At 40.8% G+C, this 65661-nt stretch overlaps 1 protein-coding gene across 2 annotated transcripts; it reads right to left on the bottom strand.

Moving 5' to 3' along the window:
* Positions 1–37751: 37751 nt before the first annotated feature.
* LOC307136766 (prolyl 4-hydroxylase subunit alpha-2-like) lies at positions 37752–64553 on the bottom strand. Of its 2 annotated transcripts, none has more exons than XM_079834018.1 (16): positions 64323–64553; positions 64026–64211; positions 61060–61154; positions 60138–60234; positions 59892–60043; positions 56310–56465; positions 53996–54235; positions 53660–53859; positions 51278–51454; positions 48891–48961; positions 45636–45735; positions 45101–45154; positions 41131–41196; positions 40153–40221; positions 39587–39683; positions 37752–38125 (listed from the first exon to the last, which is right to left on the bottom strand). In XM_079834018.1, the coding sequence occupies exons 3-16, from the start codon at positions 61139–61141 to the stop codon at positions 38055–38057; spliced, it is 1632 nt and encodes a 543-aa protein (XP_079690144.1). In that variant the 5' UTR covers positions 61142–61154; positions 64026–64211; positions 64323–64553; the 3' UTR covers positions 37752–38054. The 2 variants fall into 2 exon arrangements, with proteins under 2 accessions (XP_079690144.1, XP_079690145.1); XM_079834019.1 differs by having other exon boundaries at positions 56328–56465.
* Between the last annotated feature and the right edge of the window lie 1108 nt (positions 64554–65661).

The following is a 65661-nucleotide window of genomic DNA, read 5'->3' as shown; positions in this document are numbered from 1 at the left end:
CAGCAAAGAATTTGTAGCCGCATTACTTGCTTTAAAAGGAACTGCGTATCATCAGCATAACTATGACATCAAATGCCATATTTACTTAATATAGAGCCCAGCGGAATCTTATAAAAGGAAAAAAGTATCAGACCTAAAATAGAGCCCTGGGGTACCCCGTAATTCGCAAAAGAATAATGATTCCTAAACTTTCCCACAAATGTCCTACCCTCCAGGTAAGAATGAAACCAACGTAAGGCTACTCCATCTACCCTGACACACAGCTCAAAGCGCTCTAACAGAAGGACATGATCCAGCATGTCGAACGCCGCACTCAGGTCTAACAAGACAAGACTGACACGATTTCCAATAAAATATCATTTAATACTCTAATAAGGGCAGATTCCGTGCTATGACCAATTCTGCAACCCAACTGAAACTTATCAGTAATATTTATCACTGCTAAAAATGAAGAAAGCTGACTAAATACAATTTTTCTAAATTGTAAAATACAAATCTTTTCTATTTTCTAGGATTTTTGCCAATATTCCATCAGGTTCATATTTTATACTCGTTTTTAAATCAAAGTTCATCAGAGTGGTCCAAGACCTTAGGACTTTTGTCGCACTTGAACCACGAATACACAAAAAAATTAACTGGATTCGAAGAGTTTTGTGGTTGAAATTTTAAAAAGTAACAAATCCTATAAATGCAATGTGAGGAATGCTTCAGTATACATAGAAAAACCTACAAAAATGCGCAAAAAATGATAAAACGTTACCAAAGTATGATTTTATAATTTCTACATGTGCATCTGCATGCATACTGAAGAGATAATCTGAAGAATTGACTTTAGGACCCAGCGGAAGAGTGAATTTGCTCCATATAGAGCTATAAGTCCATCTAGTGGCAAGAGTCATGAAATATCATGTCATATATATATAAATATATATGTATTTTTTTTTCCACAAAAAATGTCGGCAAAGTATGGAAGCTTGTTATAAAAACGATCAAAAAATACAATTAAAATAAATAAGGTAATTGCGACTTTTTATCTCACAATTCAGACTTTTTTCCTGCAATTGCGATAAAAGAAGTCAGAATTGTGATATAAAGTCGCAATTTTGAGAAATAACGTCAGAATTATGATATAAAGTCGCAATTGCGAGAAATAAAGTCAGAATTGTGGGATATAAAGTCGCAATTTTGAGAAATAACGTCAGAATTATGATATAAAGTTGCAATTGCGAGAAATAACGTCAGAATTGTGAGATATAAAGTCGCAATTGCGAGAAATAATGTCAGAATTGTGGGATATAAAGTCGCAATTTTGAGAAATAACGTCAGATTTATGATATAAAGTTGCAATTGCGAGAAATAACGTCAGAATTGTGAGATATAAAGTCGCAATTGCGAGAAATGAAGTCAGAAATGTGGGATATACTCGCAATTCTTCGAAAAAAGTCTTCTTATCCCTCAGAATTGGACTTTATAACTCGCAATTCTTAGAAAAAAAGTCAGAATTGCGACTTTACAGTATATCTCGCAATTCAGATTTTATATTACGCAGCGGCAAGTTTATATCTTGCAATTCTTGGAGATGTAAACTCGCAATTGTGAGGCAAAAAGTTGCAATTTTCTTTTAAATTGTTTTATTCTGTGGCGGAAACAAGCTTCCATAGCAAAGACACCAGAATTGACCCAATGTGAGATATTTTGAGCTGATTTGAGCTGGTTCATGCATGTATAGAAGAGTTATTTTGAAATAAATTGAAAGAATGTGAAGAATGTGCTGAAACTACATTATTTATTGATAAAATCTAAAGGTATTGGTAAAATTTAAAGGTAAATAAAATAAAAAAAAATGCCATATTATAAAAATTAAATAATATAAGCTTTCTGGACAAAAAAAAAAGTATACATTAAGGGCTTTGGGTCATTTTGACCCACGAGGCAAGGATTTGTTACAGAATGCGAGGAGAGGATGAGGGTTAAATTTAGAAATTAGCATTAAAATTTAGCACTACCGCATGTTTCAAACTCTGTGGCACACAACCCTCAGCCAAAGTTGTATTCATAATTGATAAAATATAAGGATCCAGTCAAAAACTTCAATAAACGTTTTGTTGGAAAGTGACTTTTTAAGGTATCCCTATTCTCTGTGATCTAAGAAAGCGACAACCTCTTAAAGGCTGAAATGGATAAAATGGATGAAATGTGACCTGTTTTCTTGAAGAGAAATTATTTTTCAATAGTATAACACAAGCCTCACAGAACACTTACCCCATTTATTACCTACAAACACAGGACATGCTGCATGTAACGTTCTGGCATCTTCATTTCCATTTCTTAGCAGGTTAAACCACAGCACGGCTGTACCCTTATGGAACAGAATCATGGACATGTGAGCACAGTTTAAAGTAAGCCGTTTCATCTATTTCAGTATCAGTTGAAATCATTGGCGCTGTGTGGTGAATAAAGGTGCTTCAACTAACTCTCTTTGGCTGAAGTGCTGCCCCAATGACGGGGAACACTGTTGCCCCACCAACGTCCACATCACTCATCTACAATAAAGAGGTTAACTGTCTGTCAATAATCTGGAAAGTGGGAATTAGTTCAAATGCATTACATAAATACTCCATAGATTACACCCTCACATAGATTAGGACAGTAGAAATCCGGCCTCCTCTGAGTTGAAAGTCCGAGTCATTTGTCAACTGTGGAGAGATTTTGTAACAAAGTTATGAAATAAAACACGGTGCATGCTCTATTACAGGTACATGTAAAACAGGACCAGAGGGATAACAATAACACATATTTAAAAAAATGATAATCCCTTCATACAATATCCTACCTTTGAGTCATAATGTGGCTCATACTGGCCTCCAATTCCATAATTTGCAATCTGTTAAAAGGTGAATTTTAGTTAACCATAACAGATCAACACAATTCTCATATGAACAGTCAGTTCTGGCCTCTGTTTGAATGTTTAAGGCACAGAAATATGAAATTGTTGTTTTTGAACTATAGACCTACAAGACTGTGAATACCTGGAGCTCCTCTGCTGTCTCCAATTCTAGACCAGTGACATCCGCGATTCTTTGGTTGACCTGTGTGATCACAGGATCTTCATCTTCAGAGAGCCACGCACTGAGAGACATGAAGAGGGCGGTCACATCAACTCTTTCCCCACCAGAGTTTTTTTTTTTTTTTTAAGTTGCCAACCACTGCCAGCTTTTTTGAAGGTTTTCACAAAAATGTAATGGCCCCAAGAATATTTTGTTGTATGAATATCTGAACATGCAATATATCAAAAGAAAGTAGAATACTTTTTTAGAAAACGTCTCGGTTACGTATGGTAACCCTCGTTCCCTGAAGGAGGGAACGGAGACGTACGTCGGACGTACCGACGAATTGGGAATTGGGATCACTTCTGGGAGCCCCTATCAGCTTCGAGCTATCTAGAACCGGCCAATGAACAATTGGCGTGCGAGATTTGCATCTCGCGCTCCGCCCCGCGCCGCGGGTATAAACAGGAAGCGAGAGCGAATGCACGCTGTTTTTCACTGAGGAGCCACACGTAGTGGCTCGACCTGCAGTGATGGTACAGCAACTGTGGCGACGGGACGTACGTCTCCGTTCCCTCCTTCAGGGAACGAGGGTTACCATACGTAACCGAGACGTTCCCATTCAGTCGGTCACGTTCGACGTACGTCGGACATACCGACGAATTGGGATCCCCTATGGAAAACGCCATAGTTACTACCACTTCCAGCGCCCAGCGATGAGCCCCACAGACCCCGATCTGATGCGGGCGGGTAGGTTCACGCAGGGAGAGTCAAAGCTGCTGTTCCGCAAGACCCACTCAGCTGACTGTATTGGATAACGCTGGGAAAGCGTGCCTGTGAAGGCAGCTGCGGAAGCCACATCATGCCCAGAGGGAGTTAACATGTGGAGAATACACGTATGGGCTGGCCGTGGGCAGCACAACATACGGAAGTCCCAGGGGTGGCCCCGGCCAATTCGTGGAGGGGGAACAACACGTACCTGGGACGGCAGAGGAACTCTGCCGAGGGAAAGACACGGGCTCGCCGTAGGGAGCCGTACCGTGGAAGAATACACATATGGGACCGCCGTGGGGGTCACTACATACGGAACCCAGCCTAACACAAGTTCCACCAATGCATACGAGTGTTAGACCTGGCGTCGAACGCTCCGCCACGTCTGACTGCCGCGGGTTGCGGAGGACTCAACAGGGTTCGCCGATCCGGGGAACTCGACTGGAGCAGAATAAGCGCACGCATCCGTCTACCATAGGGGAGGGAATGGCGCAGCAAGCCGACACTAGAACGGGCACTTCGGTGTTACTGACTATGGGAAGTGAGCACACAGGAAGAAACCGGCTCTACACGGAGGCTATAGAATCTAGCGAACGTGTTAGGTGTCGCCCAGCCCGCAGCTCTACAATATCTGTCAGCGAGGCGCCACGAGCCAGCGCCCAGGAAGAGGCAACACCCCTAGTGGAGTGGGCTCTTAACCCGAGCGGGCAGGGCACGTCTTGGGACTGATAAGCCAAGACGATGGCATCCACTATCCAGTGGGCCATCCTCTGCTTGGAGACAGCCTTTCCCTTCTGCTGTCCTCCGTAACAGACGAAGAGCTGCTCTGAGGTCCTGAAGCTTTGCGTTCTGTCCACGTAAGTCCGGAGAGCACGGACGGGACAGAGAAAAGCTAGGGCTGGGTCTGCCTCCTCCGAAGGCAGCGCTTGCAGGCTCACCACTTGGTCCCGGAAGGGAGTAGCGGGAACCTTGGGCACGTATCCAGGCCGGGGTCTCATGATCACATGAGAGTTACCGGGCCCGAATTCCAGGCACGATTCGTCGACCGAAAATGCCTGCAGGTCCCCTACCCTCTTGATGGAGGCCAACGCAATCAGGAGTATAGTCTTTAACGACAGGATTTTTAACTCAGCTGACTGCAGAGGCTCAAAGGGTTCTCTCTGTAGTGCAGTAAGCACCAGAGCTAAGTCCCAAGAGGGTATAGAGGGAGGACGAGGCGGATTTAATCTCCTCGCTCCCCTAAGGAACCTGACGATCAGATCGTGCTTACCTAGAGATTTCCCATCTACGAGCTCATGATTAGCGGCGATAGCGGCGACATAGACCTTGAGGGTGGAGGGAGACAGCCTTCGCTCCAACCCATCCTGTAGAAAGGTAAGCACAGATGCGATCGAACATCTTCGGGGGTCTTCTCGGCGAGAAGAGCACCAATCGACGAACAGGTTCCACTTCAACGCATAGAGGCGCCTCGTAGAGCGGGCTCTAGCGGAAGTGATGGTGTCAACTACCGCTTGCGGTAGGTCACCTAGAACCTCCGCGTCCCGTCCAGGGACCAGACATGGAGTTTCCAGAGGTCTGGACGCGGGTGCCAGGGTGCCCCGTCTCTGAGTCAGGAGGTCCTGCCTCAGAGGAATGGGCCAGGGAGGTGCTGTCGCAAGGAGCACTAGTTCCAGGAACCAAGTCCGGTTGGGCCAATACGGAGCGACCAACAGGACCTGCTCCTCGTCCTCCCTGACTTTGCACAGTGTCTGCGCAAGAAGGCTCACTGGGGGAAACGCATACTTGCGTTCTTCCCGGGGCCAGCTGTGGGCCAGGGCATCCGACCAGAGGGTCCCCTCGGTCAAGGAATAAAACCACTGACAGTGGGTCGTCTCTGGGGAGGCAAACAGGTCTACCTGTGCGGCCCCGAAACGACTTCAGATTAGCTGGACCGCCTGGGGATGGAGTCGCCATTCTCGCGGAAGTACCTGCTGACGTGACAGCTCGTCGGCCGCACGATTGAGCAGGCCCGGAATGTGAATAGCACGAAGCGACCTCAGATGCTTCTGACTCCATAAGAGGAGATGGCGGGCGAGTTGCGACATGCGACGGGAGCGTAGACCACCCTGTTTGTTGATGTACGCTACGGCCGCAGTGTTGTCCGTCCGGACCAGAACGCGCTTGCCTCTGAGCGGCACTTTGAAGCGGCTGAGTGCAAGACGAACTGCTAACAACTCGAGGCAATTGATATGCCATTGCAGCTGAGGCCCCGTCCACAGGCCCGAAGCTGCAAGCCCGTTGTACGTGGCACCCCAACCCGTGGATGAGGCATCCGTGGAGACAACGGAGTGCCTGGACACTTGTTCTAGGGGGATTCCCGCCTGGAGAAACAAGGGGTCCGACCACGGGCCGAAGGTTTGGCGGCACCTCGGAGTCACTTGGACGCGGAGGGAACCGCTGTGCCACGCCCATCTCGGGACTCGATCGAGTAGCCAGCGTTGAAGCGGTCTCATATGAAGCAATCCGAGCGGCGTTACTGCAGCTGCGGATGCCATATGCCCCAGGAGCCTCTGAAAATGTTTCAGTGGAACCGCTGTCCTGCCTTTGAACGAATTCAGGCAGTTCAACACCGACTGGACGCGCTCCCCGGTGAGGCGCGCAGTCATGGCGACTGAGTCTATCTCCATACCGAGAAAAGAGATCCTCTGCGTGGGGCAGAGTTTGCTCTTCTCCCAGTTGACCCGAAGTCCCAACTGGCTGAGGTGACTGAGCACCTTGTCCCTGTGTTCGCACAACTGCCCTCGCGACTGGGCAAGAATCAGCCAGTCGTCGAGGTAGTTGAGGATGCGAACACCATGCTCTCTCATGGGAGCAATGGCCGCCTCCGCAACCTTCGTAAAGACGCGGGGCGAGAGGGACAGGCCGAAGGGTAAGACGCGGTACTGACATACCCGTCCCTCGAACGCGAAGCGCAGAAAGGGCCGGTCGAGGGGAAACGAGAATGAAAGTACGCGTCCTTCAGGTCGATCGCTGCAAACCAATCTTGGGGACGGACGCACCTGAAGATGTGCTTCTGCGTTAGCATTCTGAACGGCAGCCTGTGAAGGGACCGGTTCAAGAACCGCAGGTCCAAGACCGGCCATAACCCGCCGCCTTTCTTGGGTACAATGAAGTACGGGCTGTAGAACCCGGACCTCATATCGGCTGGAGGGACCGGCTCCATCGCGTCCTTCGCCAGTAGGACTGCGATCTCCGCCCGGAGCACGGGGGCGTTCTCCTTCGCTACTGGAAAGTGAACGCCCCCAAACTTAGGGGGACGCCTGGCGAACTGAATCGCATAGCCGAGTCTGATGGTACGGCCCCGAGACGGGCTGGGAAGCTCTAGCCAGGCTTCCAGACACCGAGCAAGGGGATTAACCACAGACGTACCCGCAGCGGGGCAGCGACGCGGAATGCAGGGATCCGACTCGGACGGCATGGAGCGGCCCGAAGTGGGATCTGAGTGTGCTGTGCAACACTTACCTGCGTCCGCGGAGGGGGCGTGCGAGTGTGGGGAGGCCGCTTGAGTGCGTTCCCACAGCCGGCGCCCCCTGCTGGCGAAGGGAGAGGCGTCTGAGGGTGGCGAGGCATGGGAGCGTCGACCACCGCCAAGCGCGCTCCCAAATGAAGGAGGGGCTGAGCGTGGCAAGGCTTTGTGGCGTTGCACACGGTCTGCCTCACCTCCTTCCTCAGCGGGGAACAAGAGTGGCGAGGCATAGCGTCACGCACTGTTGTCCACGCACCGCTGAGAAGAGGGGAATGAGAGTGGCGAGGCTTTGTAGCGTCACACACACTGCCATTCTCGCCCTCTTGTGGGGAGGGGAATGAAAGCGGCGAGGCTCTGTAGCGTCACACGCTGCCATTCCTGAACTCCCGAGACCCAGAGGTATTGGAACTGCTCTTTTTTTTTTTTTTTGGTACCACTGGCTGTTTTTAACATCAGTGGCGGAACAGAATTACTAATGGTTTTCCACCCGGCCCTCCTCCGGGGAAGAACAGTTCCAGACCAAATCCGGGTCAATTGTGCTTCTGGACCAGGGTGGACATCGTCTAGCCAAGGGCCAGCGCTGTGCGCAGCTCAACCTCAGCTCAGAACTACCCTTGTGCACTAAGCAGGGCGGAGGTGGCCTGCCAGTGGCACTGCCACCCCACCGATGAGGGTAGTGAGAGAGAGGAAAACTTTATACAGATTATGGCCCTATTGGTGTTCCATATTTTGGCACCAATAGTTCCACAATGCCAAAGCCTTCCAATGCACATCCGAAAAAAGGCAAGGGGCAGGCAAGGCGATTTACGCGTTGCACTATGCCTCAGCCATCCGGGAAAGCATGGCTGTCAAGTATGAATCTGATTCAGCACGAGCGCCCACTATTACGGTGGGAATCTCAGCATCATCTTCATTTTCAACACATAACAGCCCTCTCTCCGATGCAGCGATTGACATCTGTCCTCTGCTAGAGCCCCAAATGAAATGCTAGGTCCCCTTTCAAGGACCAGCAATCCCATCTGTAAGCTACCAGCAGACACGTGAGACAGTGGGCGTGGCCGTGAGACGGCACACGGCGCGCTGAACACTCAAGCCCTTATGAAAAAGGCAAGACGAACAGCGCGCCGACGTGGCCATGCTCTCGTGAGAGAGCATAGACCACCCACGAACACAGTCTCAACATGCTTGCGATGCGATAGAGGAGTGAGGGGCCCACAGAGATGTACGCGGCGGGGAAGCCTCACTGTAATCCTCAGGCCACCCAGGCTTATCAGCCAAAATAGTCCCCCCTCTGGTGCACCAGAAAAGAGACTAGATCGGGGTATAAGCGAAGGGACTCAACCCCGTTTGAGGCATCATAGTCTCGACCGCGCATCGGAGGCGCCGAGTGACGCGCGCAGAGTTGCCGTGGCAACCCGCGCTGTCACCCGGCAGCCAGACGGCACACGGCGCGCGGAACACTCAAACCCTCACGCGGAAGGTGAGATGACCAGCGCGTCGACGTGATCCCGTTCCCCTGGGAGAACATGGATCACCCACGACACAGTCTCAACATGTTTATGCGAGATGGATCGTGGCCGTCAGGACAGGAAACAACCGCATCCAGAAACGCACGAGTGGTAAGACATCTTGAAAAAGACGGCACGTCACCCGTGAAGCTCTTTTGTGAGGAAAACGCTCTGTGCTGAAGCACTCAGGGGGAAACGCGACAGCGCACGGGATTGTTAGTGCAGCCCGTGCCTGTACTCAGCAGGAAAACGCTCTACCCAGACCAACAGGTTGCTGTGATAACAGCAGTTTTTCTGCACTCAGAGGCAGCTCGATGAGTTCAGCGCGATCCCACTGAAAGGTGCCGTTTCTCCAACACGCGTCCTCCTCTGGCTTTCCGGTGTCTGTAGACAGTCTTGCTGATAGCAGCGAAAAATACTCGTCTTGAATGAAGAGAGTGAGTCCTTCATACGCCTGTGTGGCTCCGAAGTGAATGACAGCGTGCATTCGCTCTCGCTTCCTGTTTATACCCGCGGCGCGGGGCGGAGCGCGAGATGCAAATCTCGCACGCCAATTGTTCATTGGCCGGTTCTAGATAGCTCGAAGCTGATAGGGGCTCCCAGAAGTGATCCCAATTCCCAATTCGTCGGTACGTCCGACGTACGTCGAACGTGACCGACTGAATGGGAACTGTTTTATTCTAGCTTCATGCATTCTTTTTTTATCAACACTTAAATGTGGATAAGTTTCATTAAAAAAGCTACATTTTGAGCAAAAACAGTTTAGAAATAGTTTTTTTCTCTCTCAAAGATTACAATGTGCATAAGCAATGTTTTTATTTTTTTGTTTCTGCTCTTTTTTTTCCTGTGTTTTGATCTGGAGATTCTCTACTCTTTCAGAAGATGCGTAATAGCGCCCCCTACTGTATAACAGTCAGGGTTGCCAGGTCTGTGCAACAAAAGTAGCCCAATGGCCAGTCAAAAGAAGCTCAAAAATAGCCCCACTGAATTTGTACGTTTGGGGTTTGGTGTTGTGGGGGTTTTGGAGCACCGAAAACATATGTACGGGGTGGAAATCAACCCGCAGAATAAAAATGTTTTGCCCATAGCAACAACTTGAAATTAGTCAAATTCTGCAGGAAAACCGCAGACTTGGCAACAATTCCTTCAATGGCGGAGAAGCATTGTCTCATAAATGACAATGGCGGGGAAAGAGTTAAGAACTAAATGTCCTGTGTCCAGCAAACTGCCCTAGATTATAACTATTAGGGAGTCGTTTTCTGTTTGCGTTTTGTTCTGTTTTTTAATTACAAGCACATACTATCTCACACTACAAAAGAGTCCTCAACCTTGACACTAATAACAACTCACAGTACACAGCTAAGCTGCATATTATTCAAATGTAATATTATTATTCATGCCAATGACTTTTATTCACTGTATATCAAATGGGAAAAATATGAAGTAAATTATAGAAAAGATGTAATGCCTGTTGACACTAAGAACGATAACTATATAAGAAGATAACTATAGTGATAACTATAACAGGTGGATTCAGTGTTTCCTGGTAACTCAATGCTGTGTCATGAGCTGATGCTATGGGGAATGCCTCTGGTGTGATGGTTTCTGAAGCATGTGCAATCACACTGTGTCACCAACACCATAAAAGGGCATCTGCGCCATCACATCCCATATGATTTTGTTTGTTAAATGTGTTTAATGAATAAATAAAAAATGAGGAGCCATGTTTTACAAGTGTGAGTTACCCAGTCCTCACTTCATTACGAGTGACAACATAGACGACTTGTGTTGGAAATCAGCACTCAAGGGTGCTGGCTGCAAGCAGTTGAGTCTGAAGGGTTGAGATTGTGGGATCGTGGCCTCAAATGCAGACCAAAATAATTTGAGATCCATTACCTCCACCTGGTCTGTATGAAAAATCCTGATACCGAGGCATTCAGTGGTCTTAAAGGGTTAGTTCACCCAAAAAATTAAAATTCTGTCATTAATTACTCCTCATGAACCTCATGTCGTTTCAAACCTGTAAAACCTTCGTTCATCTTCGGAACATGTATTAAGATATTCTTTATGAAATCCGAGATTTTTCTGAACCATCTAAAAGCAAAGTCCAGCAAGCCAACCTGGGGGAAAAGGTGTCAAACCACAACCTTGTGTGCCCATTCTTCCTTGATACCCTCAAGGGGCTGTCTGGCAAAACCTGCCGTAATCTGGGATTCGGCAAGAGGCAGTTCCAGCGCACCGTTCACCCGTTCTCCACACATCACTGCAGCCGGAGAGTGGTACCCGCCCCTTACTTGGATAAATAGATATCGGGACATAAGAGGTTTTTAGAGCAGTTTGCCTCTATTACTGGCACCGCCTTTTCAAAAAGTCCATTGGTCAAGAAGTTTGGCTGTTCCCTGAGAGACATTTCAGGGCAGCGAACAGAACGATTCCCAATCCTTATCTGAGGCTCTGCCAGTCGGGTAGACAAGTATGAGCACTTGATACCTTTTTCAGAACATTTTTAGTGTGGCAACTGTGTTATTGTAGATCCAGAATAAGGTAAGCACTAAGTCCAATTCTAGGGTTATTCTTCACACTTTAACGGTGTGCTCCCCACAGTAGTACATTTTCCGGAAACCCTGTTTTTAGCACAGGAAGTGCAGTCTCTTTTGGAGAGGGGCTATAGCACCTTTATGAAGTGCATAAGTGCTTCATGGTACCCATGTACTGAATGACCACAATGACTGGCCTAAATCTAGCTCAGTCCAGTTTAACATCATGATGTTGTTCTAGCTCACTTAAGGTGTGTAGGTCAGTCAATTTCAAAGGCTTCTGGGTCTAATGGCATCAGAGTCCCCGGTTATTCTGTTGGACCTATCGGGACTCTATAGTAGTCCATTATAATATAGGCTCAAGAGCAGAGGCTTAGCCCTTGGTGTCACCCTCGGCAAGCCACAAAGGTTATGCGCAGGTGCTGTGACCCCAGTATTTGATTTAGGGTGTCCCATGGGGGGGCGTATTACTGTCTAAAAATTATTTCAACGGATGCCTTCTTTACAGTGCTTCCTGGAAGGCCGGACTGTGGGAAGGCTGTCATCTCACTTGGCACAAAAATTACTTGGAGATGATGGCAGAGCTTCTGGCATTAAGGTACTTTCTCCTAGACCTGAGGGGCTGAACAGACAACACGTCCATAGTGTCATATATAAATCACCATGGCAGGTTGAGTTCGCACCCAATGTTCAGGTGCATGCCTTGCTTTGACTACTCTCACTGAGAGAAAAAAGGGCCAGGCTGAGGGCACGTCAGTATGCTTTCTCCAATGGTGATGCTCCCGGTAGTTCTGGAAAGAGTATGGCAAGACGAGTGTGCCCCTTGTTTGTAGCTCTGTTTTGGCCAGCCTGAATATGGTTCTTAAATCTAGTAGCTCTCCTGGTAGGCTCTCCTTGGGAGATCCCGAACAGGAACGTCATTTTGTCTCGTATACAGGGTTCAACATGGTACCCTCGTTCTGAGATATGGAAAATGTGGGTTTTGTCCCTAAGAGGGACACATTTCTAGATTACGGTCTTGTGACTGAGGTTGTTGAGAGCATCTTGAATGCTAGACCTCCTCCCACAATGAAATTTTACACTCTTAGTGGCGGCTCTTCGCATAGTGGTGCAAAATGTGCTATTTGAATCCAGTCTACTGCATGGTTGGTCCAGTGCTGGAGATCCTCCAAGAGCTGCTTTTGACAGGGATGGCCCCTGCGATGCATGTGTCTTTTTATGGCATTTCATTTGGGAGACATTGCCTAATATCTTGCTTTTTATGACGAGATCGACGGCTAAGGACTATATGCCCATCATGAGTTTCTTCCAAGGATCTTTCTATAGTCCTGGAAGGGTTATCCGGTGTTCTATTTGAACCCTTGGAGTCAGTTTCTGAGAAACTTTTGACCCTTAAGGTGGTTCTTTTACTAGCCTTAATGTTCCTTAAAAAATTAGGAGATTTGCAGGCATTTTGAATTGCTTCATCCTGCTTAGACTTTACCCCTCGTTCTGAAGGTGCCATCTTGAACTGCTCAGTTGTTCATGCTTCAAGTCTTTGGTAACACTATTTTACAGTGTCTTTGTTACATGTTACATGTACTTACTCTAGTAATAATGATGCATAATTTAATGCAACAAACCCTAAATCAAACCCTAATCCTAACCCTATAGCAAGTACACATTGTTAATTGATATTACTCAGTACTTAAATGTATAATTACATAATTACACTGTAACAAAGACCTTAAAATAAAGTGTAAACATGTCTTCTTCCCTCTGCCGTTCCAGTCACTGGAGCAAGAAAGGCTTGTTGTGCCAGAATCTTTGGAAATTTTCAGAAACCTTTGGAAAGTTTCTGGAATTCTGGAAACCCTGCTTAAGGCTGGGCTTCACGGCACACATTTATCAGATTTTATTGGATATGGATTTGACCCAAGGCTTAGATCCTTTTGGATTAATTAAATTTATTTGCGCACAAAATTTTTAACAGTCTTTTAACAGTTTGGACCAGTATTTTGCTGTATGACATAGTGGGTATATAGTTCCCCATAGTGTCAGCTCATAATGCATTGAGTTAACTACAAAAGGGATGTTCTTGGTTACGCATGTAGGCTCCCTGAGTAGGGAACAAGATGTTGCGTCTCACTGCCGTACTCCAGCCATGCCAGCATGTCTTCCTTCAGATTGGAAATCTGATGATACAGATCCCCAAACATGTCATCACCAAAATAATTAGCGTGATTACCTATCTATCTATCTATCTATCTATCTATCTATCTATCTATCTATCTATCTATCTATCTATCTATCTATCTATCTATCTATCTATCTATCTATCTATCTATCTATCTATCTATCTATCTATCTATCTATCTATCTATCTATCTATCTATCTATCTATCTATCTATCTATCTATCTATCTATCTATCTATCTACCGATAACCTTTCTACCTATTTTTATGCAAACTTTGGGATATCACATAAAAAAATGCTGGATGGAAACTCCAAGATGGAAAAATCCTATGTGATCAATTAAGGCAGATTTTTTTATCCAATAAGAAAACGTGCATAAAATACAATGGAAACACATTTTCAGAATAAATCCCTTGATGCGCAACAAAACCTCATGTGACTTTGCCAGTTACTATGAGATAACTGGAAAAGTGTAAAGAAGAAAAAAAAAGTTCACCCACTACCACTCTGGTTTGGCTATATTTGTGAGGCTATCTGAGAATCACATGCATTTTTAAAGGGATAAACCTAAAAATAAAATATTAATAAAAATTGGTATTCACTCACGCTGATATGGTTGGGAACCAAACAACAATGACGTTCATTGACTTCCATTGTATGGACTAGGGGTGCACCGATCCGACTTTTTCAGTCCCGATACCGATACCGATGCCTGGGCTTTGTGTATCTGTCGATACCCGATACCGATCCGATATATTGTTGAATTAATAATAAACTGTATATCTTCCACCTTATACCTTCCTTGAAGAGACTAAAGGCACCAGACTTTACTAACTAAACATAACTAAGACAAAATAACAGATGTATGTAAGGTGTTGAATTCTTATTTATTTAAAAAACAATTGTGCATTCAAATCTAAAATAGAATGTAATCTAACTTCTTTGAATAAATAAAATGTAGCAGTGGAAACAAAAAACAGTGTATTGGTCAAACATACAATAGTAATCTGACAGTTACCAAACATTTTTTACACTACAGATAATTGTTTTGGTATATAATCATATCAATATTAAAAAGTAGCATTACAAATTAACAAATAGTCTAATTTTCTACCATATGCAATTTAATAAAAATTTTCAGCTAGCTAATAACAACTTTGTTCTGGTTTCACCTCACTCCAGATTAAATGATTGTAGGCTAGGCCTATTTATTTTACTACACATTGTCAACAGAAATAAGATGAAATACTGTTGATAATTAAAAATAATTCTTACTACCCACTCTTGCTAAATTGGGTAAGCACTTGTGTTCTCATTAAAGTTGCGTTCTGAGTAAATTAATAAACTGAGTTCATGAGTTCAGTGTTGGACAGATCAGTTGTTCTGGCCAGTCGTTAAAATGATTCGGTTCAAAGGAGTCATTAGGTCACGAATCGGACATTAGCAGACGCGTTGTGTGCGAATCCCGTCTGTTAGAACATCGCGAAAGATGTCAACACACAGAAAACACTTCATAACTGGATATAATTTGTCTCCCGCTTATTGAAAGTATGCTTTATGTCAGCTGGTCAGAGAAGAGTCAATGTTTTTTGAGCGCAATTCACACCCAGTGATAATTCAAGGACAAAATTGTCCGAATGTGTCACGTGCAACATGGTTTCGGTCTTCCGAGCTTTTGATTTGGATTAATATGTGAAATATGAGAGCGAACACTGATTATTTTGAAGACCCAGAGAGCGCGCGCGGGGGAGGAGCTCTCAGATCGGTCTCTCTGTCACTCAGTCACGAGCGCAGCATCTGTTCTACATCACTCGTAAATCACAATAACTCATCAAATTAGGCTTTGGCCGTCAAAAAAATGTCAATGCAGGAAAGACCCTGACTTTGCAGTAATACCCTCGAAACAGCGACGAACTAGTTGGCGTGGCAAGCGTGAAATATCTCCTCCACACAGCCGACTCTCTGGCTCGCTCCCTTCTAGCATGCGACACACGTGAAGCTGACGAATGACGTAGGTTCTGCTGCGACGGAAAAAAACACCTGGATCGGCTTGTGGATCTGTTAATTTTTCCGATCCCCGATCCAGCTATTTTGTCAGTATCGCGGCCGATATCCGATCCTAATATCGGATCGGTGCACCCCTAGTATGGACCAAAAAGTATTTTCTCAAAATATCTTTTTTTTATGTTCCATAAAAGAAAGAGAATCAAACAGTTTTGGAAAGACAGGAGCAAGAGAAAATTATTTTTCATTTTGGGATGGAGGCACATACCTTTGTGACACACGGGATGCAGCAGAAACTTTTTTCCCAGAAACTGGATCTATGACTTTAGCTCTGGAAAGCTAAATATAAACAGTGTTGCATTAGATTAATTTAGTTAATTACTTATAATACATTATTTGAAATGGTACAACAAAATATCAATAATACCAGTTATCAAATAATGAATGCTTCGGCAAATAATTATTCCTCAAATATTACCATGTCAACACTGAAATAATAATTTAAAATAGCACTTTAAAATATGTAATTGTAACCTGTTATAATAATTTTATATAAAGAGTTGATGAGCATGTTGTAGTGCTACTTAATCAAACATAAATGGCATTTAATGTACCTTTTATATCAAATTTGCCTGTACCTTTGGCCTGGCCAGTGTTTTGATGGTGTCTATCTCTCCTTCAGAAAGAAAGTCATGGTATCGTACTATCATAGGCTGATCCCACTCCACTTCCTCTTTGAATAGCACCAACGGGTTTCCTCTTCCTGTTCTGTACCTGCACACCAGTTTTCTCTCTCTCTGTGGCGTCTGTAAGCCATAATGCAATATTACTCCACATTAATGACTATACTTTTACTTGAAATTTGGATTAAACTTTGTCAGCAGTTTACAGAATAAAACAAAAATGTAAATTTTACTCAAACACATACATCTAAATAGTAAATCCAGAGAAACTGCTATAGTTCTTCTCAGGCACCTACTCACCATCATAACCCTCTTGCCTGTGCATAGAGCCTCATATGCTTTGTCCATGGAGTGAACTGGTGAGTCAGAAGGAGGGATGTGTTTTGCAGTCCAGTCCCAGGTCCTAATGCTCTCTATCATGCTTTTGTAAAGTGCAGACTGAAGATCTTCCTCTGTGTGGTCTAAGAACAATTGCAAATTAGATGCATTATAAAAGGGTGTGAATTAGTGCATTTTTTTCTGGTGATATTCATTTAACCGTTGTTGGTTATTGTTAAAGCACACTGCTAATATAGCAGTTTGCATTTGCATTATTAACGTATGTCAACATACAGTGGCAAATGTGTAAAACCATTTAAAAAATCGTGGATTTTTCGTATTCATCCATTTAAACCTGGAAATTCTTTCAAATATCACATATGGGAAAATTCATGTGTTACACGCATATACATACAGTATATATTTGGTATGGTATTTACTTGGTACTTGTTTTTTACGGGGACTAGTGTGTTTTATTTGTTTTTACTCTGCGAAAGTGTGGATGTATAGTATTGCCAGTGTCAAAGATGAATTTCTGTCCAGGAAACTTAACAGACAATAAAGTTTAACTAAACTAAATTAAACTAAAGAAAGTAATCAAATAAGCTTTTCAGTTTGTGAAACCCAAAATTAGGACATTTGGATGGGGCATGTTATTTCTCATATATTTTCAGGTAATGGAAAACATACTTAAAGGGGCTATATGCAACTTTTTCCCCAAAATAAACGTAACAATAGCCTTTTTATTTTACCATTTATGACTCAAACATCTCCTGATGAGCATACTGACACCTTGTCCGCTCACAGTGGGTGCACCTATAAGCCTGTATCCTATTTTTCATATTTTCTGACGGGTCGTTTTTTCCCGCGCTGTCTGCGGATGTGACGTCAAGCGCGTTCATGTTAAACGTTTCAGATCACTCTGCCACCACCGCTAGTCAGCAAGTAGCCTACACTCGCAAGCAGTGCAATGGATTTAACGAATACACAGAAGAGACACAGGACAACTCGGACACCAACAGTAACTCCACAGAAGACTAAAAAAGTTAAACCCCTGACAAGTGGCCAAAAAAGGTCGAAGATTGAGAGAGACCGGCGCCTTGCAAGGACTAGAGTGAACATCGGCTTACGAGCGTGCGCTGCGAGAGCGAGCAGAAATGAAGAGCAGTTCTGTTTTTTGGCCACAGGTGTCAGTCGCGAGTTTAAATTTCAGAAAAACGCATATAGCCCCTTTAAAGAGGCTGTCCACATTACTAAGAAAGTCACAGTTCTCATGCAATATGGGGAGGAAGAAAGATCTTTCCTAAGATGAAAAGTATGAAAATGTGCAATGTCTTGCAAAATACATGAAACCTAGTAGCTTTATATTTTGTGAAAACGTCTCGGTTATGACTGTAAACTTAGTTCCCTGAATAGGGAACGAGACGCTGCGTCGCTGCTTTGAGAACGCCTCTGCGTGATTGCGTTGTGAAGCACGTATATCATCAATCCAATAGAGAGACGGAACTTCATAGGCAGATGACGTCATAGACCCAGAAACTATAAAGCATACCGGCAAACACACGCCGATAGCTTCTGGAATAAGGATGAAGCAAGACGCTTGCGGGCATGCAGGGAATATGGCAGGGTGACGCAGCGTCTCGTTCCCTATTCAGGGAACTAAGGTTACAGTCATAACCAAGACGTTCCCTTTCAAGGGAACTTGCGCAGTGTAACCGCTTTAGGAACGAGAATACCCACGTCCAATAGGAGCCGGATGCCCGCCTGTGATTGGCTAGGTGAGCACCCGAGCCCCCGGAGTAGCATTAATGTTGAGCTCATAAAGCCTGACAAAAGTGTGCGGAGATGACCATCCTGCCACATCACAAATATCATGCAGGGAAGCCCCTGCCAACAGTGCCTGAGAGGCAGCCATACTCCTGGTAAAGTGGGCCCGGACAGAAGGAGAAGGCTGCACGGCCACCACATAAGCAACTGAGATAGCCTCGACTACCCACTTGCTCATCCTCTGCTTAGAAGCCAAACCCCCTCTCGAGGGTGGCCCGTAACAGACAAACAACTGTTCTGATCTTCTTCACAGGGCAGCTCTGTGGACATAAGCATCAAGTGCACGAACAGGGCAAAGCAGATTAAGTTTTTCCTGGTCTGACGTCAGAAACGGAGGAGGACAGAAGGCCTAAAGTACAAAGGTTCTCACAGGATTAGTGGGAACCTTTGGAATATAACCCGACCTAGGGTGAAGAAAGGCCTTAGCCATACCAGGCGCAAATTCCAAGCGCAAGGGTGCCACAGAGAGGGCTTGTAAATCCCCAATTCTTTTCAGAGAAGAAATCGCAAGAAGAAAGATGGTCTCAAGAGTGAGAAACTTCTCAGAAACTTCTTCGGGTGGCTAGAAGGGAGCTTCAGAAAGGCCATGAAGGACAATGGCCAAGTACCAGGCCGGCACCCTGGTGCATACTGCAGGTCTTAACCTCAAAGTGCCACGGAGGAAACGAGTAACTAGAGGGTGTCGCCCCAAAAAAACACCACCCAAAGGAGTGTGGTAAGCTGCTAAAGCCGCCACGTGCATCTTTATTGTGGAGGGAGCTAAGCCAGCGGAGAACCTCTCCTGCAGGAATTCCAGCACCGCGCTCATGGGGCAGTTAACTGGATCCCACAGGCGATCTCTGCACCAAGAGGTGAAGAGTCTCCACTTCAGAGTGTACAGTTTCATCATGGAGGGAGCTCTAGAGTGCAGAATGGTCTCCACAACCTCGGTTGAGAGACCAGAACTTATGAGCTGGGCCCCCTCGGAGGCCAAGCCCACAGTTTCCACATCTCGGGGCGAGGGTGCAGGATGGCACCGCCCGCCTGAGAGAGAAGGTCCCTCCTGAGCGGAATCTCCAGGGGAGAGCCGTCGAGGAGAGACACAATGTCCGAGAACCATACTCGGGCCGGCCAGAATGAAGCTACTAACAAGAGACGGCGCACTTTCTCTAGAATACCCGGAAGCAGAGCGATCGGGGGAAATGCATACAGGGGCAGCCTCGGCCACTCCTGTACCATAGCGTCCAGTCCCAGAGGAGCTGGAGGCGTTAGGGAGAACCACAGTCGACAATGTGTGTTTTTGTGTGTAGCAAACAGGTCCACTTTGGCCCTGCCAAACTTCTCCCAAAGGAGATCCACCACCTCGGTGTGGAGTCTCCACTCCCTGGGCCTCGGCCCCTGCCTCGACAGGATTTCTGCTTCCACATTCAGGTGCCCTGGGATGTAAACTGCCCTGCCTGAGTGCAGTTTCCCCTAGGCCCACAGGAGGATCTGACGAGCCAACTTGTATAACTGGCGAGATCTTAGACCCCCCCTGATGATTTATATAGGAGACCACGGATGTGCTGTCTGTGCACACTAGCACATGATGGCCCCTGAGATACGACAGGAAGTGTTTCAGAGCCTAAAACACCACCAGCATTTCTAAGCAATTTAGAAAAGCAACCCCCCCCCAGCCCGTGAGGGAAGCATCCATGGCCAGAGATACTCGCTGACATGGTGCCCCCAGAGACAGGCCTTGGGCCAGAAACCAAGGTTCCTTCCAAATGACCAAGGTGCGGAGACACCGCCCTGTTACCTTGATGACGCGCAAAGGGTTTCCCCTCAGGGAAAAACCCTTGGTCTTGAGCCACCACTGTAATGGTCTCATGTACAACAGGTCACAATGAATCACGTTTCTCGCTGCTGCCATCAGACCAAAAAGCCTCTGATACTGTTTGACAGTGAGTGACTGGTCTAGCTTCACCCCTTTCACTGCTGAGAGGATTGACCCTATGCAAGGCTCTGATAAGCAGGCCTGCACAAAGATCGAATTCCAACTCACACCTAGATACGTTATTCTCTGAACTGGAGAAAGGACGCTCTTCTTGGAGTTGAGCCTCAGCCCTAACTTCCTCATACGCGCGAGGACAACATCTCGATGTTGAACTGCTAGACATGCTGACTGCGCCAGGATCAGCCAGTCGTCGATATAATTGAGAATGCGAATCCCTGCATACGCAAGGGGACTAGCGCTGCGTCCACACACTTCATGAACGTGCGGGCTGAAAGAGCTAGACCGAAGGGAAGCACTCGATATTGGTACGCTTCTCCCCTGAAAGCGAACCTCGGGTACTTCCTGTGGTGTGGAAGGATGAAGACATGAAAATATGCATCTTTGAGATCGTGACAAACCAGTCCTCGGACCTGATTTGAGACACAATGTGTTTGAGTGTAAGCATCCTGAACTTGAGCTTTGCTACTGAGCGGTTGAGGATGCGCATATCTAGAATAGGGCGCAGCCCCCCATCCTTCTTTGGCACGATGAAGTACCGGCTGTAAAACCCTCACTCCCTGTCGGGCGGAGAAACCCTTTCTAAAGCCCTTTTGCAGAAGAGTCTGTACTTCTTGAGTCATAACCAGAGCCTGCTCGGGGCCCACCACCGTGAGCAGAACCCCATTGAAACTGGGTGGACGACACCTAAACTGAATGGCGTACCCTTTTTTTATAAACTTCAGGACCCACCAAGATATATTCGGCAGATTCTCCCACTCTGCCAGAAAATCTACTAAGGGTACCAGATTCTCGAGACTGGCCTCTGATGTACTCTGCACCGCGAGCGTAGCGGCTTGAAGCGGCGAACCGGCAGGGAACAACTGGCTCGACAGCGCCACTTCCCTCCTCGGATGACTTGCGAGGGCCCTCCACGCCCCAGCACTCGGGCGGGTTTAGTGGATTGACCCCTGTGAGGGCACTAAAGGCAGACGGGCACTGGTATGCTGAGGTGAACACCGCCTGCCCCCGGGGGGGACCACCTACACTGCCCTGGGCCCACTGGCATTCCTCGAGATAATGATGGTCCTCAGATCTGTCTTACCCTTGGAAGGCTGCGCCTGAGAGCCTGCCCCACCCTTCCTGAGGGGGAGTACGGGTGGCGATGCTCTGTTTTTGCTGCTCTCTGTGTGAGGAGCTCGTACTCGGGGTCTGCTGCTCCCGCACAGCAGCAGACGAGACCTGGGGCTTACAGGGAAAGAACTGCTTGAGTGCCGCAGCTTGGTGAAAGTGGTGACAGCGTCTCCGAACAGGCCCCCAGGAGACAGCGGCGCATCAAGCAGGAAGCTTTTATCCTTCTCCTTAATATCAGTTCAATTTAGCCCGAGATGCCTCTCCGTGGCCACCAGGGCTGCCATAGAAAAGCCTATACATCTAGCCGTCTCCTTGGTGGCCCAGAGAGCTAAATTTGCTGAAGATCGGAGCTCATTCACAACATTTGCTCCGATCTCCTGGCTTTCCCCCAGGTCCTTAAATAGGTCAGCCTGGTATGCCTGCACGATAGCCATGGTAGCATGACCCGCTGCCAAGTACGCTTTGCCCACTAGCACTGATGTAGCTCTGAGTGGCTTAGTGGGCAAAGATGGGGCTTTAATAGTCAATTCTGAATCAGGAGAGAGATGGCTCGCAAGCGTCTCATCCACCCTTGGCATCGAACCATAACCATGTCTTTTCAGCCCCACAATCTTACTATATACTAATGTGTGGGGGCTGAAAATGCGTGAAGACATGAGCCGCTTCCATGATCTTGACACCTCAGTGTCACCCCGCCGTGGAGGCTGAACAGAGTGGGCTGGCAGGAAGCGTTCATCAAGCCTGCTTTTAACTGAGGCGCTCTCCTGATGTTCTTGTGGCCAGTCTATGTTTAATTTGGCCACAGCTCTGCTCAAAACCTCCATGAGCTCCTCCCTGGTAGGGGTTTGAAGTGACGAGTCTTAAACCCAGCATCGATACTGCAGGCATCTTCCTCCTCAGAGGAGGACAGCTGCAGCACCGAGGCCGCCCCCTGGGCGGGAGAAACCGCATCGCAGGCTCTCGAACCCAGAGAGGCAGCACCGGATCTGGCGGGTGAAGGCAGAGATGGGCCCATCTCAAACCCCTCCGATAGATCCTTCTGCAAACCCCATGACATAAGCCGCCGCTGTGCCTCAGCAGCAGCGGGGCCTGTGCCGTGGGGAACGCAAGCCTCTGCGCCCTCCTCGAAGAGCGCCCGGCTGGATCGCAGCACTCTCAGAGGCAGCACAGAGCTGACTGAGAGTGCTGTTCACCCAAACAAACAACACACATCAAGTGTGTATCCCCACCCGTGATGTAACGTGGGTAGGGAGGAACACACTTTCTGTATTGTTGTTCGCTCGCCATAATCTCTCTTATATATATGTCAGTGTGTTGCAAACTTGTGAATAAAACAAGAAAAGTCTGAACTCAGACACAAACACAGAGCTGACAATGACTTCACGACACAATCACGCAAAGGCGTTCTCAAAGCGGTGACACAGCACGAGTTCCCTTGAAAGGGAACTGGACAGAGCTGTCAAAAGTTTTCGAGCACAAGAGAAGAGAACTCTGTCAGATATGGAAAGTTTCTGTCATACTAATGATTTGCATTAAAAGGATAGTACACCCAAAAATGTAAATGTTTATCTGCTTAGCCCCAGGATATCCAAGATATAGGTGACTTTGTTTCTTCAGTAGAACACAAATGAAGATGTTTAACTCCAACTGTTGCAGTCTGTCAGTCGTATAATGCATGTGAATGGTAACACATGATGAGTATGAGAACTATGAGAGTAAAAAAACATGCACAGACAAATTCAAATTAAACCCTGCGGCTTGTGATGACACATTGATGTCTTAAGACACGAAACGATCGGTTTGTGCGACAACAGACCTCACTTACCGAGTGTGAGAGGCTGTTGGATATAGTGGTGTATTTGAGGTAAAAAAAATTATATCAATACTGTTCGGTTTCTCGCACAAAACGATCGTTTCATGTCTGAAGACATCAATGTGTCGTCACGAGCCACAAGGTTTAATTTGAATTTGTCTGTACATGTTTTTTTTACTCTCATAGATGCATGTTACCATACACATGCATTATTTGTTTATATTAGGTGTCTTTAACGCAGAACCTGATTTCACCAAGTGCAACGTTCCTGGAACAACATTCCAGTCAACCAATCAGATCTGAGGGACATTTTACATTTTATGTCAGGTTTAGGACCATAGACTGTAAAAAACACTCACTCTTTTCCATTGTAGAAGAGCCGCCAATGTCCCAATATGGCACTGATTTGAGACCTGGGTCTACGCAATAGTATCAAGACCCCACCCACACTCCCGCAGTATCTGTTAGTACAGTTTACTGCAGAACAACTCATTATGTTGGTGTGAAATAAACATTATAGAAATGTAGAAATTAAAGTTAAAGCTCCAATCTCCTCACAAAATTCCTGAAAAAAGTATGTTGGTGCCTCAGAGAAGCTGTCAATCACAGCTGTCAATCATAAATTTGGAAAAAAATTATGTGAAGTGTAATTTGGTTTAATTTGTCTCGCGTCCCATTATAATACATGGAGGGGCGGGGGTTATGAGCTATACTGGGACCAACCACCTGGGGGCGATCGAGACACGTCGGCTTCAGTTTTCAGGACTCATGTGGCACGCTTGGTTAGGATTAAATTCAGACAGGAATGTTGTTCCAGGATCAACAAAGTATGTTGACCCAGGAATACGCCTAACCCTGTAAAATCAAAATCAATGTACAGTACTTACCGTAGATAAAAAATGGGTCCCACTTTAAATATCAACTACTATGTACTTACATCAAAAGATAAGCACTTATTGTGTTCATATTGTATTGCGAAACGCTTTTGCTGATATTGAGGTGGATACGGGTAAAGTTAGGGATTTTTTTTTCTTTTTTTCTGAGCAGAAGAGGTAGATGAATATAGGGGAGGTGAATATAAGGGAAAAATCTCTGAATTAATTCGGGTTCTTGTAAACTCCTTACCTCGCTGAGATGACAGCTGAATCTGATGGGAAAATGAAGCAAGCTGGTAAAGAACCTCCTCTTTAGTCACAATGGCTTCCTCGTCCTGACTGAGTTTCCTGAAGGTTTCTTCCATCCAGAGGAGGGCGTACTGAAAGTGTTGACTGAGATAAGAGATCATGGCGATGTGGAAGGTTTCATCTGGATCCAGTCTGAGGTTGTGGTTGGTTTCTGCAAAGCCACACATTGAGTTGACGTAACTAACACCCTTAGACCATCAAGTACAAACTGAACAAGACAAAAAATCAGGCAATTGAGATTTGCTTTATAGTGTTAAACTGTTATAGGGTGAGTGGGGCACAACCTAACGCGGAGTTAGTTGTAACAAACTTTCCACACATGCCAGGATGAGAAACTTAGTGTATTTACTAGTTGCCTTATCAACACTATATAGAAAAAAAATTGCGCCAAAATTAAAAAAATCTTTGGAAGATTCACTGATGCTCCAGAAGGAAACAGGACGCATTAAGAGCCGGGGGTGAAAACTTTTGAACAGGATGAAGTTGCCAAATGTTTCTTATTTTGTTTTTCATTTAGTACTGCCCTTCAGAAGCATCAGAAGATACTTGCATGTTTCCCAGAAGAAAAAAATGAGTACAATTTACCTTGATCTTCAAATTCAATAAGTTTCCACCCCCCGGCTCTTAATGCGTCGTGTTTCCTTCTGGATCATCAGTGAATGTTTGAACCTCTTTTAATAATTGTGTTTGAGTCTCTCAATCGTCCTCAGTGTGAAAAGATGGATCTCAAAATCATACAGTCACTGTTGGAAAGGGTTGGATGCTGGAAAACTGAAGAATGTGCAGGACCTGGAGGATCTTTCTGAAGAACATAGGGCAGTTTAACTGCTCAGGACAAACAAGGGACTCATGAACAACCATCACACAACACACACACAGCCGTGGATCATCCAGGGAACAGTATTAAAAATCAATGGTTCATAAACTTTTGAACAGGTCATTTTAATAAATTCAGCAATTTTTTTGTCTTGTGGACTATATGTAAATATTGTTTATGTAAAATATCTTATTCAGGACAGCACTAAATAAGACAAAACATGCATTTTGTATGATCTCTTTTATTCAGTTAAAATGACAAATTCACAAATTCTGCAAGCGGTTCACATACTTTTTTTTCTTGCAGAACACACACACAAAGAACACGTAAAACCAAGATCAAACACACCAGTAAACAACGCGATGCTCCTCGGATCTAATCTGTACATTTCTTGCAGTCTAACCAAAGCCATCACGACACCTTCTACATCATCTGAGCCGGGGAGAGTCTGAGCTGAAGACTTCAGGCTTTCCAAAGCATCTGAGAGAAACCAGAAGAGTTACTGACCTCCATCTGTCCTGAAAATCACCACAGATCTACAAACTGATAAAACCTCAACAACAGCACCAGTCTTCACTATTCACTTATATTTAATGGCCTAAATAATATAAGTATAGCGCAATAACGTACTTACAAACTATTTGCAAACTAATAGTTTATAGTTAATTAATAGTTTATGAACTGTAGTCAATACATTAATAGACCACATATAAATAGTGAGTTCTTCATTCATTGTATTGTTTAATTATCTCATAAGTAAAGACTTAAAAAATGCTTTGTTAACAACTTATTAACAGTAAATAGTTGTATCACTTTAGATTAGGTCATGAAAAATGGGAAAATGACATTAAAGCTGCACTATGTAACTTTTCCGTCCACTAGAGGTCGCCTGTTCAAAACAAAGGCGTAGTTTGATGACGCCACATTTGAGCGCAGAATCTTGGGACATGTGGTCTTCACCTCACAGCCAGTGGGAAAGAATCGGGATAGGACTCATGTTCATGGATGCGATTATTAACATTACTGTTGTATGAAGCAGAGCAGGGAGCGATTGAAGAGCGGGACTGTTATTATGGCATAGTCGCCGGCGGGACTTTTATTATGACACGGTTGCCGGCGCCACTTCCTCTTTTCCAGTCTTGAGTATGAGGTAAAGCAACTCTGTTTTTCGTATTAGATCCATCTGAGTGTGTTGAAAAGGAAGTTATGACGTTCGCTCAGCGGCTGCTATGACACTTGTTCACTCTGCAGTGAGAGTAAAGTGTTTCACTGAATAAAACCGGAAACCGAGGGTGACGCAGATATGACGCAATCGACAGGCGACTCCCTCACACGCATAGCTCACACGTCCCGATTCCTCGGTTAAAATAGCAATTTCTCACGATTTACAAATAGTTGGAAAAATTTGGGATATTCTAAGTACTCAACTGAACAAAATATATAACACTGGCCTAGTGGTTTTTGGATGTTTTACTGAAAAAATCTTACATAGTTCACCTTTAATGAAGTGATAACCTTTATTAGACATTAATTGCATTCATATTTAGTGTTCCTTAAAATGTTTACAAAATACATTAAGCATGCACACACACACACACACACACACACACACACACACACACACACACACACACACACACACACACACACACACACACACACACACACACACACACACACACACACACACACACACACACACACACACACACACACACACACACACACACACACACACACACACACACACACACACACACACACACAGGGTGTACATGTTTTATAGGGACTTTCCACAGAAATAATTAGTTTTATACTGTACAAACTGTATATTATTTCCCCTAATAACTTACTGATGTATTTTAACAACATGGTCTTATGAGTATTTGTATTTTCATTCATATTGACAGCATTTATTTATTTATAAGTGGTTATGTTTAGCATTGGACATAGGCTTAAAGCTACACTGTGTAACTTTTTTAGTCTATTCTTAGCTAAAAACACTTAGTTCTTTCAAAAATATATGTGCTCATTAATGTATATTTACTTCTTTCAAGTAATAAAGTATTCTCGTAAGTTTATAATATGCCATTGAAAATACATAAGGTAATGGGATCTAACGGTGGTCGCCATGTTGCCCCTCCATCATGAAAGTACATTAGCCAAAGAGGGACATACCCGTAAATTCAAGCTTCGCCTTTCGCGTTTTAACCGGTTTTAACACTGTGCAACTTGTTCAGACTTGTCTGGTGCATGCGCAGAGTTTTCATCTCAGCAGCTCCAGTAACAGAGTTATACGGAGTTTTCCTGGCTTGTTTATTCCTCAAAAGTCTGTTTTTCCTTGTGTGGTATTTCTGTGCGTTAATAACTCCGTAAGTAATAATAGTTATTGTCATTGTGGATGTGTTTCAGAGTGTGTCATCATGTAATTCAGTTGATGTTACCTCAGAAGTATTTTTGTGTCAACATACAATAGCGTAATGCTCACCTATTTGAATAATCATTCAGTTATTAACAATGTTTATTCGTTTATAGAAAATATTTGCTTGTAATGTATGTTGATGGAAATATGTATCAGGTCTGATCGGCATATTAACACTTGTTATACAGAGCGCAATGCAGTGCTAAACCTGCGCACACACTTTTGTAATCCGACACCGCTTGTTAGCAGCAGCAGCGGCAGCTCCGCTCCTTTTAATGCAGCTGCATTTAGCGCCTATATGTGGTACAATAAGCTCTGGTTTACGGTTACATTATACAAATGTAACTTATAAGTATAGTTATACAGTTCTTAACTGTGTATATTCTGTCATGTCATTATCATGTATATTTACCATCCTAATTTGTTCTCTCACAGAAACCACATTTATGTACATATCCACGCAAACCTGTTTATGCCTTGCAATTGGATGACTGAATAAACATTACTATCATCAAAGTTCACTCTGGATTATCTGCAGTTCTTTCTAGCCGAATAATTAGGCCAGTTGAGTTCCAACCATCCCACTGCGCACAGAATATCCCACAGGCACCGTGTCGAATGTGGACGAGGTCGAACTGGAAGCCATATTAATCTTGGACTAAATCGGCCACCGTAGGAGTTAAAACGAAATCGGAATTGAACAGAACAGAAACTAAAATTCACTGGATGGTCATATACAAGTTCACCACTAGATGGGGGAAAATATCACACAGTGTAGCTTTAATTTATTTGAAAACATTTGAAGGAACATTAAATATGAATGTAATTAATGTCCAATAATAAAGTTTGGTTTAAAATATAATTTTCCATGACCTAATCTAAAGTAATAACTATGTATGGTTAATAAGTTGTTAACAAAGCATTATTTAACTTTTTAAATATGAGCTAATTAAACAATAACACTAATTACAGTGGCAATGAATGGAGAACTGTTTGTACATAGTATATTAAAGGGATAGAAAATGAAAATTAGCCCATGATTTACTCACCCTCAAGTCATCCGTAGTGTGTATGACATTCTTCATTCTTCAGTAATATTAAAAATGTTCTGGCTAATCCAAGCATTATAATAACAGTAATAGTTGTTCTGTTTTTGAAGTCCATAAAAAATGCATCTGTCTGTCATATAACTGCTCTACGCGGCTCTGGGGTGTCAATAAAGGCCTACTGAAGCGAATCGATGCGTTTGTGTAAGAAAAATATCCATTTTTAAAAATGTATTTCATTTTTTTCTATGGTTCTGCATCAGCTGTGCCCGTGCCATCACTTCCGGCAAATAAGGTCAAAATACCGGCGCGATCATAGATATATATACATAGAATCCTCATTAGTGCCTGCGCGGATCGGTCGAATGAGGCATCTACCTATATATATCTTTGATCACGCCAGTATTTTGACCTTATTCGCCAGAAGTTATGGCGTTGGGAATACTAGATGACATTCGTCTGATAAGAGGTAAAAAAAATAACATAAATACTGTTTGGTTTCTCGTAGAAACCGATCGTTTCGTGTCTTAAGACATCAATGTGTCGCCACGAGCCGCATGGTTTAATAAGGATTCGTATGTCTATGTGTTTTTACTCTCATACTCTAAAATATCCCCATTGACATCATTATACGACTATCACACCGCAACTGTTGGAGTTAAAAATCTTCATTTGTGTTCTACTGAAGAAACAAACACACCTACATCTCGGATGCCCTGGGGGTAAGCAGATAAACATAACAATTTCGTTTTTGGGTGAACTATCCCTTTAATGTATTGACTACAGTTTATAAACTATTTATTAATTATAAACTAATAGTTTGAAAATGATTTGTAGATACTTTACTGCACTATACTTATTATAAAGTGTTACCATGTTATGAGAAATTCCAGTGTCTGGATGAGATTATGAATTTCAAGAGTTGTGTAAAGTTGACCTTTCACATGTGTTCCCTCTATAAGGTCCAGTGCAGTCGGCCAGACTTGACTCATCTTTCTCACGAGCTGGTACGCTGCAAGAGGGTTGCTGAGGAACTTCTCCGGATCTTCAGGAGTGTCATCAACGTCATTCTCAAATGCATTCAGAATCCTGATAGCAATGATAAAAAATATGTTAAAGGGATAGTTCATCCAAAAATGAAAATTAGCCCATGATTTACTCACCCTCAAGTCATCCGAGGTGTATATGACATTCTTCTTTCAGACGAATAAAATCTGAGTTATATTACAAAAATCCAGGCTAATCCAAGCATTAGAATTGGATTTATAGTTGCTCTGTTTTTGAAGTCCATAAAAAGTGCATCTGTCCGTCATTTAACTGCTCCACGCGGCTCTGGGGTGTTAATAAAGGCCTTCTGAAGCGAATTGACGCGTTTGTGTAAGAAAAATATCCATATTTAAAACTTTATCAAGTAAACTTTCGACCGACGACTTCCCTGTTCAATTTATGGAAAAATTGTTGAAAGTTCCCCTGCCGATCGAAAGACTAACGCGACCAGGTCACGTACGCATCTTGAGTTTCACTTTCAACATTCAACACTTTTCCACGGAAGGCAGTCGGCCGAAAGTTTACTTGATAAAGTTTTAAATATGAATATTTTTCTTACACAAACGTATCAATTCGCTTCAGAAGGCCTTTATTAACACCCCAGAGCCGCGTGGAGCAGTTATTTGACGGACAGATGCACTTTTTATGGACACCAAAAACAGAGCAACTATGAATCCAATTCTAATGCTTGGATTAGCCTGGACTTTTGTAATATAACTCCGATTTTATTAGTCTGAAATTCGTATGACATATACACCTAGGATGACTTCAGGGTGAGAAAATTATGAGCTAATTATCATTTTTGGGTGAAATATCCCTTTAAGATGCGTTATAGACTGTGGTAAAAATAAACAGAGAAAATGTTTGTGCTGTGTGTGTTTGTCTCCATAACTTACTGATAATTAAAGGGTTAGTTCACCCAAAAATGAAAATTCTGTCATTAATTACTTACCCTCATGTCGTTCGACACCCGTCAGACCTCCGTTCATCTTCGGAACAGAAATGAAGATATTTTAGTTGAAATCTGATGGCTCTGAAAGGCCTCCATTGGCACAATGGCACGGTTCACTCTCAAGACCCTTAAAAGGTACTAAAGACGTCGTTACAAAGTCCATCTCACTACAGTGGTTCTAAAATAACTTTATGAATCTGCGATTATAGTTTTTGTGCGCAAAAAAACCCTAAATGAGTCATTCCACGAAACCAGTAGAATTTGAGTCCCTCTGACCTTTTTAAGTGTATTTTATCAATTGGGTCACCAAAATCTATTTTTAAAAGCTTTTTGTATAAATTGAAATGTCTCCTTTAATAAAGTTTAAAAAACATGACATAAATTTTATCTTTATATAAGAAATTATCTTGTTTTTTCAGTTGACACCACCTATTTTGTCACGTCCCTCATGGCCTTCTATGAAAGTGTACTTGGGATATGAATAATAAAATTAGAAAAAAGTCCATACATTTTGCCAGTGCCATAAATATCTATCTTAGCTTTTTAGCTGGTAATGTTTTTTTTCTAAGCAAATATATGATTATTCATTAAAATTACATTTTTTAGTTCCGTACCTCAGTAACCCCTCAACCCCGTTACACACATCATTCTCCCCCCATAAAAATAATGAATTGATCCTTACGTGACATCAACAACTGGAAGTGACATCATAGAAGTCTTCTGAACAACACTGTGTGCAGACACAGGTAAATTACCACCTTCTCTTATAATTATAACTTATTTATATTGTGATATTGTGGTTGTCAAGCTTAACGACTCAACCCCGTTACATCAAATAAAGATGGAAAACTATTACTTGTGAAAATGAACTTTGTTATTTTAACAATATACATGATTTCTTAATATCATGCATGCCATGTGCTCTCCTGATATTCACTACATGTAGAGCAGTGGCAATTTTGAGCAAAAAATCACAACCCTGTTACACTCAACCCCGTTACTTCTTCGATAATAACGGGGTTGTGAGATTGTGATGGGGTTGTGTTTAACACTTTGGTTCTGAAGTTATCCAGTAATTTATATTAATTATTATATTTGATCAAAAGTATTTTACCACATGCATACAGTGAGGAAAATAAGTATTTGAACGCCCTGCTATTTTGCAAGTTCTCCCACTTAGAAATCATGGAGGGGTCTGAAATTGTCATCGTAGGTGCATGTCCACTGTGAGAGATATAATCTAAAAAAAAAAAATCCAGAAATCACAATATGATTTTTTAACTATTTATTTGTATGATACAGCCGCAAATAAGTATTTGAACACCTGTCTATCAACTAGAATTCTGCCCCTCAAAGACCTGTTAGTCTGCCTTTAAAATGTCCACCTCCACTCCATTTATTATCCTAAATTAGATGCACCTGTTTGAGGTCATTAGCTGCATAAAGACACCTGTCCACCCCATACAAGTAAGAATCCAACTACTAATATGGCCAAGACCAAAGAGCTGTCCAAAGACACTAGAGACAAAATTGTACACCTCCACAAGGCTGGAAAGGGCTCCGGGGAAATTACCAAGCAGCTTGGTGAAAAAAGGTCCACTGTTGGAGCAATCATTAGAAAATGGAAGAAGCTAAACATGACTGTCAATCTCCCTCAGACTGGGGCTCCATGCAAGATCTCACCTCGTGGGGTCTCAATGATCCCAAGAAAGGTGATAAATGAGCCCAGAACTACACAGGAGGAGCTGGTCAATGACCTGAAAAGAGCTGGGACTACCGTTTCCAAGGTTACTGTTGGTAATACACTAAGACGTCATGGTTTGAAATCATGCATGGCACGGAAGGTTCCCCTGCTTCAACCAGCACATGTCAAGGCCCGTCTTAAGTTTGCCAATGACCATTTGGATGATCCAGAGGATTCATGGGAGAAAGTCATGTGGTCAGAGGAGACCAAAATAGAACTTTTTGGTCATAATTCCACTAAACGTGTTTGGAGTAAGAAGAATGATGAGTACCATCCCAAGAACACCATCCCTACTGTCAAGCATGGGGGGGGGGGGGTGGGGGGGGGTGGTAGCATCATGCTTTGGGGGTGTTTTTCTGCACATGGGACAGGGCGACTGCACTGAATTGAGGAGAGGATGACCGGGGCCATGTATTGCGAGATTTTGGGGAACAACCTCCTTCCCTCAGTTAGAGCATTGAAGATGGGTCGAGGCTGGGTCAATGACCCGAAGCACACAGCCAGGAGACCAAGGAGTGGCTCTGTAAGAAGCATATCAAGGTTCTGGCGTGGCCTAGCCAGTCTCCAGACCTAAACCCAATAGAGAATCTTTGGAGGAGCTCAAACTCCGTGTTTCTCAGCGACAGGCCAGAAACCTGACTGATCTAGAGAAGATCTGTGTGGAGGAGTGGGCTAAAATCCCTTTCTGCAGTGCAAACCTGCTGAACAACTACAGGAGACCTTTGACCTCTGGAATCGCAAACAAAGGTTACTGTACCAAATATTAACATTGATTTTCTCAGGTGTTCAAATACTTATTTGCAGCTGTATCATACAAATAAATAGTTAAAAAATCATACATTGTGATTTTATTCTATGTTATTGTGTACATTTATTGTTTTCCTGCAGTTGGGTTAATAAAACTCAGTTCAATTGCAGTTTATATCTGTTGTGTTATCTTTCTTGGTTACATAATGAAATAGTGTTTGAAAAAATATCTAATTGAATTTGAGTAACTGAGTAACTATTTATATGTCAAACTGTATTTGTCTCTTCAACTCCGTTACCATATTCAACCCCGTTACCCCAGTCTCAACCCCGTCACACCTACATTTTCTTTCTTTTTTTCTTTAAGTGTATAAAAAAGTAAATACATTTTTGTTGAACTCAATCGGAAATGTTCAGAGTAATCATAACAATACTGATTTTAGTTAAAATTCTGAAGTTAAGATGCATCTTTGATAAAAAATGATGAGGTTCCTGTCACAAAAAGGGCCCATTTCAGGCTTTAGTATAGCAAAAGTATGACATTTTATGCAACTTTTATATTTTCAATTACTGAATTAGTGTGAGGGACATTTGATTAATAGGAAAATGTTGATTTCATTACAAATACATTTTATAATTGCATTCAGAGAGCTCCCATAGTGTCCATAACGGGGTTGAGGATTAATAGCGCCCATATCTTGAAAAAGTAACCAATAATAATAGGGATTTGATGCCTGAGATGGGAAAATATATTTTTCTGCAAGTTAAACATGTCATTATATTGTGGGGTGTTCAGAAAAGTAATAAATTTTGGTAAAAAATTTCAAAATGTGTAAGTCCAAATCGTACCGGTTTCGTGGAATGACTCAAATAACGACTTACATAGTGATGACGATTTCAAAACAAAGCATCATGAAGCTTCGAAGCGTTATAATTCAGCGAGCCGAATCATGATTCGGATTGCGTGTCAAACCGCCAAACTGCTGAAATTTGGCGATTCAAACTGCTGAATCGACTCACTGATTCATAACGCTTCGAAGCTTCATGAGGCCGTGTTTTGAAATCGCCATCACTATGTAAGTCGTTATTTAGGGTTTTTTTGCGCACAAAAACTATTATCGCCGATTCATAGTTATTGTAGAACCACTGTAGTGAGATGGACTTTGTAACGACGTCTTTAGATCGATCTTGAGAGTGTAAAGTGCATTGAGCCAATGGAGGCCTTTCAGAGCCATCAGATTTACACTAAAATATCTTCATTTGTGTTCCGAAGATGAACGGAGGTCTGACGGGTGTCGAACGACATGAGGGTAAGTAATTAATGACATAATTTTCATTTTTGGGTGAACTAACCCTTTAACAGACACTGAACTTAATTAAATGCACTATATTTAAGTAACATAGGCTTTATAAAAAACATTATTTAACATGTTTTTACTTGGGTTTATTTTGTTAATGTTGAACTCAACTTACATAACTTACTGTCCTCTCCTTTTTTCTGTTATTCCAAAATAAAGCTTTGTCTCTTTTTGTCTTCTGCTCTACACCATAACTTACTCTTACCTTTTCAGAAGATCTGCTTGGCGCTCCAGCTCTTCTATATATTCATGAAGAGACGAGGCAAACTTTTTTTTGACGTCTATAAGTTGAATCATATGATCTGCCGATAGCATATCACAACAGTTAGCACTTGTTCAAAAAAATGCATTCGATAAAGAGAGGAGTGTTTTTGACAGCGATGTCATAAACGTGCCGTTTAATCAACTAATTGCAATTGACTTACCTGTTGAAGAGTAGAATTCATTTACAGCAACACAGGACATCCAGCATGTTGAGAACAATACCCACTTTGCGTCCATTTCGAGCCGTAGTTGAGCTGATGTTCAGTCTCGTTCGGTTCAAGGCAAAACTATCGTGTCTATGTCGATGTAATGATGAAGTGGTGATAGTCTCTGAAGAAAACAGCTTACAGCTAATTGTGTTTTTGTCTGACTGAAAATCTCCTACATGACAGGTTAGAGATCCAGGTAATTACACCAGACATTGAGGTTTTCACGTTTGAAGCAGGTGTTTACAGTAAAAACATTACAACATCAAATCTAATTGAGAAACAGGCCAGATGCTGGTTATGCTTGTGGTGAGTCATTTCACAGTTTCACAATCTTATTGTTATGATGAAAAAATACTATAGTATAGTAGCCTACACTCAAAAAAAAAAAAAGGTTCTATATGGCACCAAAAATGGTTCTTGGCTCGTAATCATAGGGGAATCTTTTTCAGTGGTTCTTCAGCGGTTCTTCAGAAGTGCTATATAGCACCTTAGTCAAAGAACCGGCGAAGAACCTCTGAAGAACCACTGAAGGACCAAAATTGGTGCTATAGCACTAAAAAAGGTTCCCCTTTGATTACGAGTATACACATATTATAGTAAAATTACAGTAAAATTACTCTAGTAAATACTATTGTGTTTTCGAACCATACTATAGTAAAGATACTACAGTAAATTTTAGTATATTATAGTATTTACTATGCTTTGTTAATTTACTGTAGTATATTTACTATAGTACAGTTCAAAAACACTATAGTATTTACTAGAGTAATTTTACTATAATATACTATAGTATTTTTTCATGTGGTTGCTTTATATTCACTTGAATTCTAGAGACTAGGCCTACAATAATGTACGGAACACAATGTCAAAAAAAAAAAGTGCTCATATACAGTTGTGGTCAGAATTATTTGCAACCCAAATATGATCATTGATGGCTGTAAAAAATAAATCTGCATTGTTTATCCTTTTTATCTATCATTCCAAAAAATGGTCAAAAACCTAACCTTTCATTGAAGTATTAATGAGTAAAATATCTGAAGTTTATTCCCATTCATATTTAATTTTTAGCACACCAGGGTGACTAGGAACATGAAAGGAGTATAAATATGAAGAAACACGAAGGCCAAATTCCCTTAATCATCATCACAACAAGTAAAACCACAGAATATAGTTCTGATGTGCAGCGAAAGATTGTCGAGCTTCACAAAATAGAAAGTGGCTGTAAGAAAACAGCTAAAGCATTGAAAATCCCCATTTCCACCATCATTAAGAAGTTCAACTAAAGATGTCCTGAATGTGCCTGGAAGAGGACGTGTGTCTGTATCAGCCTAATGCACGAGAGGAGCAGAGTTTGAGTGGACAAAACCTCTCCAAGATCACAGATGGTGAATCGCAGAGATTAGTTGAGTCTTGGGGTCAGAAAGTCTAAAAACAAATGATCAAGCAGCTCCTACATCACCACATGTTGTTTTGGGAGGGTTTGAAGAAAAATCCTCCTCGCTCATCCAAAACAAACCCCAGCAGATTCAGACACGACTGGAGCTTCAGACGGACCTGGTTCTGTGGTCAGATGACACTATAACAAGAGCTTTTTGGCAGCAAACACACCAGGATAAAACACATCCCATGTGAATGAACAATGAATTCACATGGAATAATGAAAATGAAGCTTCTGACACGGCTGTCCCAGTCCCTGAGCTGAACCCTATAGAGAATGAGTGATGAACTGAAGAGGAGAGCTAGGATCTGGAGGATCTGGAGAGATTCTGTGTGGAGGAATGATCTCTGATCTCCAAACTCATCAGGCATTTTGTGAATTTTTTAAAAAACATAAAAAGGATAAACGATGCAGATATATTTTTACAGCCATCTTTGATCCTATTTACCAGAACCAATAATTCTGACCGCAACTATATACACCGATCAGGCATAACATTATGACAGGTGAAGTGAAAAACACTGATTATCTCTTCATCACCTGTTAGTGGGTGGAATATATTAGGCAGCAAGTGAACATTTTGTCCTCAAAGTTGATGTGTTAGAAGCAGGAAAAATGGGCAATCGTACGAATAGCTGTGGCTGTGGCTCTTTCAGCAGATAATGCGCCGCCACAAAGCAAAAATGTTTCAGGAATGGTTTGAGGTGTTGACTTGGCCTCCAAATTGCCCAGATCTCAATCCAATCGAGCATCTGTGGGATGTGCTGTCCGAAACAATCTGATCCAGGGAGGTCCCACCTCGCAACTTACAGGACTTAAAGGATCTGCTGCTAACATCTTGGTGCCAGATACCACAGCACACCTTCAGGGGTCTAGTGGAGTCCATGCCTCGACGGGTCAGGGCTGTTTTGGCAGCAAAAGTGGGACCAACACAATATTAGGTCATAATGTTACGCCTTGTCGGTGTATATAATGTGTGCGTGTTTTTTTAAATGTAAAAATGCAGATTGTTTTCTGTGAGGGTTGTGTTTAAGGGTACAATTAGGGATGGGGAATGAAATATACAGTTTGTACAGTATAATAATCATGTCTATGGAAAAGAAATGGAAAAAAGAAATGGAAACCCAATATGCATGTGTGTCCAGAGAGACAGATGATCAATGAGAGAATGGACGGATTCTGTTCTCATCGGTCAGTGAAAATATTCCAGACTTACAGAAGTATCAAAAGGCGGACAAAGAAACATGACTTCAAATTTAGATCATTTTATTGCAAAAGAATACAAAATAAACACTGAAGAACAATAATTTATGCATTACATGAACACAGTGAGTGTTCCGTTATGACGTGATACTCTAAAAACGCTTAATCAATGGGGAAAAATAAAAGTCAAAATACTAGAGAAATCCCGCCTAACAAAGCCCAGCCGGCTCGTCTCTCACTGCAGTAAGTCCTGACTGAACTGATGGCGTCTGGAGTGTCTGATTGTGTCCGTGTTTGCAGACTCAAGGCACAGACGGTAGTTCTGAGTTCAAACGCTGACATCACTGGATCAGTCCACTTCAGTCAGGCCACATGGTCGTCTGAACTCTTGACCTCGCTCATGGATCCATTTGTTTGAAACTGCCAAAAGAGAGGAACTTGTAAATGCGAATTGCTGGCATGGACATTTGATGCATTTAAAACAGCATGATTTTTGCATTTAAACAGTAACTGATCACCAATCCTGTCATGAGCATTGCATAAATGACATAGCCGCTGCACTCATGGTACGGCTCAAAGTTTCTTGATTATCACGCAGGAATGAGAGTATAGTTCCTAGCCATATTGGTCTACAAAAAAAACGACAACTTTAAATTTTCCGTCTGTCTTAGTACATCACAACATGTAAATAGGAAAGTGTCAGCGTTATTTTGTCACTTATTGAGCAGTAGGCTAGCTGGAGCCATTCACCTCCAGTCTTTGTGCTAAGCTAGGCTAGCAGTGGGTGCGTCAGACAGAGTTATGGCACGCACAGATGAGAATGGTATGTATGGACTTATCTTACTCTTTTAGTTATATAATGATGAAAATGAAATATGTTATGTATATCCTTTTATATGGAGCCAATTACAGCTACACCTGCTTAGCATTTATAAATGTAAACATCCATTATTGATATGAAAATACACCAAATCGCATAAAAATCCATATACTATCGTTATCGTGTTTATTAGCTTCTTTTTTCACGTGTTGAAATGTTTCTTTGGGTTTGTTTTTCACGTCGCTCAGAACAAGGAAGTGTACAGGACAGCGTCATCCAGAAGGGCAGGAATTATGGTCACGTAAAATGATTGACAGCTCCAGATCAAAGGAGCGCTTGATGGGTCATCACTGATGCAAATCAGGTAGAGGACAGCTCTTGTAAAATTCAGTGGGAAATGAATAGAAATTATATTCTGTATGACAAAATATTTTGCAAATGAGAGTATAAATCAATATTTTTCCAAATATGTTTATGGACAAGACTTTAACGCACTGTACTGTGTTTTATTCAGCTTTTACATTGATTTTCTGGAGTGAAAACAGACGCTTCATCTTTTGTGTGAAGTACAATAAACTTCACAAAACGTGTTGGCCATCATTCAGACACGGTCCACTACAACAGGCTTGTCCTAATAGTGGATAAAAGCAAGATGACAAATAAGTTATAACTGTAATTACACTAAACTATACCGATTATTTATTTTCTGGCTCTGTAGGCATTATTGTCTGACTCCGGTTTGAACTGAACACCACTACTGACAGTTTCTGACATTTACAGTGCGTGAGATTGTCCTGACACCGGAGCATGAGCTCTTGAAGCTCCACCCTCTTCTAGAAAGGGGGCGGTGATCAGCAGCTCATTTGCATTTAAAGGGGCACACACAAAAACAGTGCTTTTTTTCCCGGGCCCAATAAATAATCAGTGGGGTATTTTGAGCTAAAACGTCACATACACACTCTGGGGACTTCAGAGACTTATTTTACATCTTGTAAAAAAGGGGCATAATAGGTGCCCTTTGAAGAGAATACATCACATGAGTCTGTATTTAGTCCACTTACCCCATTTACTGCCTACTAGAACAGGACAGGCTGCATGTCTCGTTCTGTAGTCTCCTTCTCCACTCTTAAAGAGGTTGTACCAGAACACAGCCGTCCCCTACAGAAAGAGGAGGATAGGAGTTTAAATGCTGCATCTGGAAAATGTAAAACACTACAAGCTGTAGTCAGATCAGATTGGCCAATGCTCGATAGGATTCCAATATATGTAACGACACACAAAATGAGATGGATGAGATTAAACTAACCTACTTTTACTTAAAATTATTTCAAAAATGTTATCATAAAATATTTATTGACAAGGCTGTTGGTAGATTTGGAAACTGACACAAGGGAAAAGCAACAGTTCGGGGAAGCAGACATAGTTATTCGCCAATGCAATAATGTTAAATAACCAAAAATGAGTTGGTTAATTCCTGTTAACTTATTCACATTCTAACGGATCATCATTGATGTAATGATTTCATACATGCTGCATATAAGGTTTATAAAATATTTCAAACTGTGTACCTTACCTTAATATATAAATATAAATATATAAATATATATATATAAATATAAATATATACCTTTCTAGGCCAAATAGCAGCACCAAAATCAGGGAAAACAGTCGCCCCACCTGCCTCGACATCAGTCATCTGTAATGTAGAAAGATTATTCATTTAAAAGAAATACAACATGATATGTCATCAGTGTTTCACATTTTTGTTGTAGAAGTGTAAAAAGATTTACTACTTGTATCGGAAGGGTCAAATTTTTGGAAGATTTGGGCCGCTAATTCAAGTCCAGCCCAAATATTAGGACAGGGTTTCTGCAGGTTTCACCAAGTAAAATTTAAGACTTTTTAAGACCATTATGAATCAAATTTAGGACCTATATCATGCAATAAAAAAAACGTACAAAGGAAATGCAGAATCACAAAATTACTTGCAAAGCAAATTAATTTATTCAAATTGAAAAAAGTATTAGTAAACTTGCACTTCCTCATAGCTCAATCTCAGGATTTCACTAATATATATATATATAATTTTTATTTGTATATTTCTGTAGCAGAATTACAGCACCACATACTGGTCTGGAACGTATACTACATCGTTTTGAGTTTGAGACACGGGGAAAAAAAAGATCAGATAGGGAAAGCTCTGGATTCGTGTGGATGTGGCCTTAGTTTGTGCCTGACGAAGACCTGTTGGTCGAAACGTTGCTATAAATTCGAGCAGTTATATCAGTGTGCGGACATTACATTTGCCTTTTGCTTTAGTAATTTCTTTTGTCCTGCACCTGAGCCCTGTTTGGGTTTGAGGATGTGCATACCTTCTTTGTATTTTGACCTAAAGTGGACCATTGAAATAAAAGTTTAACCAAGAAATATCTAGATGTTTAGTTGTTGGACTTATTGGAGGGCTTGTTTTGAGGGCCACTGGTGTTGTGTGTAGAGTTCATGTGGATCCACAGTAGCTTCTGAAGCAAGACCTGATGCCAAGTCAAGATCAAATCACATAACACATGAGTTCTGGAACCAGGCCCCACAAGATACACATACTTACATAATTTAAAAAAGTAGCCACACGATTTCCAGTGCCTAATGATTTGAAAGCATCAGGCTCATCTTTCTATGAAGATAAAATTTTAGAGTAGAGTAAAGACAGGCAGAGAGGCAAGAAACGCTCGTCTCCGAGCGCACACACATGTACTTACGTAGTTCAGAAAGGTGGCAAGTCTATTTCCATCAACCTTGAGGTTGCTGTCAAAAGGACGCTGCAACAGACGTGTGTAACTTTAAACCAGACTGAAGCGCAGCAGAGGAATATCTCCGCCTCTGAGGCAACATTACTTTACACTTCATATGCAACAAAAAAAGCTGTTCAATCAATTTACAAACATGTACTCAATGTAAAACAATAGCAAAATACCTTAGCTCCAGTGTTTCATATGAGAGTTGCAGGTCAAAATCAAAATCATTGCATTCAAGTTTTCAATCGATCATTAAAAATCCCAATTAAATGATCAGGAAACTTATTACCACCAGTACAAGATTATAGTCCAAACTTTTAAGTTGCAGGCACTTTTTTGCCATCAAGTGACACACTATACCCGCACATAAACATAATAATAATTTCAAAATTCAATTAAAGGACAATTATATGTTTCTTGACCCTACACTTGTGAGCTATCACATCTGAGTGTGTTTTTCAGACATTCTGCTGTGGTTTCAGTTGAGCTACTAACTTTCTATCTTTCTTTCTTTCATTTTGGAAAGCTTATTCATTCTTTTAGTTGGAGAAACGTGGTTGTTGGAAAGCGGATCGTCGTTTGTTCTTATTTAAATATTGTAAATAGTAGCACTCAGAAGTCGTAGGGGGTATTGGGTGCCATCAAAGTCCCTTCTAGTCATTTCCATAGACTGTAAACAAATATGGATGTAGTGTCCGTGACGTCACCCATAGGATTCTGAAGCGCAGTTTTGAAGCATAAAGTCGTGTCGAGCTGGCCGTCGCCATCTTGTCAGCACGTCATCGCACATCACTCCCTGATAACAGAAAATGGGCAAAGAGGCGGGACGTGGGCGGAGCTGAGGTGACGTGATGACTAACAGACAGCAGACAAACGACAATCCACCTGTCACTCAAAGTGGCCAAGCCTTTAATTTTTTTTAAGGCTTTATATAAATGTAAACGAATGGGTTATACGCACAACCGGCGCAACGTCATAGAATGTCTCTGAACAGATTCACGCCCACTTTTAGGGGAAAATAAACTAGACTCCCATAGACTTCAATACAAAATAGTGGCACAAAACAACTTCCGTACACAGCCGGCAGGCTTGAATACCTTAAGAAATCACCAATATTAAACATGTCAAGTAATTATATGTCCACCCTGCAAAAGACACATCCACACACTTCATTTGGTCAATTTAAAAAACATGTCCCGTCATTCTCCCACCGTCATTGGTTGGACGGTGGGACATATAATTAATTGACATGTTTAATATTGGTGATTTCTCAAGTTATTCAAGCCTGCCGGCTGTATACGGACGTTGTTTTGTGCCGCTATTTTGTATGGAAGTCTATGGGAAGTCTAGTTTATTTTCCCCTAAAAAGGGGCGTTGACGAAATTAACAGTTAAGTTCCCGGATGTGCCGGTAGTCCGTATACAAAAATTCATTGCCTCAGTCGTCATGAAGGGCAAAATTAGCCATTTACACCAAAAGCACAATTTTTTTTTTGCTTTCAAAAATGTGTCAAATCGAGCTACAAAGGCTATGCTAAGCTGAACTTAAGTCCTATCGACCAGCTCACTTAGCACAGCGTTTGTGGCTCGATTCGTCGAGACTGTTTTCCAAGATGGCTTGTTTTGCATGTAGGAACCCTCATTATGCTACCGTGTAAGAGGCTATTTTGAGCCTTGTTAGTGGTATTAACTAGAGATTTAATTTGACTTATTCTGTGCCCCAAAGACTAGCGTTATAAGCTAATCTGGTTTTAGAGATAAAACTCTTTACATTCAATTTTCATGAAAACGCATCCCAGAGAACGATCTACTCGGTAACCATGTGTTAATTACCCCTAGGTTCATTTTTCACCGGAGTTGTCCTTTAATGTGTTTCCTGTGAAAGGACTGAGGATGGGAGTAGGATTCGGTATTCAGATTCTGCAGAATCTTAACCAGTGGATTTGGTATTTGGCCGAACCCCAAAAATCTGGATTCGGTGCATCCCTATTTTAAATATATAACGGCAAATGTCCCACCGGTGGAACGGTGACGGTTAATTAATCTTATGAACATAAGAGCTAATAGCCTAGAAATCTAGACGCACCCTAGCGGCAGAACATTTATTTTGCCGCGAGTGTAGTCTAGCAACTCTCGGTAGACCTCAGAGCTGGAAAAACCAAACTCTGGTCAGGCCAATCACAGCGTGTGTAGAGTCGGTGGGCGGGCTTAACATAATGACGGAGCGAAGATGCGGAGGTTCTTGGTGCTACAGGTAAACAAAGAAGCTGACGATCAGCGTCTTTCAAATCGGTTTTGGCCGCTACTCTGGAAGACTTGGAGTTAAGCTTTTCTTTGAGGAAAGAACAGAACGGCACTGAAGTCATTCGTAAGAAAGGAAGATGAGCTCATAGTTTAATCTATCAACTAACGTTAGCTCCGCTTCGGTTGGTTGTGGCGCTATCCTATTGCGTGCAGAGGGAATTTGACAGAAAACCGTTTATCCTGCCCCTCGGATTGAGCCCTGCCAATGGTGTGTTTCCAGACCAAACATCTGGATGTGGGTCTGGCTTTTCAGGCTAAAGAGCGAAATAATTTAACGTAAACCTGATTTAATTTCACTTTGTTAATTTGTAAGTTATTTCTAATGTAATGTTACCAAGATTGGAACGGGTCTAAACAAATGTTGTATGATTAAAGAAGATAAATGGATAGTGTGTGTCAATTGACAGTAAAAAAACACTGATGTAGAGAATGTCTTTATTGTCAAGAGAAACATTGCTACTAATATTTCTTCATGCCCATGATTGCTTTTAGGGATGGGACGGTTATCGCATTCGCGATAAAATGTACTGATGGTTATTAATATCATTTAAAATTAAACCGTGTTTGATTATCACGATTCTCGTGGTAAATCCTGTCCTGTCAGCGGGAGTCTGACGCAGGTGCAGGTTTTTAGAAAACCTTCTAAAAGGACCAAATCTGAGGTGTGGTTTTACAAAAGTCCTGAGGGAAACTTAATAGAGGATGGTCACCCTGTCTGCAGAACAGGACAAAATAAAGTCAAATCTGCCGAGTCGTCTTCGTGACCATCACACACTGTTGTATAGCGAACGCAAGGCAAGTTAACTTTCACCTCAACACCAAAACTATGTCTGGGACAAATACTTTCTCTCACTCTCTTGAAATTAACTTGAAGCTTCCGTGAAGAAAAGTTTGCAGCAAGTGGCTTTGAGCCAAAGACGAACGAACAAGTTCAGACAAGACTAGAGTGACATTTAAGGGATAATAACGTATATTAATTGTACACTTATTACACAGATTTTCTTTACCACATAAATAATTACTGGGACATATGGAATTGAGATGAATGTTTATAAATCAATTTTGTACAGTGTACAAAACAATCGTCCAGACAAGATGATCACAAGAAGTTATGGTAATAACTCTAGTGGTATTAATAGTAATGTCCTCTGATTTCATTTTCAATACAATCAAAAACAGAGACCAAGTTTCTTTTGAATGAAACGAGAGAGCGTTCATTGTGATGCATAGAGAAAGATGCTTGATTTATTTGCCGTTTGTTGATTTTCAAATATAAAACTTGTTGAAATGTTTTCAGTGTTCTTTTTTTAACAGCTTTCATCCCATTTTAACAAAACCGTTATAATATTGATAATCGTGATAATTTGGGTCACTATAAATGTGATGTAAAATGTTCATACCGTCCCATCCCTAATTGCTTTGGTGTGAAATATCATGTGACATAATTGAAAGACATGCAGTTCTTGCACAATAGTCTTACCCGTGAGAAATCATAATGTGGTTCATATTGACCTCCAACGCCATAGTTAGCAACCTACAATGCAACAGAATTCATAAGAACGCTGACAAAAATTATCACAAAAATTCTGTTATAGAATCAGAACGGAGACGATTCATCATTCACATTAGAAAACATCAAATTAAATCATGTGCCTTACCAACATTTACCACAATGCAATGCATCATTCACTAAACATATGCTTATGAGGCTGTATACTACTAAATTAAAAATGCTCATTGAGAAATATTTTTTCTACAAAATTTTACATTTGAATGTTTTTAATTCTGTAACTCTTTATTATACAGTGTTCCTGTTACACATCTTACATGTAGATGTGTAAATGATGCATAATTACAAGCAACTAACCCTAAACCTTACCCTAACCCCAATTATATAGCAAGTACAAGTTAACTCATTTTACTCAGTACTCATTTATACAATTACACTGTAACATGGGCACTATATTAAAGCCGATGGAGAAGAGACATTTCCTGGAGTATTGTGTAAGAATCACCTGTAGCAGTTCTGCAGTGGCCACAGTTAACCCAGTGATGTCCTCTATTCTCTGATTGACCCGCTCGATCACTGGATCATCTTCTCCTTCCAGCCATGCACTAAAACAAATGACAATTCGGTAACACTTTATTTTGATGTGGTATCCTACCTGAATTAATTCACTTCTTAATAAAATCATCATGATGCCACGGCTATAGAAACCATTAATATTATACAGAAACGCAGTATAACAGGGCGTTGCGTCTCTCATGGAGCGAGAATGAATGATTAAATAATTTAAGAGTTATTAACGTTCTCCGACCACCGAAAGCAAATTGTGCAGGTTTTTTTTGCATATTTTACACGAAAGAAAACGCAACAGCATAAATGGTTCTTGAAAAATCTTACCAGTATGACAAATTTATTTCAGGTGAGGTTAAAAGATAATACAAAGTTTTTTACATTTAAACCCCACAAAACTATATTTTAATAGTATGAAAATGTATTAATAACGAAAATAATAATAATAAAAAAAAAAGAAATTATCATAAATTTACAAGAAAAAAAAATAACATTCATCACTGAAAAAACGGGGCACGGATTAGCAAGCCCAGGGTTGACTGTAGGATATAAAAACTGTAAATAAAATGCATTATAGCTTAACTTACTCACCAAAATAGGCTATGATTATTACACAAAACATGCCAATGTGTGCAGTAAATGTACTGCTATTACCCGTCCTCTCAAACAAATCAAAATCCGCTGGGATACCTACGGTCCGTTCGTTTTTAGCCGTGACAGATGGAATAGCGTTCTGTGATGGTGCGTTAAACTGGAGAAGGCAGTATGCGGGAATTTTGAAAATGGCTTTGTAAGTATGTCAATTAATACATTAATTTCTTCTCCTAGCTCTGTCAGCCATTTGGGTTTGAAAAAACGCTATTAAAACTACAGATGCGGTTTGCTGGTTATTCTGACTAGGCTACTAGTACGCTCTCTGATCATCCAATGTGAAATGCCGACGTTATTGTACGCCAGCTCGAAATCTGATTGGCTGATTAAATCGGAGTGATTATCTGATTGGTTAAAGCGCACAGTTTCATTGCCATTCACTTAAGCCAGCGGCGCCCGCAATATTGATTCTGAAGGCCTCAGATTTCTTTGACCTGGCAACACATGATGACTGAAATATGATTGGATAAAAGTTCTAACATAAACAAACACTACTGGAAGCAGCGCAACCAAGAGAAAAGCGATGAAGTTAATAAAATAGACTATTGGGAATAATTTAACACACATTCATGGAAAAAATATATTAAAATGTAAGTCTGTGATTCTGATAGTGATTAGGCCAGCAGAGAAGGCCTTGGCCCTGGCGGCCCACCACTGCTACTGACTATAAGTAACATTGTAACTACGTCCACTCATTCTAACCCTAACCCTACCAGTCTATTAATACTCTAATGAGAGTTAGTACACCTGGGTGCAACGTTACTTATAGTCAACAGAATGTGTTAAAGGGGCCGTCAAATTAAAGTGAAACCCAAATTCTGTTAACCCTCTGGGGTTCTTCATTTATGGGTCACACTCAGGACCTTCAGGTGAAAAATGACCTGGAGGGCGGGATTAAGATAAAAAAAAAAAAAAGAGTTGAGTAAAATCAATGAAATATATTTTTGTTCAATAATATTTTCTCCTTTCTTTTTTGGTGTTTTGAGATAATTTTATGATTTATAATGAATATTTATGCAATAATTATGACCCATTTTTTCCCATTGAATATAATACAAAATTGATATATCTTTTTTTTTTATTTTTTTTATTAAAGCTGTATTTCATTTTAGAGTCAAGCCTAGGCCTCATGAAAGCAATTTTTTTAATGAGATCGGTGCCATCCGGTGGACACATTGAGCATTTTTATCACGCAATAGCACATTTATACCACTATAGTGGATCTTGCGTAGCTTCATCAGAGTGGTCCGAAACTTGGTGAATTTATTGGAACTTGGTATATGAACACCCACAAAAATTGGGGACAGGATTTGAAAAGTCTAAGTGGTCGTAAAAAAAGTAGTCAAACTCAGGACCTTCGGGTCAAAAATGATTTTTTTGTGCATACAATCTACAAATCAGCCAGGATGCAGAAAAAAAGGACTCAACAGTGAAGGGGTGAATCTCTAAAACATCAAGAGTGCAAAACAGACAAAAAAAACTCACACACACACACACACACACTTATACACACAAAAACACAAGCAGACAAAAATGAACGCGTGCCATTCCAAAAGCTAATTGTGTGTGTGAGTTTTTTTGTCTGTTTGGCACTCTTGATGTTTTAGAGATTCACCCCTTCACTGTTGAATCCTTTTTTCTGCATCCTGGCTGATTTCTAGATTGTATGCACAAAAAAACTCTGTATTTTCATATTTTTGCCAATTTCCCATTCATTTCCTATGGGGGTCATTTTTGACCCGAAGGTCCTGAGTGTGACTATTTTTTTTATACGACCACTTAGACTTTTCAAATCCTGTCCCCAATTTCTTTGGGTGTTCATAAACCAAGTACCAATAAAGTCACCAAGTTTCGGACCATTCTGATGAAGCTACTATTTTTTTTTTTAATTTATAAAACGCTTTGGGTCATTTTTGACCCGAAGAACCCCAGAGGGTTAAACAGCTATATCCAATTACAAACAAGTACACTTATTAAATGTATTACCTAGTGAGCACTATGATCAAATCACGGAATAAATGTAAAGGTATAGATCAGGATCTATTTTACTGGAAATTCAATGAAGAAACCAACAAATTCCTCAATATCACCATGACCAAGAGCACGGTTGTACTACATATCAGCAGCCAAGCACAAGATAATCGCAGCTGTGCTGACGTCTTTTCACATTACTTCATCACTTTACATGTGGAAATTCTGCGTGTGATCTACAGACGACACGCAAAATTAAAGAACACCGACACAGCCGGATCATTTCCATTATGACCAACACAATCTACCCGTTAGCATCTGGTTTAAGACATGCTTTTTTGGGCAGTAAATAATAATTAATTTAAATAATCTTCTCACATAAATACTGGGTCTGAAAGGGAAAGTCCTACAAATGTATATGCAATAAGATCAGCCGCAAAAATAAGTGCTAGTTTCTCATTGCGTGTCTTTAGTAAATCCTCACAGTAGTTTTTAAATCTGGCCCTTGATATTCTAATCAAGCCAGACATGAATAGAATTAGATGATTTGATGTATATGAGATGTGCTCACCTTTTGGAAACTCTATAATGGGCAACCGTCAGAACGCCTGTTTTGGGATCTCTCACTGTGGCCCTCGCAAGCTACAGAGAAAAAAAACATTATTAGATTTGAGACAGAACCAAAATAGAGTAAAATAACATGCATAGTATTTCAGTTTCTTCACATTTCTCAAAGCACTGGGAACTATATTACAACATTTAACAGGATAGTACATCCAAAAATGAAAATTGTGACACTATTTAAAGGCACAATATGTAAGATTTTTGGATTAAAATATCCAACATCCACTAGAACAGTGTTATATATTTTGTTGACTTGTGTACATTATCCCAAATGTTTCCAAGAATGTTTAAATCCAGAGAAATAAGCGATTTTAACCAGGATACGGACCGTCAATGACATCATACTCGCGTTACCCTCCGGTTTTATTTGATAGAAACCATGGAAACACCAAAGGGATGGTTCACCCAAGTATGCCCTTCATTCTTTGATTTGATTTGACATTATGGCCAAGGCAAATTATCTTTAAAAGTATTAACCAGATAAAAGTTATTTGACGTTGGCTGAAGTCTGGGTTAATCTTAAACGGCTGCTTCAGTGCAGGAGCCACAGAAGAGCTACAGGACAATGAGCACAATCTCCTGAGACATGACAATAGGCTAATAATAATTCATTATTAAGGGCTGTTTTCTTCTACAAAATTAAATATTTTAAGTTAAATGTACAGTGCAAGACATGTAAAAAAGACAAGATAACAATATTTGTGTAGCCTGCCTGACAGGGTATTTTCACAGACTAAGACGTCACGTCTCATACAGTATTTAAAATAGCATATATTAGGGGTGTAACGGTACACAAAACTGACGGTTCGGTACGTACCTCGGTTTTAAAGTCACGGTTCGGTACGTACCTCGGTTTTAAAGTCACGGTTCGGTACAGCAGTTTTACAAAATTGCTTTTTATTCATTTTTATTCAACAGTGGTTTAATGAAAAAAAAACTGTGTCTGTCCTTAAATGAATTAAATTATAACTAAAAGTTTCTTAAAGATATTGTAAACTATATATGGAGCCCTTACTTACATATTGCTATTAAAGATTAACAACAGAGCCCCAACTATTAGCCTAAATTCAGTTGCTATTTATTTTTAGATATAATAATCAACACTCATAAGCTTCACAAAAGGCAGTTTTTGCATTAACTTCTAAATCTAATTATTATTATTGTTTCTCCAATTCGTTGTTGAAATATAATCATTTAGTGGCTGTAATTCTCACGACAGGTTTATTTAAACACATTAAATAAACAAGACATCACTAACAGGCTAAGTAGTTTATAATGAATATATAGGCTAATATAATGAATATATAGGCTAATATAGTGCATGTATTCAGTGAAAGAGTTGATTTCTCTAGTGACCTGACAGCTGTGGACACTGAATGACTTCTGAGGTAAATGTGATTCTACATGAGATTGTTTACAAGCTGTTTTATTGTCTTTCCATGGTTGAAACACAGATTGAGCGATTACACGACATATGATACATTTCAGTAAGTTGTAATGTATCCTCAACATACCTTAAGAGATATTAATTTATGTTTATTCTTTAGGAAGAGATGATCGCGTTCACTCGCGCTGCCGCTAAAGTTGAACTGACGCGCGTCTATCAGTCACGTCACATTAAAGAGCGTCAAAACGGCATTTATCGTTTGAATCTCGTGATAAAATGGACTGAATACTCAATATGTCTGTGTGGGAACTCGGATAGAAGTGTGTTCAGCGCTTTAAACAAGCCAACTGTGAACTGTTAAAGATTACATTCATAACCGTTCGTTACACACGCGTGCACCGAACCGAAAACCCTGTACCGAAACGGTTCAATACGAATACGTGTACCATTACACACCCTAGCATATATGCATTAGTTTGTTATATTCTCAATTTAATTCACAGAGCAATCCCTGCAAAGTTTAATTTTGCAGGGATTGCTAAATTAAACTTTGAAGAGAGGTGGCCTTCAATCGGTCTGGCTCAAAAGGCTTGCAAATTGTTTTCATTTAATGTGATTATTAACTTTCATAGAGCTTTGTTGTTTTACAGCATCTGTGTCCTGTGGTCACTAAAACATAAATTATTGCTAATTATTTACATTTCTCTTGATTTTAAAATTAAAATTTTCAACACTGAGCTGGTTTCTTCAAACTGGAGGCAGTGACTGTCAGATTGTACCATCACAATTTGATGGACAACAAATCAGTTTTCTAGTGCTTGCTGTCTTTTCCACACATAAATGGCTCATTTGGTCTGTGTGATTTGTTTTTAAATCATCTCTGGATGAACTATTCCTTTAGACTGGTCTAATGGTTTACATACGGTCGATAACACACACACACTCACCTTGGGTTTGGCCAACTCCTTGATCTTCTCGATCTCTTCGTCTGACAGGGCGTCCAGAAAGCGGACAATATGAGGACTGTCCCACTCATCCTCCTCCTTCATCGGCTTCAGCAGCAGACGCGGGTTCCTGTTGCCGTCCTGATAGCGGCAGAACAGTCTGCTACGTCTCTTCTGAGTCTGTTGGGGAATTAAGATGAAATAAAAAAGGCTTCATGACATTTTGAGACTATTAAATATTTTATAAGAACCTACAGCTTATTTAGGATGATGTTGAGTCATCAAAATTTGTTCATACAAATTAAAAAATATTAAAATAATTCATGAACTTCCCCTCCCTCTTGCAGTGACATCTTCTCTGATGATGCGTTTACAAGCGTGAGGGCGGGGCAACATGTCACTCACATGAGATCAACCAATAGCAAATCACAACCATCCAATCCATTCCCCATGGACAAAATCAAGTCCCGCCCTACATTTTTTCTAGTTCGAGAAGTCCTTTCACTTGGATATACTGTGTCACATGGGCCAGATTTACGAACAGCTTGCGCCGACACACTCTTTTGGTGTTAAAAAACTACTGTCAGGATTTACTAAAGACACACAGTAAAAAAAATTTGCGACAGGGTTATTTTTGCGGCCAACCTTATTGCATATACATTTGTAGGAGTTTGTGATGACAAGAGTTTAAATCCCCAATCAGAGCTTTTCTTTTAAAAGTATACATCTTTTTCTTTTTTACATCTTCATAATTTTCTTTCTGGTGTTTAACTTAATCTTTATAGTTTATAAAGTTACTTTTATGATGTATGGATGCACTATTTTGGGCTTCAAAGTCTCAGGTACCATTCACTTCCATTATAAAGCTAGGAAGATCCAGGACATGTTTTAAATAGAACTCGGATTGTTTGGCTGAAAGAAGAAAGTCATATACACCTAGGATGGCTTGAGGGAGAGTAAATTATGTGATAATTTTCATTTTTGGGTGAACTATCCCGTTAAGTGTTCTTAGGGCCCTTTCACACCTACGTTGTTTGGTCTGGATTTTCAGACTTTTCAGTTTGGTTCGAATCAAAATTACAGGTGTGAAACCTCCCCTGACCACGGTCAGGACCAAACAGACGAGATTTGGTCAGACGAAAAGAGGTCATGATCAAACTGAACAAAGGTTCGGTTCGTTTCTAGTGTGAAAGCATTTTCTGTATGGTTCGTACTTTCAGAGCATTTACAGGAAGTTCCTGTTTATGTTTAAATATTATGTTATTTTTAAATTTAATCAAGGCTACATTGATTATGAAAAGTGAAAAGATGCGCAATCTGTCAGAAGACACAAGGTCAGAAATGATTTAAAAAAAATTGTGTTTGATTTTGCTTAGAAAGCCTTTCTTTAATGTGAATTTCGTTTTGTATAAATTGTATCTTAATTTTAATCAAAAGTTTAATCAGATAATTGCCTGGATTTAATAAATAAGAAGCAAATAGTCTATAGCAGACAATAATCACGGGAGCGATCACATGCTTTGCACATGAACTAGAGCGGGTCTCAAATAAACCGAAACTCAGCAGATACTCGTCAAACATGAGAAATATGTGTATATAAAGCTTGAAATGTCCACTTTTAAACGTAACGAAAAGAAAATAGTGAAGCAATGCGCACTGTTCAATAGTGGCAACGATATGCGTCCGTTCATTCATTCTTGTCAAAGACGCTGACGTCAGACGCACGTCTGTTTACAAACCAATCAATGTCCAGATGCCGCCCACATAGATGATGACGAGTGGACACAAGTGTGTCATGTAAAGTTCTTTAGTGCGCTCGCATAATTGCAATGTGAAACCAAACCAAAACTAACCGAATGTTTAAAATGTATCAAAACATGAACTTCGTTTCGGACCTTGGTGCGGACTTCCAGGTGTGAAAACACCCTAAGATTCAGCCACGAAAGTATACGCTCTTCAAGTGGCCTTTTATGTTTATTCATTATTTATTAATATTAGTCCCAGACTGAAAGCAGCATGCACTGATATATCTTAACATATGTCAGTGCCATTGTTATGTCTCAAGATGCACACCAGTAATATTTTTTTCTAACATTAATAAAAAGCCCTAATTAAACTAAGGCTTAATCCTGGCTTGATCCAAGCCCTGTCTGTGAAACCAGGCCTATTTGATGTTGTAACATGAGACTAGTGTGATAAAATCTATAACTCTTGGTCCCGTTCATAATCTGCATATTTATATACATATAAAATAAACAGTTTGAAACATGAGCCACTGCAAATAACTCAATAACAACTGCTTACAAAAGCAAAAATGTGAAGTTTTTAAGGGTAAATATCTGAGCAATCACATTTCCCAAGTCCTCGTGGTGCATTAGGGCTCACCATTTTGACGCCCTCTCCCCTGCAGAGGGCCTCATAGACCTCTCTCTCAGGCAGGTAGTCTTTGGGCCGCTCATACGTGTCAAGCTGAATGGGCCTTTCGTCCGCGAGCTCCCGTTGGCTGCGACCCATGTCCCTGAGCTCCTTAGAGAGCAGCTGCTCAAAGTAGCGCAGGTTTCCTCCTGCCCTCTGGTGGCTGGGATCTGAATTACACAGCATAGGATTTGCAATGGTTAGTTTACTTATTAAATCTGATGTATCATATTATGGATATTTTCCTTATAATCTATACATTTCAATATATTATCAATATATCAAAAGAGAGAGACAATAGCCTACCAATGGCCACCAAGCGTCGGGTGAGTTCGATGGCTCGTGGCAGATCGCCCATCTGATAGACGGAGTAACTAAGATAATCTAAAATATCAGCCTTGAGCGTCTTGGCGTCTTCTCCCGAGTCCATCTGTCTCAGCGCCTGCTGCATCCACAGCACTGCATGATAGTAGTCGTTCTCATTGTAAGCCAGTTTCCCCATGTCAAAGCAGTCATCCACCGTCAACAGAGCATTATAGCGCACCCCTGTGGACAGAGCATCACATCATTTATCACAGGGCTTAGTGGGGATTTTACATTGGAAATCTTGCTTACTTGCAACCTCTTTTTAGGAGAATTCACATAAAGCACAGTTATAAATAAATAAAAATTGTTGCAAGCAGCAATTATCAGGGCCAAGCACAAAGAAGACGACAAGTCATGCCAACATGGCTGGGAGCCTCAAACCAACTGCAACATTGAGACATTTTAGGATAATTTTAGGCAAAATGGCTAAAGTGTGAAATACAATCACTAGTATTATAATTGAATGGTTTCGACCAATAGGTGACGCTGTGTCCAAATTGATACGTTGTGGTCAGAGTGAGGTGAAAATGACATGCAAAGTTTGGTGTCAATATGCCAAAGCGTTGCAGAAATGCAGCCTCAAGAGTCATTTTGGCATCATGCCTCAAATTTGTTGCTGTGGTATATGCAAACGGTTTTGTCTATAGACACAAAATCCGTAACTTTTTTCCAGAACAGTCCGAAGATGATCTGACACAAATTTGGTGAAAATCAGACCAACTGTCTAGGAGTAGTTTGAAAAAGTACGTTGTAAAAGAAAATCAAAATGGTAGACTGGAAGTTTGGCTGACTATGGCAAAATTGGCATCTACTGGTTCTTGGCATGACCCAATGAATCTATTAAGACCAGTTGCAATATATTACAATAGGCTAATTTAATCAAAAGTTATTAGGCTATAACATTTTTGGAAATTTCACTATAACTTTTCACAACAAGATGGCACTGCCGGAAACTTTAAGTACCTTCTAAGCATGGTTAAGACACTTACAGAGTTTACTTGGTCGATAAGGGAAAATTGGGTATCGTTCGACTCAGCATGCTGCACCAAATCTAAAGAGACTACTTTTGTGATTTTTGGCCAAACCGTTCAGAAATTATAAGCAAAAAAGCCAATTTTTCATATCTCCTGACCACAAGGTGGCACTGCGCCGAAACTGGTCATGGTTGTCATAATACACACCAAGGCTGAATCCGAAATCGCCCCATATACCCTCAAATAGAGCATTGTTTGAGGGGACAGCCATTTGTAGTGGTGTCTGAAACCATAGTGGACGTTACTGAGTGCACTCATTCAATCCCAATAACGAGTGTACAGCTGATGTACACACAACAGGTGTCCGACTTCACACACTCGATTTTCATCCTTCAAGTGCACTATATTAGTGGATAACGTAGGGAATAGTGATTGAAGTTTTAGGGGGCGATTTCGGATTCAGGTCAGAAGTTTGGTCAGAATACGCTTAAGCGTTGCAGTAGCCTTGGCTTTGGCTTGCTCTTCATCACATTAGTTTGCACGTTATTCAAGAACGGTTTGACAAATCAACTTGAATTCCATAACTTTTTGTTCGGCATGGCCTGAAAATGATCTGGTTCAATTTTTGCAACCAAACATTTATTTTTTCCAGAAAAAACTAAATGGTGTCCCTTGTGGTTCCAAAGTTTTTAGCACAAACGTTAGTGAAACTTTGGACAGTTGGTGGCGCAAGAGGGGTTGAGTTAGAGACTACAAATGTGTTCTGGTAAAAGTTCAGACTGTCTTCTATCAGTGTGCCAAATTTCATAAATTTCCTGCAAGTGGGACTCAAGTGCAGGAGAAGAAACTGAAGTATAATAATAAGAATGCCAACGATTACAATAGATGCCTACGCCCTAATTAAAAACTAGGAAATAAGCACATACATTTACAAAAGTACTACAGCTTCAACTTCTTCTCATGAAAATGTTATTGGAGTCTCAGAAACCCATTGCACTAATAGTTAGGGTTTGATTTGTTCTCCCTTTAAAATGTTACAATGATGGGTTTTGTTTTATCACCATCAATTAAACTATATATTGTGGGCACTCTGGGCTTGGGAATTTTCCAATTGAGAACGGGCAACACATTTCTATCTGGATGCTTTAGATCGGTCATGGGCCCTGTGTCTCACCTGGTTGCCCAGAAACATTGCTCAAAAAGTTGCCCTGTGTATCATCACCATCAGAGCCCTGTATTAAATGAAAACAAAGAGATCTGAAAGCAAGAGTTGGAGTTACCAGAGTGCTGCCTCTGACCTGGCAGTTTGCCTTTGGAGAAACTCTCAGAGTCCAGTTTATACGTGTCCTGCAGGCGCATGAGCGCTTTGGCTGCTCCCTTCTCATCCTCCTCATCAGGGAAAAACTGTCTGTGCACAGACATGTTTGAAATGAAGCCTTCAGAGCAAAAGAGAGAGAGAGAAAAGAGCTTTGAGGAGGGGTTTTTATTAACATGACTTGACTGGATATAATAATGGATTACTTTTAATGACACAGCACTTTGCCCAATGAGCATTATGTGATCAAATATTTTTGATTCCAGGGTTCCACTCTTTTTCAGCGATCATTTTCCAGGACTTTTCCAGGATATTTAAAATTTTACTACAGTGAGAATAAAAGACAAGGATCACTCCTAAAGTAATATATCGCTCTCTAAGTCTTTAAAAGGCGCACAGTTTATTGCCATGACTTAACTATTAAACCAGTTTTTAATATGAGCTCTTAATCATACATAATGACTAAGGAAGCTTGTTTCCGCCACAGAATTTTGAAAAAAAGGGTAATTGCGACATATCTTGCTATTCTGAATTTTTTTTTTTTTTGCAATTGTGATTTTCCTCGCAAAAAAAATCTGTCTTTTTTCCCTCAAACTTTTGGACTTTATGTCAATTCTGAGAAAAGTAATAAATGCAAGATATAAACTCGATATTGCGAGAAAAAAAGTCAGAATTTCGCAATTCTGAATATATCTCAAAATAATTCTGAGTGATATCCCACCGCTATGGGCGTTGGTTATGGGGTTATGGGGTTGAAAACATGCGGAACTGGCTCCTTTAGTCTATAGCCTCTGGCCAAAAATCCTCAGATGACACAAAATGACGATATTTGCGTCATCGGAGGATTTTTTCCAGAAATAAAATGCATAATTCTCTCGTCTCAGGGGGATATGAGGGGGGAAAGTACCATAATTCAAATATACTACCGGGTTTCTACTGATACAAAGCCTAATGCTAAATCACTGAAGTTACCCTTTAACTTTTTTTTTTATAATTTTCCAGGACAACAACAAGTTTTTCCAGGACATTTTACATTTTCTCTAACTTTCCATGTGTTTTCCAGGACTGGAAAATGTATCATACATTTTCCAGGTTTTCAAGGTTTTCCAGGACAAGTGGGAACCCTGTAAGAGTTATAACTGCATACCTGACCGATTTCCTACTCTATACAGCTGTGATAGATGCATGTCTCTCGGCTGCATGCCACTTGGTGATCTTTCTTCTCACATTATAAGTTTAACTCAAGTACTCTCTGTATTTCATAATAATCTGCTTCATGTTGGGGTCTCCCTGTCAGGGTTACTTCCTGTGACTGGCTTACTGAACATTATCCTTTACTTGACTTTCATTTTAAGTAGAAACATTCTCAAGAACTCCACGTGTCAACATGTGTGAGTTGTGAGCATGTGTTGCAACAAGTTCACATTAGGGTGAGAGGGAAAATAAATCAGCGTCTGCAATGAATGACTGTATTCACAACAATCAGGCAGTTGAGATTTGCTGTATAGTGTATATTAGTGTACTGTATGTTTGCAGATTTGTGTTGCTTTTTGTTATTCTTGGTTTCTCACAACTCGTGTGTTTTTCTGGGTGAGACGGAGTGAACTGCGGCACTAATAGACTCTCACATGTGCATTTTGTTTTGTGATTTCACCGGAAAGAATAGAGTCTCTCTCTGCAACGGCATTAACCCCTAGGAGCCTGAGCTGTTTTGGGGCCCTTTAGAAGTTGACATGCTCTGACATTTGTGTTTTTTTTCAGTTGCTTCTAAAACACATTAATGGCAAAAGTGTAATTACACTCTATTCAGCACAAACTGGGCTACCAGAATATCTAAGCAACATGTGTGTACATGCTTGTATTTTTGAGAGAAAAATGTTTATGTGTGGTTTTTGAGAAAACAAAAAAATTGGTTTTAAAATTAAGGCCTCAAAACGCACAATAGATATGGGTCCACAAGACTTTGAATAATGGGTGTTGTTGCCAAGAGTTTTTGCTTCAAACTGATGTGAGAATCATTGAGCCTACTCATTCACATAAAACAATACACTGATTTAAAATGTGTAAGACAGTTTATCTTCACAAAGCCCGTATGCGAGGAGGTGTGATATCTGATGAATAATGATGAGTATCACCTGAGAGGACAAGTATTGAAAATCAGTCCCTCCAGAAATGCATAATCAGTCAAAGTCCGCATATTTATTTTTTCAAATACGCCGCACTTTCGCCGCATAAATTGCCTATTTCCGCGTGCAAAATATGCGGGGCTAGCATGATTTCATAATCCCCGCATTTTCGTTGCAAAAAAGTCATATATATTAGCTGATAGTTGAAAAATGTTCGTTTTACTTCACACAAGAGCCGCCATTTCCTCTATTGTCATGGGAACGTTTTGAAGTGACGTAATTACCCGACGTGAACGTCATCGAAAAGCTGCAAACCCCCTGGTGAAACCATAGATATCGGTGAAACCATGATGAAGCACACAAATTCCCATTTGCCAACAAAAATAACAGCAAAAGACAGCGCAAAGCAGTTTCCCGGTGTGTTGACCGATTTCAAAACACGGCATCATGAAGCTTCGAAGCGTTATGAATCAGTGAGTCGATTCAGCGGTTTGGATCACCAAAGTCACGTATTTCAGCGGTTTGACACGCGATCCGATTCATGATTCGACTCACTGATTCATAACGCTTCGAAGCTTCATGATGCTGTTTTTTGAAATCGGTCATCAGTATAGAAGTCGTTATTTAGGGTTTTTTTGCGCACAAAAACTATTCTCATTGCTTCATAAAGTTATTGTAGAGCCACTGTAGAGAGATGGACTTTGTAACGACGTCTTTAGTACCTTTTAAGTGTCTTGAGAGTGAACCGTGCATTGAGCCAATGGAGGCCTTTCTGAGCCATCAGATTTACACTAAAATATCTTCATTTGTGTCTGAAGATGAACGGAGGTCTTGCGGGTGTCCAACGACATGAGGGGAAGTCATTAATGACAGAATTTTAATTTTTGGGTGAACTAACCCTATGAGAGATTGCACTTTGTGCATTGGAAGCACTCAAATGTCTGTTTTGTAAAGCTACCTCTGTAAAACAGGAAGTTATTTATTCATTTTTTCAGAAGTTGTAGCATATTCCTTTTGTTAAGCTACAGAACTTGTTTGACTCAATGTTTTGTAAATTTGAGCCGTGTGTTTATTAAGGTCTTCAATAAAACAAGATGAGAACTTAAATATTCCCAGCACTTTCAGTGATGTTGTGCTTTTTTTCCTCTTTTTCATCAAACCGCAGTTTTTGCAAGTTCCCGCAATTTTATCACATAAAATTGCATAAATATCCCGCATTTTCTATCGCATTTTTTAAGAATACGTGCCGCATAATCAAGGATTTTTGCCGGCAACAATCCCAAAATAAAGCCGCATTTTTCTGGAAGGACTGGAAAATGCTGACCATAGCCTTTTACTGATTGTTCACAGTTTAACAGACGTTACTACCACAATTTGCGTGAAGCATCATGGGTTGTAGGAAAAAGGAGGATAGACTGTACCATCTGATGGGTCTTGTAGAACCAGGCTCTCTAACTCCGACCACTCCGTGTTGAGTCTCTTCATCAGCTTGTAGGCGTTCACCGGGTGAGCCAGGAAGCCTTCGGGGTCCGACGTGGATGCATGCGTCAGCATATCTAGTTTATTAGCCCAGCTGATGACAGCAGATGGACACCAAAAAATACAAATGAGTCATGGGTTCATGTGAAGTCATACAAAAAAGAAAATCATTTTAGTTAAAGATTCACCTCTTCACAGCTTCAAGTTTCAACTCTTCTGCCTCGATGTACTCTTTCAGGGATTTGACCAGCTCCCTCTCTGTAAATATCAGGTCTGTCATTTGGCCTTTACCATGAAAAAAAGAAATTAAAGGAATTAAAAGATGATTCGGCACATTTATTCAAGCTTTACCATCCTTGAGATCCTTGAGTAGAGCCAGCCATGACTGGGTAATATCTTAGCACACTCGAAAAAACAATGGGCTATTTCAACCCAAATTTGGGTCAAAAACCCAAACCCAACCATTGGGTCAAATTTTTTAATTAAATGTAACCCAGCGGTTGGGTTTGTCCATATTTGGAATCGACTAAAGTCAGTATTGGCAGATCACACTTCCCAAAAAAAAACCCAGAATCGGCCAAGAAAATTGCAATCGGTGCATCTCTAGCATTTTCAATTTGCGCAATTTAAAGGGTAATGGAAACGCGGCTAGTGTGAAGTTCGCCATTTAATAAGAAAATGAGTTGTTTTGGCAACTTGGTTTCAATAGAAGCAGTTTTTGGACTAATAAGGGATTTTTGAGCTCTGAAACGAATAATCCAGTGTGTTTTACAGCATAATGGCCTCTTACTGTCAAGGAATCAGGGAATAATTCTCAATGCATGACCCCAATACAAAATGTTTATCATTAAAGCGTCAGTGTGTAATTTCGGCAAGATTAGTATCAGCAAATGGAATTGCAAATGTAATGTTTGCCAAACACTCCACTTGCCAGGCAAACAGCTGTGTTTGGGGTGGATGAGAAGCTCAAACAAACAGCTACATTGTGATAGCACTACAAAGCCTCAGTATTTACACGGCTTGGGGAAATCAGACCTTCCACTGGCTTGCTTACAGTACAGTTGTCTCTGCAGGTTCAACTGCATAAAATGACTTTATTAAGAAGTTTACCGATTGACGTGAAGATTTCTGCTTGTGTGTGAGAAGAGAAGAACAGCAGAGCCAGCAGCGTTAGCTCCAGAAATGGTGCCATCGTCAAGCAAAACCTACGAGAAAACCAAACATTTTAGAAAAGTGCAAATGTACTGTATATACCACTGGACTTGTTAAAATTGTTCAAATCAAATTTGTATACACACACACACTCACAATACCTGTCAAAACTTTGGAAACATTACAATTTATGTTTTTGAAAGGAGTCTCTTCTGCTCACCATGGCTGCATTTAATGTAATCAAATGCAGTAAAAATGTAATTTTGTGCATATATTTAAAAGTGTAATTTATTCCTGTGATCAAAGTTGTATTTTCAGCATCATTACGCCAGTCTTCAGTGTCACATGATCCTTCAGAAATCATCCTAATGTGAGGATTTACTGCTCTAGAAAAATGTATGATTATTATCAATGTTGAAAACAGTTACGTACATTTTTTTTCAGGATTATTTAATGAATAGAAAGTTCAAAAGAATGGCATTTATCTGAAATATAAAGCTTTTGCAACATTATAAATGTCTATACTGTCACTTGATCAATTTAATGCATTCTTGCTGAATAAATGTATTAATTTCTTTATTTTCTTTCTCAAAAACAAAAAACTGCAGAGTCGTGCAGACTGGAGTAATGATGGTGAAAATTCAGCTTTGATCACAGGAATAAATTACATTTTAAAATATATTCTAATAGCAAACAGTTATTTTACATGTTAATAATATTTCACAATGTTACAGCTCTTTTTGTATTTTTAATAACAAAAATGCAGCCTTGGTGAGCAGAAGAGACTTCTTTAAAAGCATTGAAAAAATCTACTTTTGACTGGTAGTGTATATATAGGCCTATATACTTGCAAGTCTACATATGTGTGTCAAGTATTATTTTGTTTTACTATTGAGGGCAGACATTAAATACTAAGCCAAGTCAGGGAATAGTCTGCAGAAAGCGCTTTGGTGTTTAACCACAAATGGGTCAAGAAACAGCTGCAGAGTTTTTCTTAAAGAAGAGTATGACCAGAAAAGATGCTTGTGTACTGTAGATCGGAAAAGTTGCCATGTAACTAAGCGACTATACAACAGTATGTGTTTATACAGGAACTAATTCAACAAAGAAATGGAATAAAATCTGAGACCAATATATTCAGCTTGATGTCTGACTCAGTTGTTGTTGTTTTGTTCAGATCTACCAAGAAAGTGGTATTATTTATACTATTAATGCTTGAAATATGATGTAATATAGATAACAGCCACTGAATGGATTATATTTAACTTTATGATTTGTATAAATGGAATTAGTTGCAGTCACAAACAACAAACTTTTAGTACAAAAGTGAGGTTGAGAACGAACTAATCTTTTAGCTGATGACCAGTCATTACTGTCTCAAAGAATAAAAACCTGCCAGAGCGACCGGTTTAACTGGGCGTGGGTGAAATTGGTTGAAATGGAAACCACAGAGAGCATCCACAAGTCTCTTAAAAAAACTTCACCATAGAGACCTCACGATCCCATTCGTTTTTAGATTCAGGAAGTCACAATCCAAATCCAACACAATTTGACATGCATCTCAATTTTTTTTGCAACAGATTATGTATAAAACTCCTACTATTTATGCATCAATCCACTGTAATCTGGCTCTGAGAAAGAACCAGAATCTCTCAGTTTATCTATTTTTCCCCCACCCCTATAAGAGGCTGTGTATATTTGTGCAATATGGTTTTGTAACTTGACAAACAAGCATTAATACGCAGTCAGATTCTTAAACATCTGGAGTTCAGACTCTGCCTTCGCACCTACTTTTAAAAGTAAACTCACTGTCACTGTCATGTAAACTCAGCTGTGTTGACTGTCTTTAGCCGCTCTTGTTTGTGCTAATGGTCCTTCTTAAGGGTTTTGAATGGAGACAGGTCATTGGAAGAAGCTGAAAATAGGACAATTCCCTCTCTACCGTTGATCTGCCTGCTCATCCGGACAGAGCTAGGAATTCAGATGAATCAGCAGTTCGTCCAATCATTTGCCCTAAGGCAAATAATGTTAGTGTACCGTTAGAAAACACTTCCTCTAAACTCTCGTATGTTTCTGAAGTCGGTGCACAAGAGTGATGACGACACCTTCTAGAAAATTTCCTGTCCACATCATGAGGATTTGCTGCTTACAGCCACTGCAGAATATCAGCAAAACTCTGCTATCACTTAATAAAACTATCAATTATTTCATAGCTTCCACTGACTTCAGACACAGATGTTTGCTTTTATAAACATACAGTAAATAATAGTTATTCATATTAATGAGACTCATCACTGCAGCTAACGGTGACCCTTGAATTCAATGTGAAAAGTGGAAAAAAAAAATACATTCAGTATATTTAATCTGATTTAACATATGCAGGGGGGGAAAAACACTTATCCAAGACTAAAATACTAAAACTCATAAATTAACCTAAAACAAACACCTTGTATTTAAAGTGTTCAAGAAATAGAGAGACATTTAAAGCAATATATTTAATTAAAACACCATTTTATGAAAACTAACCATGGTTTTACTACAAATAAAACCAAAAAACATGGTTATTGAACCACAAGCATGGTTTTGTTACACTAACCATGGTATTTGTAGTAAAACTGTGGTAATACTTTGTAATCAATCTGCCAAAAAAAAACATGTTTACTACACTTTTACTATAATAATACCTCGTTTCTTCATCTGCTGATAGGCGACACTTTCAAACGTGCATGCAACTGATTCCAATAGCCTACTCTGAATAACAAGAATAGCGTTAGGATAAGAAACATTGTGATAACTAAGGGTTATATAAAGGTGAAATGTTGGAGGTTTAAGTCATGTTGCTTTTGCATGACATGCAGATTTGTTACAAAGCATACACTCGACTTAATTAAACCTGAAAACCATTCAAATGTATGAGCTCTTACCTCGTTTTGAGTTGAAAGTAAAGTGAGATGGGGCAGAGCCACTAAAAGAGTTTTATAAACACTCCTCCGCTGTGTTTTGCAGTGATTTTAGTCGCTGCCACGTACAGAAGACCCAACACTTTCCACACGCACCCGCAATCCTTCTAATAAATGCGCATTCACATTCCACGACTACATGACGATCCGCTACATAAGGGGAAACATTTAACAAACAGCACTTAATGGCGTGAAATACAACACTTTATCATCCGATCCATATTTGACTACAACCCATCTTCATATTTAAATTCAACGAACCTCTAATGGCATCTGAGGACATCTCTGCGTCGCCATAGCCTTGATAATACGAACGAGAAAAACGTTTAAGCGGAATTTACTGTTTTAATCCTCTTGTGACCAAAATAAATGCCGGTTTCTGGATCGTAATCGAGGCACTGAATTATAATAGAGGCTTACTCCCCCTGAGGTCGACCAATATCTGAGATCGACACCATACTGAAGACCAGAGTATATACGGTGGTTTACGGTAAAAACGAATCATGCTAGACTGCACGTTCTCTTTTTGACTTGGGGCTCTGGTGAATCATTCAGTACTGATTATGATGTATGTGACATTACCTATGGGGTATAATATTTCCTTTATTTCAAATAAATAGATTATGAACCACAAACATATTTTAATGAATTAAATTCACACAAAAAAAGATAAAAAACAATAAAAATGTACAAATATGTCTTTAAGTCACAAACACAACTCTGCCTGACATTCATTTGTGAATGGCTTTCTGTGTATTTGTGGATCGTTGCAAGCATTTGTGGATTTCGGAACAATTCTAGCGTCAAGAGGACCATTGGCCCAAAAAAACACATATTTTACCCCCCAGAACACGATTTTTGTTCCGTGATTGAGATTTTTTTACCCCCGAAACGCGATTTGGCTTGTTTTGGGCTAGTTTTTAAAGGGCTAGTTCACCCAAAAATGAAAATTAGCCCATATTTTACTCACCCTCAAGTCATCCTAGGTGTATATGACATTCTTCTTTCAGACTAATAAATTCTGAGTTACAGTGAGGAAAATAAGTATTTGAACACCCTGCTATTTTGCAGGTTCCCCCACTTAGAAATCATGGAGGTGTCTGAAATTGTCATCGTAGGTGCATGTCCACTGTGAGAGACATAATCTAAAAAAAAATCCAGAAATCACAATGTATGATTTTTTAACTATTTATTTGTATGATACAGCGTCAAATAAGTATTTGAACACCTGTCTATCAGCTAGAATTCTGACCCTCAAAGACCTGTTAGTCTGCTTTTAAAATGTCCACCTCCACTCCATTTATTATCCTAAATTAGATGCACCTGTTTGAGGTCGTTAGCTGCATAAAGACACCTGTCCACCCCATACAATCAGTAAGAGTCCAACTACTAACATGGCCAAGACCAAAGAGCTGTCCAAAGACACTAGAGACAAAATTGTACACCTCCACAAGGCTGGAAAGGGCTACGGGGAAATTGCCAAGCAGCTTGGTGAAAAAAGGTCCACTGTTGGAGCAATCATTAGAAAATGGAAGAAGTGATTACACGCGTTTGTGTAAGAAAAATATCCATATTTAAAACTTTATCAATTAATCTTTCG

The sequence above is a fragment of the Gobio gobio genome, assembly GCF_949357685.1.
Source record: "Gobio gobio genome assembly, chromosome: 14".
In the NCBI taxonomy this organism is placed as follows: domain Eukaryota; kingdom Metazoa; phylum Chordata; class Actinopteri; order Cypriniformes; family Gobionidae; genus Gobio; species Gobio gobio.
This window is presented reverse-complemented; position numbering and strand designations above follow the sequence as displayed.

What these genes read in the sequence shown, in the direction of transcription:
- LOC307136766 (XM_079834018.1), bottom strand. Translation starts at nt 61,141, where the DNA reads ATGGCACCATTTCTGGAGCTAACGCTGCTGGCTCTGCTGTTCTTCTCT. An exon ending in AAACTTGAAGCTGTGAAGAG is followed by an intron (nt 60,044 to 60,137) that starts GTGAATCTTTAA and finishes TGCTGTCATCAG; the next exon opens with CTGGGCTAATAAACTAGATA. An exon ending in TGGCTACTTTTTTAAATTAT is followed by an intron (nt 40,222 to 41,130) that starts GTAAGTATGTGT and finishes TCTACATTACAG; the next exon opens with ATGACTGATGTCGAGGCAGG.